Here is a 65,937-nt window from a genome sequence, read left to right as displayed (position 1 = left end):
CAACTCGCCCAGTGAAGGTCAGTCCTTAATTAACAGCCCCAGAGAAAGTCGGTGGCTCCATGACAGCCTACAAATTACAATCTATGGAAAAAGCACCGCGCTGCTGATAGACAGCAGAGACGGGTCACGGTTGCTCATGAGAACAGCAAGACCAGCGCACAAAATCCCAAAGAAATCACGAAGGCTCCAGCATTTTTACACAGTATTTTTTCTGCATCACGCAAGCCCGAAGTTTTCCCGAGGCCCTAACGCACGGCTGCGCTCAGACTGTCGCGAACCGCCCGGGCCCGGCCTGCCCGCCTCGGGGCTGCCCTGCCCAGCCAAGCCCGCCCCTCACCACGGGGCCGGGGCGGTGGCGGCTCCGGTGAGCTGCGAGCAGCCCCATGGCGAGAATGGAGTTCCCGGGGGAGACACACACGACACAGATGCCCGCAGCGCGGCCTCTCTCCCCCCTCAGACACGGGGCCTCCAGCTACGGCAGAAAAGGGGACGCTACGCCCCTCAGCAGGCCCAGGAGCTGCCGGCTCCGACACCGGGCCGCTCCCCTCAGCGGGGCCGGCCCCCGCCCCCAAGGCCGCAGGCCTCCCGCCCCGCGCCCTTCCCTCCTGGCCTCGCCTTCCCGCCCTACCACCGCCCTCCTCAGGGGCTGCCCCGCCGGGCCGCGCCGGGCGCTCACCTGGCGCGGGCGGCTCCGCCGGGCCCTCACCGCCCCCCGCCCGTCCCGGCCCGGCCGCGGCCTCGGCTACAGCAGCGGCAGCAGCAGAAGCGGTGGCGGCTCCCACCGGAAACCAACCGGCCCGGCCAATCACCGCCCGCCGTGACGTCAATGCGCCTCGCTCTCACCCAGACCCGTCGCCGCGGTAACCTTAAAGGGGCAGCGCAGAGCGTCGCTGCTCCAAGGGGGCGATCGCAGCCTGGGAAAGCGGGCGTGCCTCGCTGAGCGCCGCCTGCGCCTTTAAGGCTGGCGCGGAGAGAGGGGCCGGGCGCTGAGGGGAGCCGGCACCCGCGGCGGGCCGGGCCCAGCGGCTCGGGGCGGGTTCGCTCCTCGGGCGGGGGGAACCCGCCGGCTCCGGTAGCGGAGGCCGCCGCGGGGCGCCTGGAGAAAGGCCGCGCTGCCTCCCGCCTTGCGTAGGCCTTGCCCAGCGTGGGCCTTCCCGGAGCCCAGCTGAACGGCGCCTATGGTGGCCGGTGCCCTGGCCCGCTGTGCGAGGCGTTAGGTGGTAACCACAGAGCTGCGGGTGCCGGTGGACGTTGGCCTCGACACTGCCGGGTGAAAAGATTGTTAAGGGGGAAAAATACCTTGTATTGACGTTTCTCAAGGATTTCACTATAATCCACGCGCAGAATTACTTCGTGTGTCTTTGTGGCCGAGAGGAGCCCCGTGAATCCCTTCCCTCTGCGTGCTGGAAGCCTGTAAGAAGTGGCCAAAGATTTTGGAAGCGCTGGCAAAGGCTCGCAGACCCCAGGCCAGGACGTGGGAGAAGGAATCCCGAATCCTGCCGGATCTGCTGACCTTCTTGTAGCCGAGAACGTTAACTCAGTTTTACAACTCGGTGTAACAAGTTGTTGTGAGAGCATTTCAACCAAAATTCACCAGTGCTGAACTCGTTTGGGAAGACTGTATAACATACAACCAAAATGATTCCAGTATGTATATTTTGAGATTAGAAGCTATTGGTGCTTTTGCAATAACATGACAAGCTCTCAGGAGCTCTTACATGGTGTTTCTTTAGTATTTCTCATATTAAAGAGACAAAGGATAACAGCTTAGGTCTAGGTCTTAGATAGGCATTTCTGACAGATCAAAGCTAGTCCCTGAGTTCACATTCCCTAAATGTTTGATAGCCTCTAACTGGTGTGGGTTAATTAGAAGCCAGGGTCCAGGATTTTCTGACACTAAGCCAAAAGCTGGAGCTTTTACCCAAAAAAATCAATTCCATCTCAACATGAATTTTAAGGAATCATTACTATTTGTGAAATACTGTCAGAGTACAGTATTAGTAAATAGCAAATTACCTGCTCACCTGGTAACACAATATTTCTTTCTGTAACTGAAAAGTACTAGAAGTTTATAAACACTGGAAAAGAGTTATGTGCATTCCCCCTACACTCTTTCTTTCTTTTTTTTTTTTTTTTTTGGCTTTTTTACCTTCCCTTTTTGCAAGCCATCTGCTATTGTCACATCTCACTCCTCCCTGTTTGAACACATCCCGGTGCTGTTTTGGGATAGATCCCATCTGGAACAAAGATCAGACCTGTACGTAAAACCTGTTCCACAACATTCTCTTTATTAAGAAAACAAGTATACTGTTGTACAGAGTGCTCTTGCTGCAATCCTTCCCTGAGCTCTGGAGACAGAGAGTTCAGATGGCAAGGCAGGAGTGTAATAAAGGGAACAGAACAGGCTTTCAGAAGGAGCCTTGTGCTGCCAACCTGAGGTCCCTCTTGTTAACTGTGTACAGCTCCTTCACCGTGAGTCAGCACTGATTTATCTTTGAAAGTTAAGTCACGTTTCCCATAAGCATATGTTCCTACATATTCATATGTTAATTCTTACACTGTTAAAAAGCGTAAAAGAAATTGGAAACAAAGCAAGCCCTATTCCATTCAGTCTGGTCTGAATTACAGTCAGACCCTGGTATTAACTGTCTAATTAAATAATAAACATTCCTCAGTAAATAACTTGTGTTACCATCAGCACTATTCCCACAACTTTCATTTCAAACAAGTTTATGCATTAGAGTTTCTCATGAAGCAATCTGTTGCCTGAGGCTGTAGCTGCTGAAGAGCAGAGGAGGGCTGCCCAGACTGCCAGCAGGATGGACCAACGCAAGAGACATAGCGTGATACCGCCAGCGAGTCACCACGGAGAGAGGTAAGGTGAGAACTAGGCTTTCAGAGCTGTACTAGCTGCTTTTAGTTACATTTAATAAGAACTCCGTAGAATCATTTTTCTAATTTGGTTTTGTCTCCTATCCTGTAGCAGAGGCTGTCCTAACGCACCATTATACTCATTTTTTAGACAAAACTAGAAGTCAGTCCTGGTTCAAAACACGATGGCAAGGTCCAAGGGTTAGCACGGTAGTGATTTCAGTGATGGTGACCATCGCATGTCCTTAGTGGTGGGACATTCAGTTTCCTAGACTGGTAAACACTGGCAGAGTCTGAACGTGGACGAGACGAGATGAGTCCCCAGGCAAGGGCTGTGAATCATCATGTGTCACAGCATGGACTTGCAGAAAGCTGCAGATAGGGCTTCCTGAATTTTAGCAGCCTGACTGCTCTCATTTTTGAACCAGGAAACACTGCTTGAAGTATGAGATTTCTAAGCAAATTCTTGAAGAAAATGTCCAAACATATTTAGGTCCCTGCAAGTTAAGAGGAGCTGGCTACCTAACTACCTTGTTGAACCTAGACCAGTATGTCCACTCATTTTTTGTAAAGTACTGTTAGGTTTAGGTATTTAGCCACTTCTATTTCAGTGTCATAAGGAGAAGTCAAAAGCACTATTTTCATGATTAAAAACAGCAGCCCTCTTCAAGATCATCACAACTCCTTCATCAACTGAGCGATAATGCCACCTCATCATTCTTAGGCATTTGGCTCATCTCCATTCTGCATTAAGTCATGTAGGATAGAGATTCCTGGTCTCATAAAAGACCAATAAATTTGTCTGTAAAAAGCATCTGAAATATCCCAAGTGGGAAGATAATTTGTTTGCTTTTTAACAAAGCTTCCCAGAAGTTCTTACAAAGACTAAATTTATTACTCTAATTTTTATGGTGCTATTTATCAACATGGTGATCAACAGTAATAGAAGCTAAGAATGGTCACTGGGAAGGAAAGGAGTCAAGGCTTTCTATTCTGCTTACCACCATGCAATCACATAAACCCCACAGAGATACTGACTGACTCAGTATTACCCTGAAAGCATAAAGCATTGCAGCATTCACCAAGGAAGTAAATGAGAGCACGCTGGCACAGCGGGTTAGCTGAGGGGAAGGAGATCCAGGCCAAGGTAGCCAGGCAAGAAGGCTGTGCACGGAACAGCGAGGATGACATGGCGAAAGGGCACAAGGAGTGGTGTTAAAAGGGTGTGAAGAGCAGCTGGAAACTGAAGCGGCTGAGTCGTCACTGGATCCATCCAAAAAGAAAATGAAAAAATTAAAAAAATTATAGATACTAGGCCAGAAAAAAATACCTGCATGAGCAATTGCACTCTGCCAGGAATCACAGTGGGGCAGTGATTGGGGAGCTCAGGGAAGAGAAAGTTATATGAGCCAAGGTGAGAAATAAGAGCATATAAGAAGTCTACTCCTGCTGTGTGCACAGAACAAAAAAGCTTTCCAATAGGTACTTTAGTGGCAGCAAAATTAACAGTGCCTGTGGGTACCTGCTATGCTACGCAGTAGTTCTAACAGCAGGGTTTTTCTACTGAAGATACCATCCCAACTTAGCGTCATGTTCTGCCCGTGAGGTACCACCATCTCGGACAAGCCACTGGGGTTGAAAGCAAATGAATCGAACAACTGTCAGATTGAAGCAGCCAATGTTTGTGTCCCACACACAGTTTTACATGTTAAATCGTACAAATCTATCATCCTTAACGTACAAGCAGAGCCCAATGTGCAACACTGACCTGATCAGCAGGACTGCTGCGCCTGCACTGCCTTGGGGTGGGGGAATGGGGAATGAAGAAGCTTTAGTGGCACAGAAAGGTTTCTTCTACCAACAGAAACTGCCAGGAGCCCCAACAGCCCTAAAATCCACATCGACCAGCAATCAGAAAGTCAGTGGAACTAAAACCTGTGAGCTGACTGTAGGCTGTGATGATGTCAGAGGTAGAGTTCATGCTGTGTCCTTTGGGCATGTCTTCTTGTATTTTGTTTAGGCTTTAACTAGCATAGAAAATAACTGTCTATTGTTGCTGCATACCATGTCTCACTGAGACTATACAGTGTGATTCATAGGAAGATCCACAGATTAGGAACCAAAAGACAGGAAAAAAATTGTATTCCTGTTTAACGATAAACTATTTGACAGCTTTTGTGTTCCAGGCCAAACGCTGGAGTTGACCACCTGTACAAACCTGAGAGCTTTCAGTGTGACGCTTCAGTTTACCTGCATGCAAGGAGAGAAAAAGGGTACTTGTCACACAGCGCCCAGCAATGCACGCAACGTCTGCCAGGTAGTCTGAGCCTCTGGATGAGCTACAGTGTAAATAAATCTCATATCAATGTCTGTAATTTTGCCACATGAAAGGCAGTAATGGAACAGAGCAAGGAATTGATAAGGTCAACAAACGTGGAAGTCTGAAAGATAGCACTTGAGCTTCCTGCTCTAACCCCATCACAACCTGTGCCATGGGCTAAAAACCACTCTGGACCCTGAAAGATGGTGCATGGAAGCCGGCTTTGGTCTTGCTGCACATCAGCTGGGCAGACAGCTGTGTGAAATGGTCCCCAGTGCAGAATGAGTTTGCTTTGAGCAGCAGATCTCAAATCATTTCCATATGTTACTTTGAAGACGACAACTGGTAAGATTCAAAACAGACTAACAAAGAGCCAAGAAAAAAAATGCCCTGAAGTGCCCAGATCTTAAAGATAGGCCAGTCGGGGAATCCACTTACATCTGCAAGACGTGCCTGCTGCAACACAGCCCTTCACACACTCGGTGTGTTCCCAGCTGGAAGGCTTCCAGCACCCAAGGGGCAACGTTTGGAACGCTTTACCTCCTGAGTAAATGCTAAACAGCTCATCAGCGTGAGGGAGGCAGTGCGGCCAGCCGGTGCCCCGTCATTATCTGAGGTATGTCACATAGCTCCCTGGTGTTTGCTTAAGGACAGGCTCAATGACACTTTGAAAAAGCCACGATACCCTGATTAAATTCTAACACAGATAATGGTGTTCTGCCTGCCATCCAGCCGTGTTTAACTTGAACTCAATCATCTCTCTCTCTCCTCTGACCTAAGCAGTTATGTCTAGACCAGCAATTAACCTGCACCTCAACAGCGGGGCAAGAAGATTCTAAGCACCCTCCTGACAATGTTTATTGGAAACTCCTGGCTTAGGTGTCTATGCACACATCTGAAGGGCTCCAAGGACTCTCCCTCTCCTCAACTCTGAGTGAGGACAGGGATTAGCACGGTGGGAGACGGGGTGTGCAGCTGCCTCACAAGAACTGGGAGATAGAAAACCACATCCAAAGCATGGCAAAAAAAAGATGCTGTGAGGCTCAGGCATCCAGAGAGAAGGAAGGAGATGGGAGAGCAGCAGGTCTTTGCCTCCTGCAATTTGGATGTGAACCGACTTTGTTTCACATCATTAACTTTATACAACCTCTGGGCAGCTTCAGCAGTTCATGAACTGCCCAAGCATCTGTAAATGCGATTCTTGACTTTAAGATCTCTCTGACGCAAACGGAGTTAAAGAGCAATGAGATAGTGTGCAGCTACCGTTGACTTCTTTTCCGGGAACACATGTGAAATACTACCAGTGTTTGTTTTGTAATAGAATGTAAATACCCCCATTGAAAAAAATCCTCAGTCCCTGTGCTTTTAACACAGAAGCAGTTTGGGGAGAGCTCCCTCTCCAAGCATCATCTGTGACACAGTTCTCTTGCAAGATAAATGCACACATAAAAGCACTTAAACCAGCCATTTGCTTATGTGCTTGTCTCTGAAAGCAGGTGGCAAAGTAAACACATCATGCAGTTAGTCAGATACACTATTCTTGGTCTGGACTGACATCCAAACAATGTCTGGACCAACATCTAACAAACTGGCTACAGAATCAAGCGATTTCTGATGCAAGTTTCTGTCTCCCTCCCCCCAAGATAATAGAACATTTTCCCAGATGGAAGGAACCCACTTTAAAAACAATAGGTCTTTGAAATGTCAGCTAAGCCTTGCTTGGAATGTGCTGTGTGCCCACAGAAGTATGATATAGCCTTTTTTCATGCTCCAGCTGTAGCCCTTAAATCTGAAGCAGCAAAATGATTAAGATGTAGATCTAGTTTCCTGTTCTGCTACCTATTTCCAGCTTCTCCTGTGGAAGTCACTTAGCCTCACTCCATCTCCGCTTCCCACAGCGGAATGAGAAAAGCGCTTTCTGGCCTGAGGATGAATCCAAGCATGTGCGATGTTTGCATGCTCCAGTAATGGGGATCAGTAGTTGAGTTACTTGAACAAGCTCTAAGCCAGTCACATGAGAACTGATGCGGTATGATTTGCAAAAGAAGTCATGAACTTGGAGGCTACGGCTAGCGATGGCTACGGTTACCTTGGCTCTGTGTACACCACAGTCCTGTGGACAGTGTCGATGCCTCCCTGCATTCTCTGAACAAGAACCAAGTTGTTCCTGCTATGAATGTATTTATTATACCAACGTTTTCTGCCATTTCTCCTCAAAGCCCCTCCTTGTCTCCTCTAGCATGAAAGGGGAGGAAGTCACCCAGACCATGAGACTTGCTTATGTGCTAGGAGCTTGGGCAGCGAGCCTGTCTGTCCCAGGGTTACCCCTCCACAGCCTCACAGAGCTGCTCCTCTGATCTGGTCACACGAGGCTGTGAAGGAACCCGACGTCTTTCGGGACCTCTGTGTGCTCTGGTCTTCTCTCGCAATGTTACTTGTTCTGATCTCTCATGTCAGAATAGTCTTTGATCTTTAGATAATTACAGAGGAATTACAGTTAGTGCTGTATCCAAGAGCTAAGGGGAAGGAAAACCTTTCTCTCTCCCCACTTCCAGTTTTAACCCCTTTGCTCTCTGTGGTACAGGTCTTCTCTTTCTCAGCTGAAGAGACTCCAAGACTTTCAGGAGTCCAGTGTGCGCCCCAAAGAGACATGAAGATCAGCCGCCCTCAGCCTGTGCAACTCCTGTGAATGGTGTGTCAAACCAGTTTGTGAAAGCCTCCAGTGAGATAATCCATTAACAGGGTAAGTGTGCTGTCCTAATCCTAGTTAGGGAAATGGGATATTTGCCAGAGCAAGGATGAGATAAGGAGCATTAATCCAACTTACAAGGAAATGCAGCATTAGCTTGCAAAGCTCTTCCCTGACCTTGGCAAGCACTTCTGAAAGGGCTGCGCACAAATGACAGCTCGTTAAATGGCAGTCTCTGGCTCAGGGTTAGCATCGAAAACTGAAAAGCAAAAACTAGTAGAAACAAAGCTTTTAACACTTTGGTGACATTCAGAGTGGTTATGGAGTCAGGCATGACTGCTCTTGTCCTTCCATCACCCTGACTGATGTCCGTGCCAGCAGATGGCCCTCGAGGTCTCGCTGCATCTTTCCCGATTTCTATACCTAAAGAGTGCAATGAAACTTCTTGTAGGCACATGGCACACACACTTCCACTGTGTGCCCCTTCCCCTCCCCACACTAGGTTCGTATCTGTCCAGTCAATTTAGCAAGACAAGCCAGTCTGCTGGCAACTGTCACAAATATGAGCTGTCCGTTGTTTTTTCTTTCTCACGTTTTTATACGTGGTACAGGAATCATGATATAAAAAAAGGCTTTGAACTGATGACTCCTCTGGTGTCTTGTGATCAGGGTTATTTCAAACTCAGATTGGCCTCTGACATATACAGTGCAACTTTCTTCTCACTTTTCCACTGTATAGGAGAAAAAAAACAACACACCAAAAAAATCACTTACCTGTCCTGACATAAACAAGAAGTAACTCAAAGCAAGAGGAGAATGAAAGGTATAAATTCCACACTCCTTTCTATAGCATTCTATTAGCAGGACTGCTCAACTCTCTCTGAAGTCAGTGTTTTTCCCTACAGCAGTACTGAAAGCTAGTGGAGGTGCAGGTAATCCATTGGATAATCCAAGGAGTAAGCAAAAACCGTTCTCTCCGTTTAACAAGTACCATGTGAAGCGTCGCGGCGTACTGATGCCGAGCAGCATGAAGGATGCGTGCAGCAGGACTCGTGGCACCAGATGGCAGCATTTATTGTCTGGAGAGCCTAAGAGCAGCTGGGACCGGCAGTTGAGAGCCTGACAGTTCATGCCATTAAAGCCCCTAAAGGCTGGGCTGCAGCCCCTTCCTCCTCCTCTGCCTCGATGCCCACGATACCACTTGGTAAAGGGGACAGATACAAGCAAAGCAGACGTGTGAGTGCCACCTCTCCCTGCTCCCTTCACATGCAGAAGATTGTTTCCTTGCTATGAGAAATGCTTGCTCTCTGTACTAGAAATCCACCTTTTGCCTGTTCCCTCCTGCCTGTTTTTCCCTGGAAAATCTCTAGACCCTCAACAGGCTTCTGGTTATCATGAATACCAGTGAAGGATATTTAGCAGATTTAGCCTCTGCCCAGACCTTTTTTTTTTTTTGCCCTGTAGCAGATTTCATTCAAATACCAGACATATCAGTAGGAGCAGGCTTTTATCTGAGAGGGAAGAGCTTGGCTGGAATTTAAACACTGAGCTAGGGAAAAACCTAAAAGCTATCAAAAGGTACCTAACCCTTCTCACGTTGAATGGCAACACGCAGGATGCCGAGGCGGGGAGAGGCCCTTCCAGGCAGAGTGGCTGGTTTCCCAGGTTCTTCACCTCCATTTCCTCCTTAAGGCTTGAATACATACACCCAGGGTGGAGAACGCAAACCGACATCTGTCATGCAAAGTTTTTTGCATTGAAAAATACTCACAATCAGATGGCCACACTCTGGGCTGGTTTTAGAGTTAATGACCAAGTTGGGGTTGTTACTGTCAATGGTTACTGCAATCACAGGATTGTCAGGAAGGGGAAGCCAACCCCTGATATATTCTTCCCAGCAAATCAGAGCAAGAACTATCCTTCTGGTGTTTGGCATGACTCTCTGCTGTCTCTGCCAGACTGTTTTCCCCAGGTGTGACTTATACCGAGGTCCCAAGAAGGAATTCAGCCCCTAACTACTACCTCCTTCCAAAGCTGTGTTCCTCAAAACCACAGTTTAGCTCTTTCTTTTAGACATCAGAGATCCCTCTTTTCTTCACCAGAAAGACCCACAATTTCCACACACAGCACCTCAGCTTCTATTTCATGCCCAAAGCCCAAGTGCTCCAATCTGCCAGAGCACAGATCCTGTGATCTCTAAGGGCTCTTGTGAGGCTGGGCTCCAGCAGCACACGGAGGCTATTGCAGCCGAGGAGCAGCTTGCCCTGGTCTTGTAGCCACAGCCATTGCTGTAGCATGGCTGTACCCAACAGCAACTCCTGCTCCAAAGGCCACCAAAGGTTTTCACACCATAGCAGAGGACAAGACCTGTTTGTTTCTCCCACCTCTGCTAATTAAATAGCCATTGTAGGCAGCTAGCTGAAAGGAAGATTGACCAACATGGTTGCATCAGCCAAGCTACAAAAATAATTGTGTTGCCCAAGTCTGATGCTTCTGTGGCTCTGCTTTATCAAGGCTTCATTTTAAAATCAGCTCATGGTGATTACCCAAGCAGCAAACATCCAACTGTAGCAGTTGCTTGGAAACTTTTTTGAAATCCAAGGCACTGACTCCCTGTTTGTGTTTGTTGGGGGTTTTTTTGTTTTGTTTTTAAACTTTTTCCTGCTCCCCAATCCCATTTTCTGTCTGACATCCCTGTTTCAAAATCAAACTATGCCGATCCACAGGGACAGTCTCAGGACATTCAAAAACAGCTTTTCCGTTTCATTTTGGGGTTTTTTTTAGAGCTTCCCACTAGGCCCCTATGAACATAAGATGTTTTCCCCCAAAACATGATGAATTTAAAATTATTCCCTTGCTGCCTTTGTAGTGTCGCTCATGTGCTCTGTGTCCTAGGGGTGATCTGCCATCAGCCCCACTCCAAGCCAACGCTGTTTTGAAGCTGCGTGTTTTCATACTTTCATATCTCTGTAAAAATCCATCACCCTCACAGTTGCAGGTTTTAAAACTCCGTAACAGGGGAGTGTTATGGACACTCAAAGGCCCACATGTTGCAAAGGGAATTAATCTAGGCAGATGTATGTGTCCACATGGAATCTGCCTCATTTAGATGGTATTGCATGTGGCTCTTTTTCTAAAAGTCCTGTGGTGCATGTCAAGTGATCTAGGGCCAATGACTTCAGCACTCACATGAGGATTACTCATCTAATTAGGGGGTTTGCAGGCTCTGCCCCTGCGTTTCTGTGCACTGTTAATGTCATTGTACTGACTTCGAGAACATTTGTCATTTAGCGGCTGGCTCTAGGGTTTGTTTTTCCTCTCTTTTCCCTGGTAGACGTGTCCCCGTAAGGTAGCGGCAGCATCGATCACACGAATGAAGCTCTTCTGTGCGCAAAGGCAGTAAGCGTAGAGTCTAAGTTTTGCAAAGAAGGAGAAGAACCTAGACGTTTCAAGGCACACTTAGCCAAGGAGGCAGAGAGGGGCTGTCCGGCTTTCCGGGCAGTCAGACCGCAGTGTCATCACCGCTTCTCCCCGCGTCACCGCACCCTTCCAGCGCTTCCCTCACGCCAAACCTCCCCCCCAGCAGCCACTGTCCTCCCTCCTTGTACCGCGCTGCCACGGCAGGACGCGTCCCGTCGGCCTCGTAACGCGGCTGTGGGCAGCCATGAGCACCCAGATGTGCTCCCCCCCCCAGCAGCTGCGCGGGCTCGTCTGATGCAACCACAACATCACCACGTGGCCACGCACAGCTGTTTCCCGCCGCCAGCCAATAGACACCGGCTCCGCGAACGCCGGAGGCGGGACCGTCCCACCTGCCCCTCGTGGATAGGTCGATCAGAGAGTCCATCTACGGGTGGGGCGGACCCTCCGGCCCGGCGTGGGCCAATGGGAGGCGGCACCGCCCCTGGCCACCGCCAGCGCCGTGGAGTGGGACCGGGGCCGGCGCGGGGGAGGCGCCGCCGCCGCGGGGGCCGGAGCGGGCCGAGCCGCCGCGCCCGCTCCATGGAGGCCGCGGCCGAGGCCCCGGGGGGGCCCGCGGCGCTCAGCTGTTTCTCCTACAACCAGGACTGCACGTAAGCGGGGCGGGAGCCGCGGGGCGGGGGGCGACGGCAGCGCGGCGGCCGGGCCGGGCGGGGCTGACGGCCCCACGGCCCGGAGTGGGGCTGGTCCCACAGCCCCCACGGGGCATGACAGCTCGGAGCGAGGCTGACTCCACAGGACCCCCGATGGGGCTGACCCTACGGGCACGACCCCCCCCCTCCCCTTGGGCGAGGCTCTTTGCCCCACTGCCCAAACGGGGCTGGGCCTGTGGGATCCCCCGGCCCCACAAGGCCCTATCCCCCTCTCTCGGGGCACGCAGCTCTGTGGGAGACTGAGCGAAGCAGAGGAATCACTGGGTTTTTGCCTCCCCAGCAGTTTGGGAAGTGTTTTTGGATGGTCAGAAAAGTGACTTTCTCTAAGGGCTTTGTCCGCTGACCTGTGCTGTGGCCACTTTGTAGATGGACATGTTGCCCAAGGCTCCGTGCCACCACACAGGTTCTCGGCAAGCAGCCTGTACTCACCGCCCCACCAGCACCGAGGCAGAGGGCTTCCTCAGGGCTCTCGCCCTTACCCTGCCACAAACCTGTGGTTTACCTGCTTCAAAGCCGATCATTTAAGAACCATTTCCAAGTGGGACAACAAGCATCCTGAAGCAGCGAGCTGCACACAGTGTCTGGCAATTGTAGCCCAGAGCCAAGATCAGCCCAGGTCATGGGGTACCAGATGAGAATCACAGATACCGGTCTCACACCTTTGCAGCACTGCTTTGCATTTGCTGTGTCTAAACAAAGAGTGCTTTGATGGATGGCAATGTTCCGCCACCAGCATAGACGCTTTGCATTGGTATTCTGGGCTAGCTGCTGACTTAAGACCTAGGTGTTGCTGCTTACTATATCTGGAATTGAGCAGAGCCAGCACTTGGCATGACTGCACCTTGCACTACATGCCTGCACCCACTGCCGTTAGCGGTGGGAGCAAAGCTTCTACAGCCCTCACAAGTCAGTGTAGATGGATCATCTCCTGGCTTTGGAACCAGCACCCTTTTAGGTCTCAAAGGTCCTTGTCTGCAGCCTCTCAGGCAGAGATTTGCCCGTTTGTTCCTCCAGCAGCCACAGGACCCTATGAATGGATGATAGTTTGCTGTCTTAGAGATACTTGCCTTCTGTAGGATGCAGTAGCAGAAAGCCAGATTCTTGGGTTTGTTACTTTATATGCTTTAGGTTGTGAATGGAAGCTGAAGTTGTGCCTTCAGAGCACTGTACCAGGAACTACCCATTTCCCCTACCTGCAGGGACTCTTGATATCATCTCAAGGCCTTAAGATCTGAACTAGTGGGTTTTTGTCTTGTCTTTGCAGCTCCCTGGCAATTGGAACCACAACTGGATACAGGCTTTTTTCCTTAAGTTCTGTGGAGCAACTGGACCAGGTCCATGAAAGCAGTAAGTCTTCTGTTTCACTGCAGTGGAATACTGGCCGACAGACTTCACCTGTATTACTGCGCTTCAGTCTGCCTCGAGGGGGTGGTTCTGCTCACTGCTGTTGCAGAGGTGGCATCTGATTCTGCTGTACCCATATCAGGAGAGGAACAGCTCTATTACCCTGTGCACAACAGTGTTTAGACTGAGCTACAGCCTTGGAGAAGCTTCTGAACAGTCAGCAGTACTTTAACAAAGTTGAAGGGCTCCCACAAGTTTAGACTCCAGCTTCTTTTTGACTGCTGTCAGTCTGACAGCAGCAGTTTGTCCTGCAAACCAGCATTCAGAGGTAGTTACCACTTGCATGTTTCAGATACATGGACAGGAGACCACAGACTCCCAGCACAGATGCTAGATAACTTGCAGGCTTTTAGTCCTATGTGGTATTTACAAGCAAGATGGTTTTAAGAGGTTTCCCATGTAAGAAGGTCATTCACAGCAGGCTTTCAGCTATTAGCTGCGCTCAGAGCAGCATGCGATACACTTAACAGCCCTAAACAAGTCAGGCCTCACAGAGCATGTATTCTAGTCTGGTTCAAGCCATGGCCAGAAGTGTTTCAGCTGAGATATACCTCACAGCTGGGATATGCTAGTCTCTCTCCACTGGCTATAGAAGGAGCCTCAGCAACCAGACATAGCTGCATCATCTGGAGCAGAGTCCAGGCTCCCTTCCTCTTTGTCTCACAAGCTAACTGAGCTGCTATACAGCAGCAAGCCATAGATTTACATTAAAAAGTATTTAGGAGTTAAGATTGCCCCCAGAGGCAGGCCAAAGACCAACGAGAAACAGATCCCTACTGGTGATGGGCCAAGACACAAGCAGTCCCCCATCATGGCTGCAGTCATTGTCATACTTCTAACACAGCACAGCCCAAGCACTGAGCACCATTCAGGGCTACCTACCCTGGACATCATTGTCCCTGATGATCTAGATACAGGTGAACCAGGACCATTGTAATGATACCTTCTCAACACAACAGGAGTCATCCCAAACATGGTCTCTGCAAGACATACCACACCACTGTTCACACCATGCCAGAGCTCTCTAGAGACCACAGCCCCAGTGACAGGGAAGGCTTAAACATGTCAGCCTTCCTAAGGAGGTTGGGAGAAATCAAGCACCACACAGAATAAATGGCAATTTACACACAACTTGTTCCTTACCTCAGTAAGCCCTAGCTTGTTCACTCCCTCCAGGAAAATCCCTGATCAAGTTGGGTGTGCTCCTCCTTTTTATAACCCCTTCCCAAGGATTAACTACAGCTGGAGGGCCCTGCCCAGGAGAGGCACAACAGCACTGTCAAAGGGGGCTGGTTTAAATTCTGCCTTCAGGGGAAAGTTGATCAACCCGTTCATGCCTGACCTAAATGCTTTGTGCCAGGTATGAGAAATTTTTAAGAAAAGCAAATATTGAACACCTTAGCACTGAGTGTTCCAACCTGATTCCCTCTTGAGTTGAGTCTTACTTGTTGCTGCAATCAAACCAACCATAAGCCATGCTAAAGACTCCCTTGCTTTCCTTCTGTGCCCAGATGAAATCCCAGATGTTTACATCGTGGAGCGTCTGTTCTCCAGCAGCCTTGTGGTTGTGGTCAGTCATGCCAAGCCACAGCAAATGAATGTCTACCACTTCAAGAAAGGGACAGAAATCTGCAACTATAGCTATTCCAGTAACATACTGTCCATCCGGCTGAATCGTCAGGTAAGAAGCTAGGGAGAGGGGTTAGCCAGAGTTGTCCCATTCTGGCTCTTTGCTAGTGTTGACGTTCCAGCTGGGACCCTGCTGCCTAGCAGAGCAGCGGCAGCCTGAGTGGGTTTGCACGGAGACTGTGAAGTGGGATTGGAGGGGTAGGTACCTGTCCTCTCCTCCCAGCTCCACTTCAGGCTTGGTGACCTCTGACAAAGGAGCAGGATGGCTGTGGATATCATCTGCCGCAACTGTTTGCTTCAGTAAAATGAACCTAAGTCCATAGGTTTTCATAGCAGTTACACAAAGGCTTTTTGTTGTCTGCCTTCTTGCCTATTCAGAATGCAGCTCTGCCAAAAAAAAAAATCACCTTTTCATCTTCCTCCATCCCTTGGATTCCACGTCCTGAATTCAGGCCCAGCTCTGCCATCTTGCTTGCAAATGACACCTTCAAAGTCGGTAACAAAACCCAGAAGTAACTTGAACTCTGTGAATGAGGTGAAAGGCTGCTTCTCAACTACTGCTAGCAGCCTTGTTTTGTTTTTAAAGGTATAGAAAACATTCAGGCCACTTAGAAGAAGGTCTTTAGGGTGTTATTCTCTGAATTGACATAGCCTCATGCAGCCCTGAGCCCTTTTGGAGGATTTTAAGTCATCTTTTCTTTTTGTCCGTAATTATTTTCAAAGTATATGCCATAAGAAGCAGAGGACATTTTACAATGAAGAAATAAGCAGTCTGTGTAATTGTATATAATCAGCCTCTCCTCAGTTAGCAACAGTGAGTCCTGCAGTAAGGCGCTTTCATAAGGAAACTCTGGGTTGAGTTTCCAGTAAAGCTGTGTTTGACCAGAAGTTCCTGTACTACAATTAAATCTGTCCTAAATTGATTTTTTTCACTTAAACTTACAATGGAGCTGGCAAAATAAGGACTTCCTTTGAATTGCAGATAGATATATATGTATAAAAATAAACTGGGAGGTTCTGCTTAGCAGCTCCAGCAAATCAGTGTGAGAATAAAATAAGTTCAGGCTTTTCCCCGTGTGCTGCTCTGGAGATTGCCTGAAGATGATGCATAGGCCCAGCTTTGCATCCACATTCCTTGGCTGCTTTATGAGCTTGGGTTCAAATCTTGGGCTGAGCTCATCCTCCAGCTGTAACACAGACAAACCTGGAGAGATTTGAAGATGCTACACATACTTGGGTAGATAGAAAAGAAATCACTGTTTCAGTCTACATTCAGTATTTGAATTGGTGGCAGTCAGGCTCTGCATGTGCTGTGACATTTGAGCCCTTTGCCTGGACTTCTGTATGAAAGCTATACTTCATTAAAAGTCCATAGAAAGCCACATCCCATACAAGGTGTTAACAGAGGAAAATGGTGGCAAATAAAACAGGGACAGGTCTCAAACAAATGGTGCATGTTTCGATTTGATCTCTCTGTGAAAAAGTCCTCAATGTACAAACGAGCGAGTCCCTCAGTTGTTGATCCATGGGAATTTTTTGTTCCAAGCTCCATTGTAATTCTCAAGTGTGTTAAGGTAGATCATAATTTGTCTCAAAGTGGGGAAGAAGGCTGTGCTGTGGGACTGGTGAGAAGCCGCCTTCTCGCAACCTCCCTGGGTTTTCATTCACGGCTGAAACCCTGCTGAGCTCTTTGGAGAGGTCTGATATTTTTCCATGGCTGTGTCCATACCCAGCACATTTAAGTCCTCAACACACAACTCAGTTATCTAACCTGATTCATGTCAAACTGAAGTACTGAAGAAAAATACTTGTGAGCAGTAACATTTTGTACAAGACGCAGTGCCTTGAACCCTGTGTAGCCATCACACCATGAGACACCTTCTCTGAGGCTCCATCTGCATGCACAGTCAGGATAAAACCCATTCCTCATGTCAGCAGGGTTTGCACTGACTTTAGCATGGGCTACAGGGCTGCATGGAGGGCCGGAGGCACAGAACCAGCCCTCTTCAACTCATGGTGAGCTTGTCCAGGCCTCCTTCACCTTCACTTGTCTACCTCCCACCCCCATCACTTTCTGGATTCTGTCCCTGTCAGTGTCAGCATCTCTTGCTTTGCCGTCATCTGGAAGTCTCCCTTCACCTGTATGTCAATAGCACTGCGTTTTGCAGTTCTGGGAAAGCACATGGTGGCTTTGCCGAAATCAGCTGTATAAATATTACTCTGACGGTCTCTGCGAGCAAGTTGATGGCTGTTACTGTCGAAAAGGCAAAGTCTTCCTGGAAATGCAAAATGGCTCTGACACAGCCCCAGATGCTGTGGTTAGCAGGAATAGAAGTGGGAAAGAGTTTGATCCGAGAGTAATGGTGGAGCAAGGCAAAGATTTTCTAATGTGGGTGTTTCAAGTTAGTGGCTAAGCTCCACATTTAGATACTAAATAAGTGGCCTCATTTCTAACGAGGTGGAGGCTTCCTGTACATAGATTCGGGTGCTCCAACTTCAGGAGCCTGGATGGACTCTGGCCTTACATTTTTATTGCAAAGTTTTCAGCGCTTCTGGACACTTGGCACTAACGTAGGTGAAGCTTGCTGGGCTTAGAAAGTACAACCCCTCAGCCAGATTTGAAGCCTGGTCCCAGAAAAAGCCTCTATGCAAAATGCCTCCATGGTAACATGCGGAGATCTGCACCAAGCTGATACATAAAGCTGAGTGGTCATGGAGATGGTGACCTGGCGCTAAGGTTATAACATCAGGCTTCCTTTTTCCTTTCTGCTTTTCCTCCCTATTGCTTGGCAGCTCCTCTCTTAGAGGCTGCCTCTTGGCTGGGTGGGTGTTCCTGACGAGTCCAGTAGAAGAGGTACAAGCACATCACCTTGGAAATACCCTATACCCATCTGCCAAGGTGGGGTAAATACTCGGTGTGAAATGCTAACCACTGTGACTGCCCCTGAACAAATGTTTCCCAGCCCAGTTTTTACACAATTCTGCTGCACAAGTCAGGGCACATAAAGGCACATCTTGCCTGCTTGTGCAGGATGGAAAAAGAAACACTAATTTGCTGAACAGATGCATTAAGTTTAGCAGCAGTGGGAGGCCCACCACCTAAATGTTCACTCCCAAATCAGGAAAAAGTCAGGGCAAGGGGCACGTAGTCCCACCTGTAGGCATACTGACAAACAGGATGGGCAGCCTCTCTGCTGCCTGGTCTTTATGATCAAAAAGTAATTTGCTATGAAAAGAACTGCAAAGAAAAGTTGGGGTAGGAATGGATGGCAATCAAGGCTCTATGGCTAGGGTATAACCCTGACATGTCTTCCTGTTCCTGGGGTCTGGGGATGTGGAAGATCAGCTCTTAGAGTTGCGGAGAAGAAGTCATGATGTTTTAGCTGCTTACTAAAGCAAGACCAGATGCAGGCAGCTCTCAAAAGCAGAGCTATACAAAATCAAAGGTGGTCCAGTGAGAGGGGATGGAGAAGCCGAAGAGATCATGTTTCTGTTACATTTCAGTGTGTGAGAAATTCCTGTTGAGTTTTTCTGACAGCGAAGATTTGGGTTTGTGAATTGTGGAAGCAGCAGACAGAGGCACCGTGCCCGTGCTGGTGAGGTTCTGTGCATGTCCCTTGTGTCCTTGCAGAGGCTGGTTGTTTGCCTGGAGGAGTCAATTTACATCCATAACATTAAGGACATGAAGCTTTTGAAGACTATTCTGGATACACCTCCAAATACAACAGGTAAGCATGGGAGAGCTGTGTGAAACGGAGAGATCAGCTCTGCAGGAGCTTTATAGAGCCGCAACACTCATGTTAGAATTTAAACCAGCCTGTGGCTTGTGTATCCTAATTCAGCACTGGGGAGCCAGAAATGCATGGAGTCAGTCAGTCGGGCTTAGAAGAGCAGAAACCCTGCTCTGTCCTGAGAAAATGTGTCAAACGAGAGCAGAAATGGTCAGCGTGGTTTGACTTCAGCTCCCAGGTTCGATCCCTTCCTGTCCTCACATGGGATGTCTGTGCAGCTCACAGCTTCCCGCAGTGCGCCTTTATTCTCTTTCACAAGCGGAAAGCTGTAATACAGGCCAGGACCACAAGTTTCCCTCCACATATAGGACAACTTGAAACTCTCCCTCCGGAGCTCCCTGCCTGCCCTTCACTGCGGCCTGCGTCAGAGAGTCCCACAGCGTTTTCACTCTCTGGACAAAGGAGCCCCACTTCCCCCCACTGCCAGCGTGAGTCAGCTCTGCAGCATCATGCCGTGCTGCAGAGCTCGGAGCTCCCTGCAGACCTGTGGTTAACCCAGGTTCTCATTTGGCCATGGACATGTACTGCTCTGCTAAGGTAGAAAGCTCCTGAGATTACTTACGGGCTTGGGGTCAGCTCCCAAAGCGATTAGCACTGTGAAGATTGCTCATGGCAGAAAACACAGCCAGGCAGTGCTAATTCCCTGCCAGGGAGTTCCCAGGAGCCCAGGCTGCCACCTGATGTTATTCCAATATACGCTGCAAACCCAAGGGGCAGGGCAGGTGGCTGCAGAGCAGATCCTCTCTGTGCAGCATAGGGTGAATCCAGCTTTCCTGCTCATGGGAGAGGAGCTATTTTTAGCCACGGAGAAGGAAACTTGGCCAAGCGCCTGCGGCAGCGCTGCCGTGCGTTGCTGTGATATCCCGGTCGGTCGCAGGCTGCAGCATCATTTCACGGGTGGTTGATCGGGAAGCTGCTGATGTGCTCATGCCTGGCTTCTGGGCTTTCAAGGGACGCTCTTCAGGCGGCTCCCCTGACCTACTTCAGGTCTCAACAGATGGCCTCTCCATGTGGATTAAACATACTAAATACTGCAAATATAATTAAAGTTTAAAACGTTCCCGAGAAAGCCCAGCAGTGGCAGGAAGGACAGGGATACCCAGGCCTGAAGCTGTTCTGCAGTGGGACTGAATGATCGGGTCGTGGTTTAAGAGCAATAGCAATCAGCACTCACCGGGACAGGCCTAGGCTGCTGTGGATCACAGGACTTCACAGGGGCTTAATTTTTTAAAACCCTTTTACTGCAGCAGCTGTCATTGAAATGAGCCGAGTGACAAGCGCTGTGCCACGTGTGCTCCTTTTGTCCCTGGACCATCTGCTTTGGTCCCAAGCCTGACCTCGAGGAGAGCGTGTCCAGGAGGCCAGGGCAGTCCAGCCTCACCACTCTTTGGACAACCCTTTTCAGAGCGGGCATCTGTGGTGAGGGGGTGTAGGATCACACCGCAAGCGTGCCACACCCCGAAGTGCACACCCTGGGCACAGTAACACCAGCATGGTGAGGACCGGGATCTGCTGCACACCCACCGGCCTGTCACAGTGAGATCCCTGGCTGTTCCTGGCCAGGACCTGGCTCCTGGTCTAGCCTCCTCCACGCAGGAGAGGAAAATGCCTATGGTGGGCAAGCCTGTTGTTCATGTGTGCTCACACATGTTGTTTTTCATGTGGCTCCCGTCAGGGGCAGGATTTGCACCGAGGAGGATGCCATGCTCGCGCTGACATGCGTGCCATGGGGACGCATCTCTGGGATGGCTGCAGCTTTGGAAACCACCTCATGTGGCTTCCCCCAAGCCCCAGATCTGCCTGGACCTGCTGGCTTGGGGGCAAGGCCAGGCTTCTCAGACATGGTAGCTTTTTTCCATGCTGCTCGAGGAAGCCACCTGTGATGTGTCATTCCCAGAGGTGCCACCCTGAGCAGCACCAGCCTGCCTCCTCCCTCCTGAGCCTGCCACTGCATGCACCAACCCTTGCCAGGCCGTGGGGCTGCTGAGAGCAGAGGAGCATCTTCAAAGGCTGCCCGTGTCCCTTGTGATCCTTGTTCTTTGTGTGTCCCTGAGGTCAGCCCAGTACACTCGCATCTGTGTTTTCCCCTGGCCTGGTTTCCCGTCCGCCTCTCCCAGCCAGGCGCGGAGCAGAGGGAGCGGGTGACTCACACCAGCCGCTCAGAGCTTGCTTTGTTTAACTTGAGCATTCTCTAGATCCTCCACTTCGAGAAAGGGCTAATCCCCCATGCTGCCTGGGATGGGGGAAGACCATCCTGAAAAGACACCCTTGCTCATCACCAGCAAAGTCTCTGGGCTACCTCTGCCTTCCTCCTATGCCTCTCTCTTTGGGTGCCTTTTAATTGCCTGCACTTCACTGCTGCTGTGCCTCTTCTCCCCGGTGCAAGCTGTCCCTGGCATGATGTAAATGCCTCTGATTGATAGGGAGTGGATCCCTGGGGCCCCGGCTGATCCTGCAGCTCCTGGCTCTGCTGCGGTCTCTTTGTTTAGTTATAAACAATGACCTAAAACGAGAGCTTCAGCCCATCTTTCCCCGCTCCTGGGCCTGGGCCAGGGCCGTGTCCTGACATGACGGGTTGCACGGCATGTGTGCGCACATCCGTGCACATATGTGCACGCATGCGGGTGTCCTGTTTGGGGAGTACGGCAGCATCCTCGGCAGCATTTAACCCCGCAGCTTCCTCTGCACGTGAGACTAGCTAGGACCCTCCAGCAGGGGCCAGGAAGCTCAGGTCGTGCTGAAGCCTTGAGTCGGATTTGGGAGGACTGTGAGCACACGGACGTGGTGCAGGAAGTGAGACCCTGTATAATTCTGTATGTGACAGGATTCACTGGGATGGGTCCTTGGCCAGCAGCAGAAATGAGAGGCAGGAAGAGATGCTCTCTTTTTGAGGTCACCTGGGGGACAGGCGGATGGACATACCCACACACACATCCATCCATCCCTGGGAACCTTTATGCTCATGTTGGCATAAAAACAGTTGGCTATCACGTGGAAGAATTCCCCCTGTGATAAAAATTTAGCTAGGTTCAAGTTCCTTCTCAGCCAGAAACTCCCTGCACAACTGTGACATTTGCTTTGTCTTTCTCTGCTTCCCTTTTCTGCTCAGAGAAGAAGGAAATGGCACTGCCCAGCCCCACAGCCGCTGCCTTGCCGTGCCAACCTTCACGTGCCAGGCTTCATACCAGAGCTGTGTCCACACTCCACAGCTCATCTGAGCTTCTGACCGGGCACTTGCACTCTGCGCATATGTGGAGGTGCCCAGATGTGCCTGGACAGGAGTCCTGTTAGCCCTGAGACCAAGATGTCCCTTGCTGTGCTTCATGCACCTACTCCTGCCTTCTCAAAGGAGATGATAAAGAGGGAGAAGCCAAGAGTGTGCCCAAAAGCAGGACCTGGCCTCCTTCTGAGTGGCGTCTGGGGAGGATGGTGGCTGGGAGAAGGCAGCCGTACTGTCCCATGCCAGCAGGTGTCCCCACGGCCGAGGCATTGCCAGCGCGCCGCTGGCCTGCGCCCGGTGCCGGACACTGCCCAAAATGAGACAGAGCCTGAACCCCCTGCGGTGTCCGTGGCCACGTTTCTGCTTTCTGTCCTCCACCAGCAAACAACCTCAGCTGTGTCCTTCTCGCCTTGCCAGGTCTGTGCGCTCTCTCAATCAGCCACGCCAACTCCTACTTGGCTTATCCCGGCAGCGCGACCAGCGGAGAGATCACGCTTTACGACGGAAATACTTTGGTAAGCACGAAGCTCGCCCATTTGGATACCGGCAGGGACTAAAAACAAACAAAACCACAGCAAAGCCAACAGGGCCTTTGGGAAGGGTGAATAAATACAGTCCACTGAGCTGGACTGCAAAGGAATTGCCTGGGGCAGGCATGTTCCCCAGCCCCCTTGCTTGGACGCCATGCAAAGCCTCTTGGAGATCAGGACATCCATCTCCCAGTATGGGATATTAAGGGAAACCAATTACCACCTAGCCCGAGGACCACTGCCAGGCTGCCACAGGGGTTCCTATAGGGGGTTCCTATAGGGGCTTCATCAGCGTATCCCATGGGATTGATGTGACCAAGGTGGCTCAGGGAGGGTTGGAGCTGCTCCAGCTGCAGCACAGGACCTGGAGCAGCTGCTTTGCCATGCTGCAGGCTGGAAGGGATGCCGGACCCAAAGTCACAGAGAGGGTGAGGTGCCCAAAGCCCGCTTCAGAAAATCTGTCCCTGGCTGGAAGCAGGATCACGATTATCTGCTGTTTATGTCACAGCTTTGGATTACATAAGGCTGTTGCTCTGTACGTGCAGCGGGAGCTAAGGATCTGCATCAGGGGAGGAGTAGAGCATAAGGGGAAAACACGCTGCTGCTGTGAGAGGTACTAGTGAGGGCCTGGGCTTCCTGCAGGCATTAGGGTGGTGTCGCTGCGGCAGGATTTGTTGTACAGCCGAATGAATTGCAGGGAGGCCAGATCTGTCTCTGCACAAAGAAATGCCAGGCTTCGGAGACGGTACAGTCACGATCCCGCAGCCTGGAGAGGTGGGGAGCTGAGGTCCTCTGCCCCTGAAATGAGCTTTGTGTAATCACAGGGGCCATGGTAGATGGGGAGTGAGCTCAAAGCAGGGCAAAGATAAGATGTGGAGGATGTTGAAGGGATACCGTAAGTGTGATACGATCCCGCGGATCCATATCGGCAGGCCTGGATAGGATGCGAGGCAGGGAACGCCCTGCCCTTACACAGTCCAAGGAGCAACATGTCTCTTTGCACTCACTTTACTTTCTGCCCTACAGAAAACAGCCTGCACAATCCCTGCCCATGACGGGCCTCTGGCTGCTCTCGCCTTCAACTCCACTGGCTCGAAGCTGGCAAGTGCTTCCGAAAAAGTGAGTGAGCGCTGCTGCGAGCATCCTCCCTGCTGCCTGTGCTCTCTGCCTGCGGCTGGCAGGGAGTCCCAGCCAGCTCGGCTGCCTGGGGCATAGCGAGCAGGACCTCTGAGCTGCCCATTCTTAAACACAGCCAAGGACTCTGACTTTTAACAGGCCAGCGTATCCGGTTCAGATTGACCCTGGCTGGCAAACAGGAGGGGCCTTTGCACATCCTGAGTTTCCTGGATGTGTCAGAGAAAGGGCTCACGCTCTTTTCCCCGCTCCTGCATGATCTTTCCATTTGCATTTTTTGCAGGGCACAGTCATTCGTGTATTTTCCATTCCTGGTGGGCAAAAGCTCTATGAATTCCGGAGAGGGATGAAAAGGTCAGTTCATTCTTCTGTCGGTGACAAGTACACAGAGGGCTCCTGGAGCAGAAATGTAAATACAGAGACAGGGCAACGTCAGGTCCTGGTGGCTTTGGCATCTTTTGCAGAAAGAAAACAAGAGCGAGCACATCAGATAGAAATGTCATTGTGCCAGACAGCCACGCTGCGCCCAGCTGCCTCCGGCAAGTTTAGTGATTCAATTCAGTGTGTTGCAGAACGGGGCAATTTCAGAGAACAGAGGTAGATTCTGTCCATTTACTCTGTCCTATCTTGTTTCTTACTTGAAATAATGAAGTCCCCAAAGTCATCAGCCCAACTCTTGCCTTCTCAAAGGAGGTGTTTTGAAGCTACTAAGTCATTTGCACAGACCCCAAGTCTCGATGGCGGGCATGGGCTGTTGCTGCTATTCTGCAGGCTCCCTCAGATCTTTTCAGTAGATATTTTCCTGACTTTTCCCCGTTCTCCATCCCTGACCTACGTGTGATTTTACACCTACTTCTGCAAGGACAAAAACTGCAGTGACTGAAACACCTTGGCCCTGCTGAGCCAGCGCAGGAGGAGATGCTGCATATATCTGGCTACCCAGAGCTTTGGATATCCTCCCTGGCCTTTGCAGTAGCAGAAGCTTTAGCTGCTGTAGCAAGACCGGCACAGATGTTCACTCCACAGTCAGCTCTGTGAGCAAGGACATTTCAACCTCTCTGGCTGTTTGTCACTACCTCAAGGCTACCCCCAGCTCTGCTGAGCAAAGGGATTAGGGAAATGCTAGCCAGTCAGCCCGCAGGCTTGGCAGCAGCCAAGCAGGGTGTTCCTCGCCATGTTTGGGTCTCCTTCCTCCCCGTCCCTTCTCTGTGAGCAAAACTGAGCAGCTCCCCTTGAACGGTATGCCATGAAGTGACTAATCCTGTCTTTGCTTGGCCCTAGGTATGTAAACATCAGTTCTCTGGTGTTCAGCATGGATTCCCAGTTCCTGTGTGCTTCCAGCAACACAGAGACCGTGCACATCTTTAAACTGGAGCATCTCACTGACAGGTGAGGGGGTTAGCCTGGGTTAATCTGCCTGCCCCAGGGGTGTCTCTGCTTCAGACGTCTGCCTTTGTGCAGCTGGCCTCCATTTCCTCACCACGTACTCTGCATGAGCAATACCAGCTGCAGACCATCTCTTTGGCTTCGTGTCCTGCAGGATTCACTCCTTGGAAAAGCTACCCACTGCATTCCTGCTGCCAGCCTCTCCAGGCCTGCTCTGGGTTTATTAGCTGCCACTGTCCCCTGCCTCCTTCCCGTGTGTCCAGCTGGGCTGGTGCACAATGTGTGCAGATGCTCCCAAGAAAGCCTTTGCATTTCTGAGATCAGGATCATTTTGGCTGTTTTGACCTGTTTTGTCACGGCTGATTGTGGTAGCCCCACTGATGCCTCTTTGTGACCCCCTCAGCCGTCCAGAAGAGCCTCCGACCTGGAGTGGTTACATGGGAAAGATGTTCCAGGCTGCTACCAACTACCTCCCTGCTCAGGTATCGGGCATGATGAACCAGGATCGAGCCTTTGCCACTGTCCGCCTGAACATCTCTGGACAAAAGAACATCTGTGCCCTCTCCACGTACGTATTGACATCTGCATGCCCTCTGCCACGCCAGCCTGTGAGCAGACACAACTATCTCTGCAGAACACCACCACCGTGGCCCCTTATCTTGCACCCGTGCCTGCAAAGCACACAGCATGGGTGCGTCCTGTATCTTTGTGTGAGTGCGGATGTGTTTGGACTCATGATGCTTTTCTCATTAGGATTCAGAAGCTGCCTCGACTGTTGGTGACTACGTCAGATGGACATTTGTATATCTATAACTTGGACCCGCAAGATGGAGGGGAGTGTGTCTTAATTAAGAAACACAGGTAACTGCACCTCCAGACACATCTGATACAGAGGCTGATCTTTAAAAAATTAAGAGAAATTTTACCTGAAAGCACAAAATGGAGCTGTAAGAGCAAGAACATTAAAATTGACTTTGTGATTTTAGCTGCCTGGTCTGACAGATGTGGGTGGGAACCGCATCAGCAGGCAGGGATGTGGGGCTTCTTGCAGAAGAAACCAGAGACATCTCAGATCCCTAGGCAGTTGTGGGACATCTCAGCTTAGACAACAGAGGTGGGCAGGCTGTGCCTTAGGAGATGCCTCCAGCAGCAGAATGCTGACCACCATGGTGCCTGGAGAATAGAGCACCTTCTCCAGGCGTGACTGGGTGCTGGAGAGCTGACTCTGGGGGCAGGATGGTGTGGAGCAACACTGGGAGCTTCCGTAAACAAAAACTCGCATAGATGCACGCCTGCAGGCATGCAGTGCCAAAGCAGAGTCCTCCGTGCTGCTGTTCAGTTTGTATGCAAATTTGATTAAGCACGTAACCCTCCCCACACACATCTGGGCTACTTGGCTCCAGATGTGAAGCCTTCGGGGTGGGGTGCGATGTAACATGTGCTCTAAGCCGGGAGGTGGCTGACAGCCAGGAAAATGCCAGCAGTTTTTTGAAAAGCCACAAAACAACAGCACTTCAAAGCTGCGCTGTCCAGCGTGCTCCGGCCGCCCCGCCGCCTTCAGACACCGCTGACGCCCGCCTGCTCCCGTCCCGGAGCGGCCGTCCAGAGCTGGCAGGCCGGCTTTGTATGTGGGTTCCTCTTAGCAGCAGAGGACTGAAAAGGGCCCTTGGGTCATGAGTTACGTTACATCATACTATATCTCTGCTTAAACTCCGTCCTAAACTAGCCAGCGCTGCTTTTCCCATCTAGTCCGCTCCTGTTGGAAGCCCTTTGGAGCCCCCTCTGTGATTAGAAACACTGTTTGCCTTTGTAACCTAAAGCTTTTGTGGTCAATCTGTTCTCTTCTATTCTCGTGCCAGCATTGTCCTCTAGCTGAAGAAGTGCCTTCCCTATCTTCTGCTTCCCCCCTGCTTTACTTGTAGAGCACAATGCTCTCCCCCTCTGCAGCACTGCTAGGGCTGCAGGCAGTGCCTATATGTGGTGATGCAGATGGGTGATGTGCTTCAAGGAGATGTGGATGCATGTGCTTGTCTTAGCTGGTGCTAGGGGAGGAATGGCTGGGATCAGAACTAACTCTTCTCCTCTCTCTTGCTCCCATACAATTAGTCTGCTTGGCTCAGGAAAGACGGAGGAGAACAAAGAAAATGACCTTCAGGCTCCATTACCTCAATCTTACGCAGCAACTGTAGCCAGACAAAGTACAGTGCCTTCAACTTCGACCATGCCAGGTAAGCATGGCATTGCCCTTCCTCAGGCAGAAGCAAGAAAGCCACCTGGGGCAAAGCAGAAAAGTCTCCCAACTTCCAAGGGTTCAACCAGAAACACCACTTGTGCAATGCAGCCTGGGGCAGCAGGACTCTCTGGAGCTCACCACGTTCATCCCCTGCCCCCAAAACAGGCCAGGCGTTTTCTGCTCTGCTTCCCAGGACCCCTTGCCAGCGCTTCTCCTCCTTGTGCAGAGCTGAACCACAAACAGGCCCGCCAGCAGAGCCATAACCACATCCGAGCTTCACAGTTTGTCAGACGGCAGCTGCTGCCAGGCTGGTTTCCAGAAGTTGAAACCGTGGATGTAGAAGTCAGATCTCACTATTTTTGTGGCAATATTGCTACAGATTCTCCCAAACCTGTTACACCTTACCCTAACGAAGCTCGTACTGAATTGTTGCAGCAGAAGACTGGGTGACTATCTCATTGTATACCCAAGTCTAAGGGTCCACATACAGATATAGATCTTATTCTGGAATTGGTGCTTACATTCACGGTGGGAGGAGGAAAGCTTCTGCCACAGGAGCTAGCCAGGTATTCCATTCCTGAATGTGTAGTGTTAATGGAGATACCTTTCTCTTCTGCAGTCTCACAGTGCTCAGCCAAAAAGCCAGAGAAAGCAGCTCTGTGCTAAAAAGGTGATAAAATAGTGTCTCTGCTGTTTGTTTCCAGCCTCCTTCCATCCATTTATCCGTAACATTTTGTATTTTTACTTGGACAGGTTATTCAGAGGACGGTGGTGCCCTGCGAGGAGAGGTTATCCCAGAGCATGAGTTTGCAACTGGACCAGTGTGTCTTGATGACGAGAATGAGTTTCCTCCTGTGAGCATTCGGGACCCCTAAAACTGCAATTCAGGCCTCATGCTAAGAAGAAAGTATTAACCTCTTACAGAAGAGATACTGTTGCCCGCACATTGTCCCAGCTCACTGTGAAGCCTAAAATAACTAATTACATCATAGGGACAGTGCCAGGAAAAGTACACCCCCACTAAATGGCAGCTAGGGATGGGGCAAAGATGATCAAACCTAATAATAATTAGAGGTGGATCTGAACAAACGAGTTGAATGAAGTGCAGATGCAGAATGATGTTCAGATCCAGATCTGATCTTTGTGCCTTGCGCAGATGTCTAGTATTACCAGGAATAGGTTTAATTTGAACAATACCACCATTTAGAAATAAAAACGTAATACTCCCTGTTGTATTAGTTTATAGAATGCAACTGGGACATACCTGAACCTCACCAGTCTCTTCATTGTCAAGCTAACTGAAAAGGCAACTCCTTTTCCAAGTACAAAGATGAAAGGCATAACAGAATTTTAAACTGTTTTATGATTTTTATATGGCACTTTCTCAGTTACCGTTGGAAGAAGATACTGGCTTTTTAAAATCTAACGTAAGCCTGGCAGTGTCATTCCAGCTCCTTTTCCTATTACACATACGTTTATTGTGTTAAGTATCTAACCCCTAAATGGTCAGATGCTAGTACCGTGCTATGATCTGGTTGTAATCAGCAGTGTCTCCATAATGGTAATGCATTCATACAGCAGAATATTGTAATGGATTGCAAGTTGTAGACTTGGCAGACCTTCGAATCCCTTACTCCATTTTTACATACCCTGCTGTTGGAGTTTTGCCTGAAGAGGAGGAAGTAAAAACTGTATTGGGATCCCAGGATTGGTTCCACATGCTGAGGCTGACCTCTGTGAGGCACTTTCCTATTAACGGGTGCAAAACGTTTAAAATTTAGATAAAAGGTGACTAGCTCATGACTCCTTTTGAAACAACTCTACCTAAATCCAACTCAGGTCGCATAAACCTTAGACCAAGTCTCTTCTGTTACCTGTAACATAACCTGCTGCAAACTGAGAACAAGAGCTTTCTAGTTGTCCTACTCCATTACCTGAAAGGGTATTTAAAATGTCCCTCTTCTGGTCAAAGTCGTGTGGCCACAGAGAAGCTGGTGGCCCAGGCACCTGGAGGGAGCAGCAGGGCCAGAGAGAAATCCTTTGCTTCCTTCTGATGAACTTGCTCTTGAACATGTGGTTTGGGGACAAGTAAATGCTAGCAAGCAGGAATCACGCTGCTCTTGAATGAGCCTTCCTGCTGGGACCATGCTGTGTAAAAGCAGCCCCAAACCCCTGCTGAACAACAGCAGGCACTTTATTAAATGAACTTTGATCTGTCAAAATCCTGTAGTTAACCTGACAGAGCAACTTACATGTGTAATGTTAGGGAGGAGGTGGTGTGGGAGGGAAGGAGCTTTGAAAAATATTCCCTGATACAGTGGCTTAGCAATTGGAGCTTCCACATAAAGTCTCTGCAGCTAGGGCTTCGGGTTTGCCCCTCCGTTGCTGACAGTGTAATGTGTTTTGCATCTGGTCTACCAGCTGGTGCGGCGTGGCTCCCACTGCGTGAGTGCATAAGGAGAGTTGGTTGGGATGTTTTGATGCTCTGAATTTCACTGAACTTCACTGTTTTCTTAGCGCTGAGATGTTCGGTCTCAATGACGCGTTCAAGGGGGGTTTCAGGCATCGGTCACTTCTGTGTGGAGAAGGAGGGAGAGAAAACCTGACCTTATCCAACAAAAATGTTTTGACAGCATTCTGCTTTGCGGAAACATGGGAAGGGTTTTGTTTGTTTTCCAATGTGCAACAAAAAGACATTTAAAAACCTCAAAACTTGTGACAAAATGGAATATTCACCCACAGCCCACACCACAAGTATGGCTTTGAACTCAGACATACTTTTGGAGAAACAGCAGTGCTCAGACCCAGCAGTTCCTCTCCATTTTGAAACGTCTTGCCTTCCCCTGACCTCAAGCAAGACTTCAGAGGCTCAGCTGTTAAGAGCAAGGAAAAGCAGCTTCAGTCTAACATATAATCTATTGCTGATTGTTGAAAACTGCCTCTTCATTAAACAGAAGGAGGGACAGATCAGAGAAGAGATGAGAAGCCCAAGGAAGGCTCATAGAAAGTGGCCTCAACAAGAGCAAATGTGGATGTTGCTACTGATTGTGCCAGGACTGCTGAAGGATCCTGCGGCAAGAGGTTAAACAAGTTCAGTTACGTCTCTTGCTTCCATTGATGGGGTGGATTAAGCGCTTTCAGGTCTGCTGTTGATCTTACACAGAAAGGACTCAGGCCTTATTGAGATGGACAGCAGGCTAAAGTCCCAGGTGAGGAGAAGGTGCCGTGCTTGAGACGTGCTGGGAGGAGGCTGCATCGCCCCTGCTCTGCATGGTCAGGAGGCTTTACAGGATGGGAAGAGCAAACCCAGCTCTGGCTGTAGATGGTTACGGTGATTATGGCTCTTTTCTGGTTACCTGCCTGAGCAGCTGCCACCTTTCTGTGGGTTTATCAGTGTTGGTGAGGTTTCCAGCGGTGTTGGGAGCTGTTGGTGTGTGCTTCGGGCCAGGCAGGGCACCGCTCGGCCAGCTTCACTGTCAGGAGCCGCTGTAGTGGCTCTCCCCACCAAGGCATGGTGTTTTGGGGTAGTACTGTGAGGTTTGACAAAAAAAATCCTACAGGATTCAGCAAGCAAGATGGCCTCTGTGGACCCGAGGAATGCACACCAGGGATCTCTCTTAAAACTTCTGAGATTAAGTAGTGATTTCTTCCAGCAGATTGCTCGGTGCTTTTCCAGGCATATGTGATCCGTCCTGCATTTGGCAGTTGATGTGAAGGCTTCATTGGGAGAGCCATTCCTTAAGTCAGGCTAGACTGCATACAGCGGTCAGCTCTTCAAGGACAGCTTCCCCTCACTGATACACAGTCTTAAAAAACATCTTTCTCACATGGATTTTTGGCTACCTCCAAAACTGGGCAGCTTGACTATGCTGCCAGAGTGCTGCTGCCCGCAGCAGTGGTTATGGGATGCGCAGGGCAGTCAGCAGCTCCTCACTGCAGCTCCCACTCCCGCCTGCTCCCTGGAAGGATGGGCAGGAGCACAAGCTCCAGCAGCCCGTGCCCCACGGCCACCCTCGACAGCCTGACATCCCCATGCTGGCAGCTCTGCTGTCTGCAGGGGGGAGAAATGCTCCCCCCGATCACTGCGCCAGCATGGGGTCCACACGCATCCCTGCTGCTCCAAACCATGGATCTTAATAGAAGCAACAAGATTGCAGATGCATCTTCAGCTCTGCGGGACCGGTATTTGCCCAAGTTCCTCCTCGCTGTTTGCTGGATGGTATTTCACTCGTTCTGTTACATGGATATGCGACGCTAATGATTTTAAGTGATTTTTCTTTTTAACAGCTGGTTGTTAGCAGAGGAAAGGCCACAGGTTTTGCAGTGGAGCTCTCCTAATACTCATGTTTCATGGGGGATGAGCAAGTTTGTCAGAACCTGACTGGCCTCTTCTTCCTCACGGCAGCTCCCACTCCGGTAGCTCACACAGGTACTCTGTGTGGCTGGGGCTTGCAGGATTAAGCCCAGCTTATCAGTACATTATCTGAGGTCCTTTGGGAAACATCCAGTCCAGTGCCAATGCTTGTGCCTCAAAACTGGGCAAGTGATGGTCCCGAAGCCCATGGCGGGACAGATCCCAGAGGGAGGAGCTAGCACAGACCCTCCTGCAGCTGGGGCCGTGGAGATCACATCCGTACCGCCGGGAGATGCAGGTCTCATCTGGCAAGGCTGGAGCTGAGAAAGGGCAGATCTGTGCCTTGGCTCAGGGTTAGTGTCCGCAGAGGCACCCGCCTCGGGTGCTGTAGCAGCCCCCCAGCTCTGCGCAGGCTCCATGCAGAAGTAGGTGCACATCTTACCCCGGGGTCTCTAGCCTCATCCCACAGCACGAGTAGCTGATGTGAAGTGGTTCAGGTCCTCGCTGCTGCCTGTTCTCCTGTGCGCCTGCTTTACTCTTTCACTCAAAGGTTTTGCTGACACTTGGGCTAAGCTTCCCCTCACCTAGTCCAGTCTAACATGTAGGTGTTTGACTCTGGGCTCCATCTGGAGACCCCAGAGAGACATGGTGATGCATGGCATCCGCCTTTCCCCTCCCATGCCGGGACCTGAACTTTTTAGGAGGACTTAGCCAGGCAAACAGACCTCACACCCAGCAACCAAACTCCTGCAAGTGTGGCTGTGCTCAGCCCAGTGCCAGCTAGAGGCAAGACACACTTATCACCCAGCCAGATGGTTCCTGTTCCCAGGACTGTAATTTGGGGAGGGGGAGAGTAAATAAATAAACCGCTCACAAATCTGCCTTTGAATGGAAAGTAAAACACTGTAGGACATCCCTCCCCCTTCTCCTCCCATGTGCATAAAACCAACTTGAAACACACCCTGTTGCTGGGAAAAGTAAGGCCGTTCTGTTTTGATTTTGGTAGATAATCTTGTGCCGTGGAGGTCAGCCGGGCAAAGCGAAGAGGTCGTGATGAGAAGCAAACATCCACGCTTAGGACAGCTGCTGGGAAGTGCTTTGGAAAAGCCAGGAGTTTCGAAGAACAGATTTGTGAGTCCCCAAGATGAGGGGAAAAAAAAAAAATCAAGGTGGGCCACTGCTTTTTCCTATGGTATGTTTAAGTGAATACCTGGCCCCGCTAGCCCCTTGTTTTAAATTGTGTCTGGGTGGGGTGTCAATGTACTGTATGCACATCGCTATATTTAACAAACTATATGTTAGAACCACAGTGTAAATGCTAATTTAATCAGATTTGTATGTAACCAGAATTTTATATACCCATTTGTCCCTTTTCTAATTTATGCTGGTTTATGTGTATAAATGTACTTATAGGAAGATATATTAAACTTATGTCTTTGTACAGTATATACATACTATTTTACCCAGGCAAAGTATTTTTGCAGTGATATTAGAGAAGAAGCCATTTGCTATGTTTAAAGACAGAATAAAGTCACAGTCTGTCCCTGGCACCTCGCTGCCCATGCTCCTGCTGTTCTTTGTGGGGCCCTAAAGATGTCAGTCTTGATTAAGTTTTATGAGTGGGAGAGTGGGTTTGGGGGACTGGTGCAAGGACAGCTGTTTCCATCCCACCCACCTGGCCAAGTTCACACAAATCCACTTGTGGCTAGTCCAAAGAAAGAACTGGGTGCGTAAATCGAGTCCAAAATTGTTTCAGAAAACCCTCACTCAGCTGCTGAGAAATCCCGGTGGTTTCTAAGTTTCAGCTGCACCTTCGATTTTGCCTTTGCAGCTCCCCAGGCCTTTGCATCTGCCCAGAAATGGCCCTCTAAGAGCTGTTTCACCCCATCTGCACCCCTGGCATCACGTCAGGATCAGCAGGAGCACCTTCTTTGCCTGGAGCCCTGATCTGCTGGGAGACCTCGGGGCAGGGACCACTCCCTGACCTCCCTAAAAAACACGCAGTTACACCATTGGTCTTTCCCTGCAGAGTTGATGGGGAAATTGATACTCCAGCTCTGCACTGCACACCTCTCCCCCACCCTCCCCAAAAAAGACTTTTCCAAACACTGGGACTTTGGTCCTTGTCTCGGGGCAATCCCTGACCTCCGCTGTGGCGGTGCAAAGCAGCAGCAGGACAAGCTGAGCATCCCATCCAGGAGGAGGGCAGCAGTCATGGAAAGCCCAAGACCCTCTTTCTTTTACAGACAGATGGGTTTTTAACAAAACCCCGTTAATAAACCTCACTTCGCAGCTGGAGGGGCAGGTGCTCCAGTTCCCAGAGCATTCACCTTGTGCCAGTTGGGAATTTTCTCTCTGCAGCCACAGACTTCCAGGGTCTCAGCACCAGAAGGGACGTTTGCTCAGAGGCTGTGAGCCACATCTTCCCCTGCCTTGTGCTCCCACTGGCCCACTCTTATACGGTTCGTTTTAGAGGAAAGCCAAGCTAATTTCCCAGAGGAATTCTCTCCCAAAGTCAGCTGTCATGGAAAGTAGTTTTAATCCAAAACCTGGGTCTTTCTCAGCTAAAGACCGGCCCTACAAAAAGCCTGTCTCCTTCCAGGTGCCCAGAGCCACCAGGTACTGCAGTGCCCTGCTCTCCAGTCACAGGGGACAGTCCTGCTCTGCAGCAAAGGGCACCCTCCCTGTGCTCACACAGACCCACAACTAACTCACCTCCCTGCTTCACAGCACAGAGCAAAGGGGACCGCAGCCTCCATCCCTCTCCTCCATGGCCAAACAGCCTGGAGCCAGCATGCACAACAGTCCCGTTCGCAGAAACCAGACTTGGGAGAGGAGCAGCCTGAGCAAGTATTTGCTTAAAGACAAAGCCGCGTTGCTCTTCTTTCCGTGTGACGGTCCAGCACGGCTGCGTGGGTTCCGGGCGCTTGGCATCGGCAGGCCACGTGCTGCACATTGCAGCAGGGCATTGCTGCCGGGTCTTTGGAGTAATCTGCAACCGAGACGTTGTCTGTTGCGATGTCCTCCAGAGCTTGAGCGTAAACCCTGCTGATTGCAGGCAGCACTGCCTGATACTCTCTGGATGCCAAGTCCAAAGGCCTCTGCTCCTGGATATCACGATCCAGATTGAAAATGAGGGGTGGCTGGTGATGCTCAGCTGGCCCAATGCTCCCATCGCAAGCCATCGCCCCTCCTAGGGAGGAAACAAGAGAAAAACACCAGAGTCCCAGGGTCCACAGGGATCACCTCGGTATTCCTCACCCGTCTGTGGTGGCCCAGTCCCACCATGTCCCAGCTTTGGGAGCCCAAGTGCTTCTGTGAGTCTGAGAGTGCTTCTGAGGCCAACGTCCACAGGCTGCAAAGCCCATCACACAGACACTGGGCGGCACGTCCTTACCCTTGCTAGGTTTGTTCTGGCTTGAATTAACCTGAGTTCGTTTTCACCTGTATCTGCAGGGAACCAAGAATTCCGAGGTTTTCCCAGACTTGATGATCTCTAAAAGGGACACAGTACCTGTGGTGTAAAACGCCTTGTACTGAGCCAGCCGTAGCGTCTCTATCTCTCCATCCTTCCCAGCTGCCCCACTGTTGGGGTGAAGCAGAACCTGAAGGAAGAACAGAAAAGTGCCCGTCAGCCTGTCCCAGAGAAAACCTGCTCTGTGAGACCCACTCCCTCCTCAGACGAGACCACATCCCACCCGTGCACACATCTAGAGAAACCAGTTAGCCCCTGGACTCTGAGCAACCGACCGAGTTCTGCTTGCTGAAGGCTGGGGTGACAGCAAAAGGGCACCAAGAAACACTCTTGTGCCTTCCTGGCCCTGCACGCAGGACCTCCCCAGACCAATTCTGCTGCAAGAAAGGGAACACGAAGGTGTTGGGGCTTTCAGCAGAGCAGGGCAAAATATTTCAGAGCCGGGAGGGTCTCAGGTGCTCTATGTCACCTCTATGGCACTGCCCAGTGCCAATGAGACACCCATCTCCCTCGGTGCTCGCAGCCCAGATAGTGGCCAGGACATCTAAGGGAGCCGAATCGTTGCCGGGGGCCAGCAGCAAGCCACGAGCTGAGGGTGAGCTCATGCGAAGCAGAGGCTGCACGGGTAGGTGAGGTGCTGGAACATCACTCCCGGTCCGTCTCCACCACTGACTCACCCCGCTGCGTGAGCACTCCCTTCCCTAACAACAGCCGTCCCGGCACAGGGAATGGGGTGAGAAGGAAGGGAAGGAGGGAAGGGCGGGTTGAATCTCTCCCTTTCAAGTATTTAGGACACTTGATCCGCACAGGACGGCTGCTTTGGCACACGGGAGCGAGAAGACAAGTGAGCTGGACAGTTCAGCGAGCTCATCTGTCAGATAATATCTGCGTGGAGCCAATGGCTTCACTGAGGGATGAGTCACTCGAGGTTTCCTCCCTAGGAATTGAGTTTAAAAGTGATTCAAGAAATTTCCACTGTGCTAAAAATTAGAAACATCTGTCAAAGTTGTAGGCAGCTGCGGTGCCAAGTTTAGTAACAGCGTTCGCAGCTGATCAGCACGGTGATGCCTTAGCAGGTGCCCGGCACAGGAGCCCTGCTCCGGCAGGCAGCACTGCCGGGCCCCCCGCTCGGTTGCCCGGAGATGTCGCTTCCGCGCTGCCAGGTCCGGGTGCAGCCGCTGTCTCGGGGGGCCAGTTGGTAACTCATCCGAGAAATGCCAGGATTCAGCAGGGGGGGTGATTTCCAAATGCTCTTGGTTTCTTTCCTTGCCCTCCATTGCAAGGCAAAATAAAAAAAAAAAAACAACCCTCAACCTTTTAATTTGGTTTAAAAATCATGTTTTAGGGTGCAAAGTGGAAGAGGTGGTGCAGCGTACACCTGCTGCAAGGAGGAAACCCCTGCGGCAGAGCCCCCTCATGCTGACACTCCTCGGTCAGAATAAAACAGCTCTGAAGTAGAAATCAGCAGGTACTCAAGGGCCCTGGAAGCCGAGGTTCCAGGGACGGAACCGATTTGTCTGCCTCCAGCCCCAGCGCTTTGCCTACACCCTGTCGCCTGTCGGCGTTTCCTTTAGCAGCACAGTCGGGATGCTGCCATCTCAGTGTAAAGGCACTCAAACCTCCCTTGCCACCAAGAAGCGCATTCCTAAACCTGCCTCATAAAACTCCACGCTGAGAAAACCTACTGTAATTTACTGCATAATTAAGGAGGTTGTTTCGATTGAGCCCTTTCAAGAAACATTCCCAGGTCTGCAACCCTTCTATTGATTTGTGACTTTATTTTAACTAAGAAAAAATAAAAAAGGGGGGAAAAAAGCCTTTTCTCCCCAGAAAACCATCGTCTGAACTCGGAGCTCTGGGCTGTTTGCACAAGCGAGCAAGCACGTGGGGAGCAGGCACACACCCCTCTGCCGCTAAGGTGATGGAAAGAGCTTATTTGTCTGACACTTGTACCCTTGATACATTTTGTAGGATGTGTTTATTTTTACTGTAAATAGCCTTTGCTTAAAACAGGACCTTGGCGTTGCCCCAGCCCCGTCACAGGTTGTGCCGGTGCCGAGCGCGCGGGCTGGGACGCCGAGCAAGGTTACCCCGGGCAGTTCGCGCCAGGGAGCCTCAGCCGCCCGAGGGACCCCGGGGAGGAAAGCGGCTGTCAGGGGCGGCGGGGTGAGCAGAGGAACCACTTTCGGGAGGATTTGTGTCAAGGAAAACCGTGCAACATCAAAGAGGGGGTTGCTATCAGCCGCTCGCAAGCGGGAGATGAAAGGCAGAGAGCCAAGAGGGGAGGGAGCGGGGACACGCGCTTGCTCCCGGCCACCCCGTGGGGCTGGAGCGGGTGGGTGCTGTGTGTATCCCCAAGGTCACCCTGTCTCGCAGTCCCGTGGGCAGCTGGATCGCATCCCCCAGGGATGCTCACCCAGCCCAAGCTGCCAGGACAGGCAGGAACAATCCGGCTGTGCCCCCTGGCTCCCAGCCCCACAGGGGTTAATTCAACCCTGATTGTAGCACAACTCCCCCCCAAAAAAAGCACTGGGCCGGGGTGATACTGGGGAAGCCCCGGGAGCTGGCGGTGCATCGCAGCTCAGGACTTTATGCCTCGGGATGGCTGGCGTGGGCTCCTGCCCCCCCAACCGCACCCTGACACCAGCAAAGCATCGCTCCCAGCAAAGCATCGCTCCCAGCAAACCATCATACCCAGCAAAGCATCGCTCCCAGCAAGCCGCTGGTCCCCCGCTCCCGGCACCACGCGCGCAGAAGAGGGTTAATCCCGAGGAGCACAGCGGAGCACACTGGCCGCGTCCCATCCGCTTTCCCGCTTTATCTCATGGTTCAGCAGAAGGTTCCATAAATACGAAGCAAATACCAAAACCCTGATGGACGCAGAAAGCAAATCCAAGATCCCTGCTGGGAGCTGGCTCGTGGTGCTCGCAGGAGGGTGGACTTTAAAAGCAAAATCAGGCTTTATCTGTGGGACTGCTATTAAAGCCGCTTTTTTTTTCTTTTTCTTTTGGTTCTGCAAAAATCTTGTGCAACTCCGAGAAAAATGCATCGCCATACTGTTTGTTCTGCTAACTGTGTTTTTTAGGCTTAAAGGAGCTGTCAGCAGCTCCTTTGGTATGGGCAGAGCTGCAGGGTACGGGGCGAGCTGCCCCGCTTGAACATCAGTAATGGGCACGTTCCCCAGCCAAGGAGCTGGGAGAAGGAGGGCTTCATTATGTCTCAATCTGGCAGGATAAATAAAAGTGGATACAACTAGGTCCGAGCCCCTGGGATCTTTTGTTTCCCACGCTGGCATACCTTTTGCAATGGGAAAGGAGACACGCTGTGTGGGCAGGCAAGCCCAGGCATCCCCCGGGACGGTGTCCCCGGGACAGCGGGCACAGCCCTGGGGGCGCACGGGAAGGCGCGCGGGGCCGCGTGCATGGGCATTTTCACCTATAATCCCAGATTCACGAACAAAGCATAAAACGACTCTTCATTAACCCAAAAGCCCTTTTGCGCCGGTACCCCGAGCCCAGCCTCGCTGCAGCGGCCGGCCGCCTCCGCTGTCCTCCTCCTCCAGGCCAGGGGGATGGTGCTCCCACGGGTCTGCACGTCGCCAGCTCCCCACCTTTCCGCCCCCCACCTACCGGTTTTAGCTCAGAGGCGGTGGGACCTGCTGTCAGGAGGAGGATGTCACCGGGAGGGTGGCTCTGCCTTACCTTGTGCCCCACATCCGACCACCCAAAGAGAACCGGGGACACGTCCAAGCCGTCGAAGCGCCTGTTTGGAGGAAGCGCTGCCCCGGCCAGGGCCACCAGCGTAGGGAAGATGTCCAGGGTGCTGGGGAAAGAGGTGGCTTTCATCAGCGTAAGGAGCAAAGATCCCCGGAGGGTCCCCCCCCACCCCAGCTGCACCCCGCAGCCCCTGCCCAGGGGTGCACTGATGGCAGGGGAGCACCTCGCGGGGGGCCGGCCGCCTCCCAGCACCCATCCCATCAGCTCAGCTCTGCAGAAAAGGTTAAAACCAGCTTCAAGCAGCGACTCGGCCCCAGCAAGCCCTCGCTTCGCACACCTCCCACCCCCGGCGCCGGCTGCTCGCCAGGCGCTGCGGGTTCAGCCAGGATCTGCCGCTCCCCGCGCCCGGCAAACCCCGCACCCGCGGGGCAGGGGCACGGCGGGGAGCGGGGCAGCCCCCTCCCGGCCTCCTGTCCCCCCGGCCACACGGGGCAGCCAGCAGGTCACCCTCCGGAGAAAGTGCTAGCACAGGGACTTTTTACGCCAATGACAGCAGATCCCGTCGCCCCAGGAAAATGTGGTCTCGCTTTTGCATGGCGCAGCACGAGCCGTCGCAGCCAGAATGGAAAATGAGAGCGGTGCTATTTGTGCGCTCCCACCAAAGCGCCCGTCAGCATTTCCACCGTAAGCCTCTCGGGTTTTTCAGGGGCCTCAGCCACAAAAGACTGCTTGGGGCTCGTCCTCGGTCGCTTCCCAGCACGGAGAGATGCAGGGAAGGAGCAGGTGCCCCGGTGTCCCTCCGGCTCCGTGGGGATGTGGACAGGGAGAGTCTCCGCTTCCCCGCCTGTGCCGGTGGCCCCAGGGCCAGAGCTCAGCCGCGGCGATTCCCCACCTGCCGGCATGTCCCCACGGCACGGAAGGACCACGGGTTGAGCAAAGTCATCGCTGGGATGGGACAGGGACTGCCCGGCTCCGCTGCCAGCCCCTTGCGCGTGGGCACGGGCTTCCCTCTCCTCCGGCCACGTGGCCCAGTGTGGTCCAGGCTCAACTCCAGCAGGACGGGGACAGCCGGCTCGCAGCCCCCACGTCTGACCCTCACTCTCCACGTCCAGCTCCTGCGAGGCACAAGTGTCCCGTGTCCCCCCGCCGCCACCCCCACGCACATCCCTCCTTCTCGCAGACGTGGCTGTGGGGTGACCCCACATCTCTAAAAGGAGCCACTCCGCACCAGGGGTGCCCCATGGTCCCAGGGGACAGTGAGACATCAGTGAGGCCAAGTGACACATCCCAGCGCTGTCCCCCCGGGGACGAGGCCGTGGCATGGGAGCTGGTGAGCTGGCAGAGCCACCAGTGCCAAGCAGCCGGCAGGGGCTCAGCCCAAATCCCTCCGGCGGCAAAAGCCTCGTGCTGGCAGCTCGGGGGGTCAGCTGGCGCATGAAAATTGCTGGAGGAGGTGAAAACACCAGGTCCCCCAACTTGAGGGCACCCAGGGTGCCGCTCCGGTCCCACCACTGTGGTCCTGCGGTCGCGGTGCCGCCGCCACATTTCTCCCAGCCGGTGCACAACAGCGGCTGCGTGAGCAGAGAGAGAAAAGAGCCCAGGGCTTAAGGGCCCCCGGTTCTCCCATTCAACGAGTTTTAATTTAGCTGCTAAGAGACGGAGAGAACAAATAAGAACAAACACTGCTGAGAGGCAGCCCCGGTACGGCACGCTCGCGGAGACAGCCCCAGCGGCCAGGCGAGCCAGGAGGTACCAAAAAAATTCTGGCTGCCCACTGTGCCCAAGGCAGGGCACATCCCTGCAGGCACCTCGCTGAGGTCAGCCCAGGTCCATCCGAAATGGCAGCCCAGGGCAGGCCCCAGTCAGCATGCTCCTGGTGCCATGGGTGCTCAGCACCCTCAGGATCTGGCCCCCAGCACGGTGCATGCAGATGCTCACATGGTGACACCAAGCGGCCCCGAACCAGTGGATGGGACCACTGGAAAATGTCACTGAGGTGGGAGGACAATGTGATTGAAGGCAGAGGTGGTTGAAGGTCCCCCTGGCCAAGGGTAGATGTAATCCATGGAAAAAGGCATGAAAAATTAGGATTTTGGTCAAAGCTGGCACCAAAGCTAAGGCCCTGCCAGCAGGCACATCCTGCAAGCCAAGCTGGGAAGCAGTGCTGGCACGGAAAGGGGACACCACACTGCCACCCCCCTGCCCTGGCCAAGAGAGATTTAGTAAATAAAGTCACACCAGTTAGTAAATAAAGTCACACCAGTGTCCTGCTGCTGCCCCAGACGCTGAGGGAAAAGGGCCCAGGGACAGGCAGCTCCCTGCCTGCTGCCCGAGGAGCAGAGCTGCCCGGGGCGCTGCGCTGGCGACGAGCATCCCAGGCAGGACGGCGGCAGGGAGTGCTGCCCTGCTCCGGCGATGACGTGGTGCAGGCAGCTGCAGGCAGCTGCAGGCAGCTGAACCAGCTCTCCCCACACCCCAACCGGCTTGCCCGACCTGCCCAGCCCCACGCCGCCGGCACAGCCAGGGTGGTGCAATTTGCTGCTTCACCACCCCACTGACCTATTTCTTCCGTGCCCTACTTTGGGTTGGGGCAGGGAAGGGCAGAAGCATGGCAGGTGGCTCCAACAATTAAGTATCATTAAGAAAAGCCAACAAGGCAGTTTTCTGCAGAAACCAGCGTGCAGGTGCAGGTCTGCGGCGACGCATCAGCATTTCTCTGCTGGCTTCAGCTTCCCCGGCCCCCGGGCACGCTCACCCTCCCTCACCCCTCCACTCCCTGCGCTGGGGAGGACGCGAAGCCAAGCAACTCCGGGGAGAGGGAAGGTGCAGTCCTGGGCAGGCTCTTCTCCCAAGCTAGATGGCACAGGCTGTCAGCATTTCCATAACCTCAGGGACAGAAGGAGGTTAATGCCTGCCCTTGCCCAGCCCCTGCCCTTCCCGGGGCATCCCAACAGACGCAGGTCTCTCCTTGTGTGCAGAGGTTGCCCGGCCATATCTGCACATAGATTTCATTCCCTCTCCAGCTTTCTGGGTCTCCCCATCAGCTGGGGGGACAAGTCTTCAACCACTCTACTTCATGAGGGCCAGAAGGCGGCAGCCTGGCACATGCTCGTCCTTTGAGGGACGTCCCCAAAGGTGACTCTGGGTGTAGAGAAAAGCTGCCTGCCCCGAGGCACTGTGAGCAGTGAGCAGCCCCTGCCCTCCGCATCCCGCTGCATCCCTCCGCATTCCCTGGCCAAAAGCTCGGACCATGGCCGCGGCCACGCTGTCACAGCGTCCCCCAGGCTGGCTCTGCCCTGCCTCCCAAACGGGGCTGCCTCTTCCCGATGCCAGAGCACCACGCTGTGCTAGCCGGGCATCACCCCACACCAGCGGGCATGGCCCCACGGCCACGCTGGGCTGTGCTGGGGAGGACGCCGGGTGCGCTCTGACTCCCGGGGAGCTGCAGAGCCGCTTCCCGAGCGCCCGGTGTGCAGCACCGCCCTCGCCGACGGCTTTCGAGATTTCCAGCCATCCAACCTGCTGGACTGGAGCGGGGTAAGGCAGGAGATAAGGTCTTTGAGGAGATAACGGGATGCCTGGGCTTGGCGGCAGGGCTGCGGCTTGTGCAGGGGGGCGAGGAGGCTGGTGGGTCAGGGGGATGGGGACGGGCATGATCCTGCACCGCGCTGCCCCGGCCACCCGAGCGGGTGCGGGTGGGCAGCTCTGCCTCGTGTCGCAGTGGTGGGTCCATCACGCAGCCATGGAGAGGAAGGGTTTGGAGGTAAAACCCAAGGGGTGCTGTGTGCACCCCAGCCCCTCCACCAGACGTCCGTGCCTCAGCTCACTCCTTGAGCCTTCCCCCGCTTGCAAAAACCCAGCTCCCAGCACTGCCCTCAGGCCACCCAAGGAGTAAGTGGCTCCAGCTTATCTCGTGGACCTTAGAAACACCCAGTGCCTCCCCTGGGCCCACCAGTCAGACCCGCTCCCAGCAGCTGGGACACGCTTTCCCAACACCCAGCAACACACCCCAGCCCCACCACCCCGACCTCCGTCACCGTGTGCTTCGCGGGACGAAAGGGGACAGGGCATCCCACGGCAGTGCCCGCCGCCCAGGCCGTGCCCCCGCGCTGCATTTGCTGCAAAGGAGGCTGCGAGGAGAGGGGCAGCTGCTGCAGGGAGAGGCGCGAGTGCTGCATGCAGAGCTGCAACTGCTGCAAGGAGAGGTGCAATAGCTGCAAGAAGTGCAGCACTGCTGCAGTAAGGACCCCTCCACGCCGCCTTCCCCGGCGAGGCGAGGAGCGGGAGGCAGCAGCCCTTCCCCGCCGCTCTCGCCGGAAACGGCCAACGTCGTTCGCTACCTCCCAGCCCGGCCGCATCCTGCGCTGATTGCAAGCGCCGTCCCTCTGGCCAGCCTTTCCCACAACCGCACCCTCCTCCACACAAAGCCATTCACAAACCACAAAGCCTAAGCCTGCTTCTTGGTGGAGAGAGAGAACATCGTCATCTTTTAATTATCGGGAGGCACTCAGCCACCGCGGCCAGGAGGCACACGGAGCCCGGTGGCTGCTAACGCCAATCCACCAGCCTCACAAAAAGCCCTTTCAACTCCTCTTTGCTGAAGCATTAAGTCTTACGGGCTTGGGAGAGGACAAAAGTACAGAGCCTGGCACAAGGCAGGCCATAACCAGCACAGGCAGCTGCTGCTGCCAAAATCCGGATCATCACCAGGATCCCAGCGCAGGGACGGTGGGTCCTGTATAACGGGGGTGGAGGGGCTGCCCCACTCCCCGATGCAATCCGGCCGGGCGCCTACCTGACCAGAGCGCGGCTCGTCCGCTTGGCAGGGATGCGGCCGGGCCAGTACGCCAGCGCCGGCACCCGGTGCCCTCCTTCCCAGGTCGTCTGCTTCGCTGAGCTTCCACCTGCAAGAGAAAAGGGCAGCGCTCAGCATCCCGCTGCCCAGGAGCTCCGCGTCGATGGGAAAACCTCCTGAGCCCGGAGTTTCCCTGGGAAAGGAGCTACTCAGAGGCAGAGAAGCAGTAAATGACCCCAAAGGAGGATGATTTCGCTGGAGAGGGAGCTGGGTCAGGGGAGGGAGAAGAGTTACAGGAGTTTTTAAAAGAAATAGGGAAAGGAAAAAGAAAGGGGGCTCAGTTTGGCAGTGCCTTTTGTTTCTCCTCTGCTTCAGCGAGCAATGAGAAACGCAGCCGGCTGCCCGAGCTGCCACATTTCCATCCACTTTTGATGTTGGGAGAGAATATGGAGCAGGCGGGAAATGCAGGAATTTATGCCAGGGGCTGTGAACGGCCCCGTCCAGGCGGCTGCTGCCCTCCGCGTGGTAAAGCAGCAACAGCCCCCCCAGCCTGCTGGAAACCTGCTTCATTAAAAATACCATCCTTCTGATAACCCTCCTGCCGGCTAATTAACCTGTTCCATCATTTCCCTGACATCACCCAAAACGCCCTTGCTCTGCCCTTGGGTTTGAGATGCATGGCACAGGGAAGCTGCCCAGCCTCTTCCGCCACTTGGGATGCTGAGCACTGAAACGAGGGTGCTGAGCAACAAAATAGGGGTGCTGAGCATCCAAGCGGGTGGAAGGGTGTTAGAGAGCCTCTGCTTTGGCTGTAGCCCAAAGGGCTCCAGGCAGTTGGGGGGGAAGGGGCTGGGAATGGAGCAAAGAGAAAATCCCAACCCGATTCACGGAGCAAACTTCCCAGGCGCAGCCTTTGTCCGCCCGCTTTTCAGCGTGCGCATGGCAACGGCGCTCGCCCGAAGCCATTTCCTCCAGGCAGAGCCAAGCCAGAGGCGAGGTCGCGGCTGTCGCAGAGCCTCCCCGCGCTCCTCCGAGTCCCTGTGCCGGTCCCCAGCCCGGCCCGGCCTCTCCGGGAGTCGCTGCCCGATGCTACGGGCATCTGGGCTGATCCTGCGCTCCAGGCGATGCTGCCATACCTGCACCACCGGAGCGGAGGAGGACACACGGATGCCACGGTGCTGGCGGCACGAGCAATAGTCCAGGGAAAAGCTTCTGACCCCACTGCCTGTCCTGCAGGCACGTCCCCCATCTCTCCCACTCCCCACCCAAACTTTTGGTGATTGCTCCGATGAACATCTCTTCGGGGCCTCAAGCAGTGGGACACTGCCGGCACCAGGATCTCTTGTGGCTATTGGAAACACAACAGTGCTTCTAACAACTACCACCTATGGCTTAAGCACGGTGCCTCCCCTGCCTTCAGACACCCTAGGAAATTAGGGTGAAATTAATAGCAACTAATATCAATCCTCATCTCTGCAAATATATTAAATAATTTGTCCTCCAGCTATGGCAGCTGCATTTCAAGGGCTTTTCCATGCGGGGGGGCGGGTCTCCAGGAGGACATCGGGTGGGTATTTCCCTCCAGCCACCCGAGTACCTCTGGCTGGGCAGGACACTGGAGCTGCCTGTGAATAAGCTCACATTTTGGGCGGTAAACGGGGCTGCAACACCCCAAACCCAGCCAGGGATTTTTCTCCAGAGCAGAGATGATGCAGCCCTGCTGCTGTGGGGCCGTGGAGGCCACGGCTTTCCAAGGAAAGCTGAACTGAGCATTCCCATGCCAGGACAAAACTCCTGGTCCCACTTGCACCATGCACAGCAGGTCCCCAGCACAGGGACACCGGGTCTGGAGCCTCCCAAACCTGCCTCAACACATGCCCAGCATGACATCCCCGAAACGTGCATCTCCACTCCGCACCCCCCTAGCTGGGCTCTTGTCCCCAAGGTGGGAGACGAGTTTTTGGGGCAGGCTGGGGGCTGCGGGAAGCTCCGCAACCAGAGAAGCGGGGCAGCATGCACGGATGTGCTGCTCTCTCCAGCAAGGACCAACTCCAGTGACCACTTGAAATCAATGGAAAACATCCCTGGAATTTGGGTTGGACCCTAAGAGGAAACGCCAAGCTATGCGAAACGTATATGGTGCTGAGCAGCCCGTGCTCCCCTGCCCCCCTGCTCCTCAAAGGGCTTTTCCCTGCCCGGGGACGATGCCCCCGGGACGGGATGGCCGAGCATCCCACCCACCCAGCACCCATGCAGGCAGGTGTTGGCAGCATTAGACCAGCTGCCAGCGGACAGTAACACCGGGGCTGGCTTTCAAAACATCCGTGCAACAGCCGGCCGAGGGATTTCAGAAGTCACCCTTCCCAGCCGGCACTTGCAGCCAGCTCCTAGAGCCCTGCCAGCCCGACCTCCTCCCCAGCCTCCCCGATAGCGGGGGCTCGGGGTGTTTTCACAGGGCAGCGAGAGGCTGGAAAGGGGACGTGTTTTCCTAGCTTTGTTCCCGAACGCTGGACTGCCTGTACCATCTGCTCCAGCTTGTGACCGTCGGTTGCTCAAGAGCAACCCAGGTCGTCAGCAGGGTTTGTTTACTAAAAAAAAAATAATAAATTAAGGTTACGATTTCATCCCGGGGCCAGCCGAAGGAAGGGCTCTGGGAACGGGAAAGCGAGCCAGCCCGGCGGCAGCGTTTGCCCAGGGAAGCGGCCACGGTTGCATCACCTGGGTGTCAGGAAGTGGAGGAGGAAAGAGGCGCTGCCGCCCGTGGCCCCTCCGCCACCGCTCCCTCCCCACTGACCCCGAGCAAAGAGGGGAACCGAGCCCGGCGTGCGTTTACACTGCGTAATACAAGCAGAAGTGGGAAACGCCTGACTCATGCATGTTTCTGGCCGCTCTGGCTGAAATAAACCCACCAAGCAGATGGTTTGGCCGGAAAAGGAGGAAAGGCAGAAAAAAAAAAAAAACAACAAACAACAAAACCAAAACAGTGGAGAGAAAGAAAAGCAAAGTCCCGTGGTGCTGGCGCTCTCCTCCAGGCGGGATGGGGCTGGGGGCTGCGAGATCCTGCCGGAGCCAATGGCCCCGCTGCTTGGGTGGTGAGAGCATCCCCCCTCCAAAACCTGCAGCCATTCACCTCAAGCTCTGGGGCAATAGGGACTAGGGGGGCCCAGCCCCCCCAGCAGTGGTTTTAGGGGAAAACTTGGTTGCTTGAAAGAAAAAGTTCTTCCGGGGTGTCTTCAAGGCAACTCAGCCCAGGGCAGCAGCCAGCAGAAAGGCTGGGGGGTGAAATGCTCCCCGTGTCCCCCTCAAGGGCAACGCAGGGCTTTGTGGTGCAGGGCCCCCTGCACCCCTGGGGACAGAGACCCCCCGACACTGCCAGGTTACCTCGCTGCCTCTGCCAGGCCCCCACGAACGGCCCCAGGCGTCCCGCCAGCTCGCACTTCTGTGCCCAGGGGCCATTGTCACCTGCAAGAGAAAGAAACGTCCCCATGAGCGACACCAGGACCGGGCTGTTTGTGGGGGGCACCTCCACAATGGGGTGAGCAAGGACAAGCGACCCCTCCATCCCGTCCCTCTGATAATTTCCCTTATAGCGAGAGCAGCAGCTTTATTTATTTTTATTTCTAAAAACTTGTTTTCAAGGGCTGGGGCTGCCCGGGTCCCGGGTGAGGGGCTGGAGCAGAGCTGGGGCGGGGGGGAGCGGCTGCCGCCAGCTTTGGGTGTTAATGAGCGGCGGAGCAGTTCCTGTTGTCAGGAGCAAGACGTCCTCATTAGGGAGGCTGCTCAGCGAGAGCGGATTTGGGCTTCTTAATGAATGAGGATTTGCGATTTAATTAGGCACGGCCGTGCCGGTTCACCCCGCGGCCGAAGCGGGGTGGCGGGGTGGGCACCCGGCTGAGCAGCCGTCGCAGCCCAGGACCGCCGTCCCCGTGATGTGATGGCCCCGGGCAGCTCGGCCGCGGCTGCTGATCGCTCCCCATCCGCAGAGCGGCTGGGAGCATCGAGAGTGGGGGACAAACACGGGTCTTGCCCCTGCCACCCACGCACACCCCGGGCTGGTGCCGGTGCAGCCGCCGGCGTCGCCCTCAGCCGCCGCAGCCGCTTTTCCTGCTGTACCTGCGAACCACAGGAGCGTGTTGCCCTTTCCACGGCTGTCGGCGACCCGCTTTATCCGTCCCACCAGGGCGTCCATCTCGCTCAGGGCGGCTCCGTAGATGCCCCGGGCCGAGGCGGGGGGCGGCGGCGGGGGGACCCCCAGCGGGACGTGCATATGGGCCAGCGCCAGGTAGAGGAAGAAGGGACGTCCGCTGTCGCTGCACAGGGAAGAGGGGGAGCGCGATCAGCCGGGTCGGGGGAGGCGGCGGCAGGAGGTCGCCGGGGTGGTGGCACTGCCGAGCCTGGGGACGCAGACTGGTGGCCCTTCCTCCCGGGAGCCCTGCAAGCCCGCCCGGCCTCCGCCGCAGCTCCCAGAAAAAAAAACGCCCTGTGCATCAGCCGGCTGCAACCCCCCGGGCGCCCGCTCCCCTCGCAGGGGGGATCCTTGGCACAGCCACTTCTCCCCTGCTCCTGCTTAAACCTCTCCCCGTTGTCCCTCTGTTTTCTCCATTTGGGACAGACTCGTCCCTTCCTCCGTCTCCCAAACACCCTGTGTCGGTGCACTCCTGGCACCCACCCGCCTCCCTCCCCTCTCTCACGGGGCCCATTTTGGCCCTTCCTTCCCCTCTCGGCAAGTGCTTGCCCCGGTCGGTGATTTTAGCGGCGGATGAGCAGCAGCAGGACGCCCACGCCGACCCCGAGCGTGGCCTCGGTGCTGCCGAGCAGCCCCGGACAAGCAGCGCAGCACGTTCGCTCGCCGCACGCTGCCCTGCTGCCTGTTTGCTTTTAAATCATCAGAGGACATGTCCTGTTTTCTTGTTTACGGCTATATTTATCTCCTCCAACGAGGCCCGCTCTTCCTCAGGGACCTCCGAGGGGAAGGGTGGGTTGGCGAGCGCCGGGGAGGGGCCGGATCCCGGAGACGTGCCCCAGCCCGTGCACGCGCCCGGCTCCGGCCACCCCATCGCTGCCTCCAGAAAGCTCTCAGGGCCCCTCCGATGTGTGTTTCGGCACTTCCTTCCTTTACCCGTCATCCACCTGGGGATGGAAAATGAGTAAATCCCATCCCACCCAGAGCTGCCGCATCCTTCCCCAGTGGTGCCGGAGCCCCACGAAGGACTGCGTCCCCACGGCACCCTGCCCAGCCCCTGCAAAACGCTGGGGGTCAGCGGGTGCTGATGCATCCCTTGCAAATTACCACTGCCAAAGGCTATGCGGCACCTTTTCCCTTGGGATGCCAGAGACCCTGGAGCAGGGAAAGCTGCTCCCTCTGGCTGGCATCCCACCCAGGAGCACCGGGTGGACTCCAGCATCCAGGCAGGCTCATGAGCATAGTGTTCCCACTTGCTTTTCACATTGACATTTCAGAATTCCCCCAAAAATTGAGCAAACATTTAATCAATAACTTAAGACAAATGTCCCTGAGTTTTGCTCCCCTGTTCACCGCGCTCCAAGCGTCCCCAGCAGAGCCAAGTCTCACTGCCACGAGTTGCTCAACCTTGACACGACTGGTTAAAAAAACACCGAGATGACAAATCCGGTGTTCTTTTGTTGTGCCGTAATGAATGACTCAGGCAGAGGAAAACTGGAATAAGCCATCAAAGAGAAGGAGAGAAAAGGCAGGCACCTGCTTAATCCTGTTCTCCGTGAACGCAGATAACCCCAAAACACTATTGGGAATTTAAAGGTCTTTCCTACTAACCTGGAACTCACGCACGTGATTTCACAGCCTAGCAGCATCCTCGCAGCCCGGAGGGCCGGGGGTTTGCCCAGCAGGAGGGAGGACTGCCGCCCTGCAGCCCGGTGCCCGCGTACCCTCCAGCCCCGTTACAGGCACGCATCCTGACCACGCAGCCGGGCCACACTGCGGCCGATTCTTGGTACCCAAAGGGGATAAACTACGGGTATTTTGCGTGCAAAACAGTACCCAGGCTTGTAACGAGCCATTTCCCCGCAGGCTGCTCCCTGCCCAGCCCGTCATTTGCCCCCATTACCCAAACCTTTCCCCAAGCACACCGGCAGGACCTCCCCCGCCGTGGCCCTTCCCCAGGTCTGTGTGATCCCTGGGTGCAGGCGCGGGACAGGCTCTGACATGGCTGCCCGGCAGCAGTTCCCCTCCTCGCACTGCAGGGAGGCATTTTGCAAAGTCACTGCTCATAATCCGCCGATAATAGGGATTAAAATTACACAACCCGTTAGCAGGGTTTCGGGGTGGCCATCTTGGAGGAGCCGCTTTGGTCCTCGGGGAAGAGCACACCCGGGCTCCTCGTGTCCCCGCGCGGCTGGGGAAGGCAGACCCTGAAGCCCAGGGATCCCAGAGGACTTGATCCCCAAAAAGGAGCAAACCCCACGTACAGGGTGAATTTAAACACCTCCGGGTGTTGTTCTGGTCCTGCAGCTGGAGCTGCCGTGGGCACCCATTCAGCGCCCATGATCCCGCCGACACCCCCCACCCACAGAGGCACCTCCACTGCTCGGCAGAGCCGTCCCGCTGCCACCTCGCCCGGTGCCACCGCGAAGACAGAGGGATGGAGGACAGAGCGATGGCAGCGTTTCCCTCCCTCCCAGCCCCGCTGGCTGGGGTCTTGCTGCGTGTTACCCCCGGGAAGGAGGCACAGCCCAGCTCACAGGCTTTGACCTTCCTTGTAAATGGCGGGTTTAAAACCACACGATCCCTTTGGAGGAGGAGCACCAAAGGGCTGAGCCACAGACACCCCACCTCTGCTCCCCAGGAACCGCCGGGCAACCCCCACGCCCCCGGCATCGCACCGACGCGATGCAGAAGACGCTTGCAGTGACCCACGAGCTCCCCCGGCGAAGGGGACGGGGGACGGCGGGCGGCATCTCACCTCGCCCGCCGGATGAACCGCGCCGCCTCCTCTGCGTAGCGTGCCGCCAGGCTGCTGAGGTTGACCGGCTGTTCGATGATGGCGACGTTCTCGAAGAGAGGAAGGGCCACCTCCGTGTAACAGTCTTTTCTCGCCACCCTGCCGGGAAGAAGCCACCGCACGCTCGTCACCGGAGCGGGGACTGGTGCGGCAGCAGGCACAGAGCCTGGCTGTTCTCCTGGCTTTGCAGAAAGGCGCAGCTGAGGGGGGCAGCTGAGGGGGGCAGCAGAAAGGGGACGATGCTCTGGGGACCAACCTGCCTCCCCGACCTGCACCCTGCAGCTGGGTGCACGGGGGGAAAAAACGGGTGCACAGGGCACAAGGGGAGGCGACCGCAGCAAAGGGCAGCTCTCGGGGCGGGGGACACCGGTGCAAATACCCACCTCCCAGTGCCAGCACTCAAGCCCCCACACACCCCCGTACCTGGCAGCTGCGCCGTGCCGCGGGCAGGGCGGGCAGGGTGGCAGGTTGTAGCCGGGGGTGTCCGTGCAGCCCATGTCATGGCTGTAGGGGATCCCAAAGTAATAGTCGAAGCCTGAGGGGCAAGCGAGGGTGTTGGCAGGGGACAAGGCAGCCGTGGGATGCTCGGCTCGTCCCCACCGGCGCAGCCCTTACCGCGGAAGCTGGGGTGATGGCGGCCGTGGTGTCCCAGGTGCCACTTGCCTGTGTGGAAGCCACAGAACATCATTTCAGGGGTTAAAGCAGCTACAGCCACCACCAGCCATCACCCACGAGGTGCCCACAGCACTGGGGGCTTTAATCTAGCAATAAGAAAGGCTACTTGTTTGTGCTGGCTGCATTTCCAGAATGCCTCTTTTTTTTTTTTTTCATAAACTCAGAAAAAATGCATAAGGTACCTCGTGCCTGTGCAAATGGACTGCTTCCAGCCTTAAAAGGCTCTTTCATGCATTTGTGTTCAGGGGAGACGACTTTCTAAGCCCTCCCAAGCAACCAGTTTCATCCTCTGACCTCTAGCACCTGCTTGAATGTGCCGATCCAAGAAGAACTGCAAAAACTATGGGGGAACGGAGAAACCAAGGGCTTTCCTGCCAGCGCAACGTGCGCAAGCAACAGGAGCTGCAGGCGCAAAGGGCTCGCTACCAGCTGGGGCTGGCGTGGGTGGGGGGACCCATGGCGACAGGAGGGTGCCCAAAGCCACGGGGCCAGCGGCAACGACCAAGCTGGCACTGCGCTGCCAGCCAGCACCAGTGGCATCACGCCGGCGTGGGACGCAGGTTGGCAGAGCTGCTGTGCAGAGTCATGTCTGCCAAGGAAAACCCAAGGCATTCCTTGTGAGGTGAAGCAGTTAGAGCCTAAATGGAGCACCGGGGCAGGCCTGAACTTCAGGCAATATCATATGTTTGAAAATTAAGCAGACTGCAAAATCCAAGGGGGATGTGCAAAATCTCTCCCACGTGTTCCTTTAGACTTTCCTTGAATTGCCAGCGTTTCACCTCACTATCTGCAGTACCTCCTCCACAAGGGACGGATGTGGGTACCTTCGTCGTCCCCCCCCATCTCCCCGCCCCAGATGCCCCTTCAGCAAGGCAGGCGTTACCTATAGCCCCCGTGCTGTACCCAGCCTCCCGCAGGACCTCGGCCAGGGTGGTCTCATTCAGGGGGAGGCCACCGACCGACGTGACGGCGAAGTTGTGGGTCACCCCGTTGCGTGCGCCAAGACGCCCCGTAAGCAGAGAGGCGCGGGACGGGGAGCAAGTGGACGCAGCCGAGTGAAAATCCACAAACCTAGAAAATGGAAGGACCTTTCACTCGCAAGCCCCTGCGTGGTCTAACGCTGCCCCGTCCCTCCCTGCTCCCCTGCATGCGTCCCCTTCTGCCCCAGGGATAAGGGTCTGGAGCAGGGGATGAAGCTCACAGGTCCCAGCGGGGATGGGTGGACCTGCACCCCGACGTACCAGGCTCTGTCCGCCCTCCCCATGCACCCAAAAACACGTCAGTGAAATCCCTTTGCCTGCCAGTCCCACGGGAGTAAATTCCCCTTTGCTGCAGGACAGAGTAAACAGGGTTGCTTGGAGAGGGCCGGCGGGGGGACGACAGACATTACCTTGTCCCTTCGGCAGCTAACTCATCCAAATGTGGGGTCTCCTTCGTCTCTGCCCAGTTGGCCCCCAGATCCCCCCAGCCCACATCATCCGCCAGGATGATGATGAAGTTGGGCTGCCCGTACACCGCACGGGGAGCTGAGAGCCCTGCCAGCGCTGCGGCAAGCACCAGCACTGCCCGCGGGGAGGGGGTCCTCATGGTGCCACACATCCCCTCCCACCCGCGCTGGGGCACCGGCGGCTTCGTCTTCCCCAAACACCCTCCGCTGCGTCCCTGCGGACGCTGTTGAGCTCTCTGCGGGCCCTCGCAGCGAGGCAAATGTCCCCTGCTTAGCTGCTCCCACGGGGCCGGGCCGGGAGGTCCGGGTTTGCTCCCTTGGCTACCGACTGAGCTGCAATGTCTTCTCTGTCTTTCACACCGCAGGCACAGCTGATATTCCTGCAATCAGTGACGGCAAAGGTGTTACTCTTAGAAGTCAAAAACACCCTTTGAAGTCACTGTCACCCTATTTTTAACTTTCCTTCCTTCCTGGTAAATATCTAATTAGACACCAAACCAAAGTAGTATTTTCCCCTCCAGAAGCAGGCTCGATCTGCGGCAGCAGCTCGTCGCTCCTCGCTGCAGCCGGCGGGATGTTTGCGTCCGACACACGGCCCTTTCCCCGCAGACCTGCTCCTCGGCTCGCCGAAGCGCTGGTCTCCCTCGCTTCAGGCTTGTAAACAACTGCCGTGGCTCAGTCCATCCTTCACCTTGCACAGCGACAGCATCCCCTGTGCAAGAGAAACAAGACGCAGTCAGGACCTGCCGGAGCCCTCCATTCGGGGTCGAGCGCCTTATCCAGACATTGAGATTTTGCCTTTGAAGTTGTATTTTTTGCTGCCTGGCTCGTGATGGCTCAACTGGAAAGGACTGGAAACAATGAGGGCCCTTTTCCCGCATCCGTCGCTCAGGCTGGGATGGTTTCCCGCGCTGTTGGCATCCCTGGGGAGCAGCGCTGCTCCCTCCAGCTTGCTGAGGGCTCTCGCCCTCCCGCCCCAGCGCTGCAGGGTGCACAGCACCATGAGGGGGGAATGTCCAGGGCCCTGCCTTTGTTTGTAACAACTGACAAGCTCCTGAAGCTCATTTTTTAAATTTGGCTCTGCTCACGCTGCCCCACTGCTGCGGGCAGACCAGAGCGGGCAGCGCAGCCCGTGCGGGCAGCAGCCCCGCTGCCGGCCATGGGGCGCTGGGAGGGAGCCACTCCCAGAGGCAGGAATGCAGAAATCCAGACAAACCCAGAAGGTGATAAACCCCAGAGATACCTGGGCTTAAGGGATTAAGCACACACGGCTGCTTAGTGCAGGATTTGGCCTCCAGTGGTGGAGAGGTTCAAGGACAAACACCCCAAAGACCGATGGCAGAGAACGAGCCATGAAATACGACGTCTTGAGCATGAAGTTATGGCCAAAGGGAGATGAAGCTGCAGAGATTTTCCAAAACCCCACTGAGCCCTGCGTGAGGAGCCCTGCACTGGCTGTGGGGATGGTGCAGGGACCTGCGCCTGGGTGGGGACGGCCTGGGGGACCACCAGGACCCAGCTGGGACCAGCGCTGTGGCAGATGTCCCCAGTTGGCACCAGCAACCTTGGGGGAGGAACATGCCGCTGAGGATGCAGCTCCCATGGGGTGGTCAACACAGCCAAGCAGGACAACATTCACAAAGACAAACCAGGAGGGCGAGAAGGGAACACTGGAAAAGAAAAGAGGAGGAGGCAGGAGAGGGAATACGATGAGCCCCATCTGTAGGCCAAGCGGTTTGTAGCTGGCAAAGCAAATTATTCCCAGGTTTCGCTGTTGACATCTTAAAAGCTTTGGGCTGTTGCTCAGATCAGCAGCTTCAGGACTGTCGGCGTAGCACTACAGTGATCAGGGGTGTGACTCCATTCATAATTCATAGCCCAGAGCATCAATTTATAAACTTCGATCCGAGGGTCTCGAAGGTCTCGGTACGTGAATTAATGGGGTGGGCTGAGCCACAGGGGAGGCTGCATAGCCCTGCCCAAACAAAAAGGGGAAAAAATCCCCCTGCAAACCCACAGCTCATCTCTCATGGTGGTATGTCGACATGTTTGACAGTGGCCAAGTCACCTTTATTTTCCCATAAAAATTTCCCTTTGCAATTTCCTTGGAAAGCCCTTAGGGTTTCTTTGGGGAAGGGGGCTTGAAAGGCGCAACCCTGCTTCAGTCCGACAGCCCTGGGCAGGGGCTGGGCCCAGCTGGACCAGGGAAAGCATGGACTTGAGCCACCAGCTTCACAGGAACAGCATGGATTAACCCGGGCATGGCCGAGGGTGACCTCAGCCCCACCTCAGCCCTCTGGCCGGGCAGCGTGGAGCAGGAGAGCACCCAGCACTGGAACTGGTTTTGGGGGAAAAATAAAGGGACAAAGTTCAGCTGAGCCCCACGTAACCACCCAGCTGAGCCATCCCTAAGGTAGATGGTGCTCACCCCTTCCAGGAAGCCACACCATGTCATCCTACCCTCTGGTACCTTCGCTGGCATCCAGCAGCCCCTGGGCCCTTTCACCAGGCTGAGCACGGTCCCTCCGCCAACCCCAGCCTCTCTGAGCATCCGCCACGCAGCATCATGCCGGACCCCATCCCGTCCCCGGGGGGGGGGTCCTGCCCCACGCAACGTGTGCCGGGGACCCCCCGTTGGCACCTGCAGCCACCCAGAAAAAATGAGCGAAACCCAAGGGAGCCGAACCCGTGTTTGCCCACAAACCTCCGTCCTTTCCATTTACTGTGGGGAGGGACGCCAGGATGACACGGCTAACAAAAACAATCCAAACCATTTTCAAAGGACACTCTCTTCGCTCTAAATTACAGGGGAAGGTCATCAGGGCTGAAATTTATGCATTAGCATCAGACGAAACTTCTTGATCTCTGATGCTCAGAGGCCATTTGACAGAGAGGTGGAACACAGCCCACGGAAGGTAGGACACGCCGGCGCAGCTCTTGCCCGGCTCCTGCCAAACCGTCCTCATCCACAGCGGGTCCGAACCCCAGTGGAGCATGAGGCCATCCTTTGGCATCGACTCCAGCGCGCTCTCCTCCGAGCTCCTCGGCAGAGGCACCTCTCTGATCCTTTTGCTCTCAAATTCCTGGGGATTCCAGGCTGTGCCGGCTCTGCCGCCGCGGCATGCTGCGCACGTCCTCCGGCAGTGCCAGGGCAGGCACGGGGAGCCTCCCTGGGATGAGCCCCGGTCCTCGCTTGCTGCCGGCCCAGGGCCTGCGCTCCAGCAGCACCGCTGTTCCCCTATTGCTTTGCTACAACCGGACCCAGGCAGAGCTGAAGGACCATCTTGTAGCTATTTTTGCAAAAAATAAGTGACTCAGAAGAGATTCTCCCAGACTGCCTATGGTGGGAACATGGTTGCTCCGGCACCTCACTTCGTACCAAGCAGGAAATACTGCACCGGTGGTTACAGCCCGATTGAGCTACCTGGGCAGAATTACACCCAGGAACCAGGGACTCCAGATAACTGGCACCAGCACTGTGCTCCTCGCCACAACAGCGCTGGGCCGCGAGTGCCGGCATCGCTCGGGCTGGACGCTGCGCCCCTGGGCTTCACAGCGCGCACCTTGTACCAGGGAGGAATGAAACAAATAAAATAAAGTACATTTTTGCAAGCCAGGCGAGTCGGTTCACAGAAAGAGGAGGGATAAGTCAAAACCAGACAAACCAGTTTAGAAAAGCCCCAAAACTGCTGAGGACACCCTGGTGCTGCCTCCTTGGCTGGGGGATGCCACCACCACCATCGGTGAGTGGCCGTGGTCGCCCGCCCAGTGCTGGGAGTATCTGTCAAGTATTTATTACACATTAACCAGAAGTTTACAAATCTTGGGGCCAGCACGATCGTTTTCACATTTTTCACATTCTTTCACATTTTCACGCCTGCCTGGAGAGCAAAGCAGCAGCCGGAGCCCAGAAAAACCTGCCACCCTTTGAAGCACGCCCGGCTGTGCCGGCCGCACTGAGCCGTGCCCTGCCAGTGCCTGGGGCTTGCACCCCACCCGCAGCATCACAGCTCTGGTCTCTGGCCCAAACCCGTGCCGGCGGCCCTGCTCTCCTGCCGAAAGCCTTGGCAGGCCTCCCTGTCGGGGCTGCGAGGAGCGGGGAGATAAGGACACAGCAGGGGATGAGAAATTCAAAGCGGAGCAGGCAGCTGCTGTTACCCCAGGACCACCTCGGGGGCTCCCAGCATCACCCTTCATGCCAGCTGGCGTCAGGGAAACTGAGGCAGGCAAGCAGAAGCTCAAGCTGTGTGCTGGCCCCACGGCTGCCGAGTGACGTAGGATGGGGATGTGCCCCCATGGCGTGGCTCACGGCGCTGACCCCGACCCCACCGGGGGATGCCCAGTCACAGCCTGGAGGGGATGAACGGTGGCACATCCCGGCAGGGACAGCCAGCCTTTCAGGGAGGAGAAAGAAAATCCTTGCTTCATTTCCAAACGAACCATGCACAGATTCTGTTTTCGATTTGAGCACAGCAAAGGGCAGCAGGTGCCTCGTGAGGGCTTTGTCCGTGGGGCAGCGGGTGCACGAACTCTGCGTCTGCCCCGTTAGGCCTCCGCAGTCCCGGCATGTTTACCAGCAAAGCTCCGTTCCCGGTACAACTGTCCTGACAGTGCTCTGAACAGAGTCAAGACTTTATTCCAGGAAAAGGTTTTCTACTGGAATAGTTTATACTAGCTCCCTCAGCAGAATAAGCAGCACTGACAAAAACATACTTCTGCAGATTTACTAGGATTTCTGCCAGCTCCTGAGACAGGAGAATGTTTTTCACCCCTCTAGCTGCTAGGTCTTTCAGAGGAAACATTACACATGCCGAGCAGGACTGGGCAAACCCCAGCAGAATAAATGAACTGGAAGTCCCTGAGCCATCCGGTGGCAGAAAGCAGGGCCCCGCGCTCCCTTGCTCTTTGCAGCCCGCCCTGTTTCCCAGCTCCCGGCTGATTTATGCCCACTGACGGGACGCTTGCTCTCCTTCCCTGTGGTTTACAGAGCCCTCAAACACCAGCCACACGCCCAGGCCGGGAGCGGTGCAGAAGCCCCCGGGAAGATGGAGGTGCACGTCCTGGTGCAAGGCACTGCCAGGCACAGGACAGACCCATGACGGATGTGCTGGGGCAAAGCCTGACAGTGAGACACGGCCAAGCCCTCTCTGAGGCCAAGCTGCAGCAAGGCAAATCCCCCCAAAGTGGGCAAACAACATGGAGGAAAAAGCCTTTCACAGCAAAGCTGCGAAGCCCAGGGCCGGAGAGGCTGCGGCCACCAGCCCCCTCCCTCCCACAGAGCCCCTCCAGCCCCCATTGCTCCCCCAAAGCCTTACTGCACTTGGAAAGCCCAAAGGAAAGGAATGAGAAGGTGAAGCAGAGACAGATGCAAAGTACTGACAAGAAATACCAAGGAGTAAATCGCTTTTGTTTTTTCATGCCAAAGATATTTGCATTCTTATTTCTCCCCTGGAGGCACAAAGCTCTTTTGTTGTCCCATAACCACTTGCACTGTTGCTGCCAGGAAGAATTACAGCTCAGGGGGGGCGACCCATTCTCAAGAAAAAGCTTGTGTAACGGGCTACCGGCTCTTTGAGGGCAGCCGAGGTGTTTGCCCTTTATCCGTACCCCCGAAAGGCAGAACCCCGCAGAGGAAGGGGTTTCCTGCAGGACGGGGTGGTACGAGGCTCCCAAGGAGCCACGGCACGCGGTCCCCATCGCTCCCCGCGGCCCAGCACCTGGTTTTCAGCTTGCTTAGGATGGGACTGCAAGGGATGAAGCTGCCGAAACCTCCTGGCGAGGACAAGAGCATCAGCAGCTTGCTGGAGGCAGCGGCCGCTGGACCAGCATTGCTGCGAGAAATCAGAAGCAGCTTTCTTGACGTTATTGAGTGAAAACAATAGCTAATTTGTCTCATTTGTCAGAAGTTTGGAGAATTTTGCCCCCGCTGCCCTTACCTGCACTGCCCCGCTAGCAACTCCCATTGTGACCAAAAAAAAAAAAAAACCAACCCAAGAGAAGGGACTGCTGCCAAATCAAACGCAGCAGCCCTTGCTGACGGGTGAGGCACTAAAGGAACATTTTAACCTGGGTAGTTTTTCCAGGGGTATGAACCAGAATTGCCAGGTTCCACTTTAACCCAGCGGTGTTAAACTGCGGTGGGGTCCCAAGCCAGCGCAGGAGGGCAGGCGAGGAAGGGTCTGGTCCAGCCCCCGCCCCACTATGAGCCCTGTGCTATTGCCTGAGGGCAAAAGTCACTTGCCCATGAGCCCCAAGGAATGATGCGAGGCTCTGAAACCTTCCCAGCAGCGTCCGTCCGCACCCAGTGCAGCGAGCCCAGCACCGGGTCGCAGTGGTAGCAATGGCTGTGGCACAGTGAGCCGGGAAACGTGGCGCTGTCCGTTTTTTCCTCTTTTTTACTGATTTCAGGGGAAATCGCTTTAGTTCCATCCCCTTTTGCCAGGCACTGCTGGGTATGGGACAGACCCCCGCCCAGTGCTCCCTGTGCCAGATGTCTGACCCCCCGGCTCCCTTCCTCTCCCATCCATATAGGTGGCAAGTCAGTCTCTCCTGCTTCCAGTTTGACTCACAAGCCGCTACTTTTTAAGCTCCCTACAAAAGGTTGACGATGTTTTCCCCTAAAAATGCAACATGCGCTGCCCACAGCGCTGGATCACAGAGGGGTTGGGCACATGCTGGCATCCTCAGAGATGGCGCATGGGCCTTTGGCGTGTGCTCGGCCCTGTCCCAGCTGCTCCTGTCCCGTCCCCAGCACCTCACATGGCAAATGGGACGGCAACTGTCTGCTCCGCTGCGAGCCCGAACCTGGGATGCTCCTGGCACTGCATCCCGCTGTGCGGGACCAGGAGGGAGGCAGGTGGCCGGACCCTGGTCAGGCCCCCCAAAGGCCCTAACGTGTGCGGGGATACCCTTTCCTTGCACCCCACCTTGCGCCATCTCACCCCTTTCCCATAAGGGGACCGAGGCCTTTTCTGCAAGCAAAAAGCTTCAAAAATTCGGCTCCCAGCCGCAAACTCGCTGCCGGTGCCGCTCACCGAGGGCGGCTCCCGCTCTCCACCCTGCCGCTCTCTGCACCGGCAGGGCTCGTGCTCCCGCTGCGCTGCCCCCGCTCCTCCGCCCGGCGAGCCCCGGGGAGCGGGGCGCTCCCCGCAGCGGGGCCGCGGCTCCGGCTCGGCCGAACCGGCGGTGACCCGCTGCGCCCGCCGCCGCCCCGGCCCCGGCCCCCAGCGCGGCCGGGGGCAGCCCGGAGCGCTCCGGCAGGTGCCGGCCAGGGGCCGGGCCGGGGCCTGGGGGGGCCGGGCCGGGGCCTGGGGGGGCCGGGCCGGGGCCGGGGCGGGGGGGGGCGCACCGCCCCGCCGCCAGCGCCGCCCCCTCCGCCGCACACGCGGTGCCGGCGCCGCCGCTGGGGCGAGCCGGGCCCGGCGCGCACATGGCGCTGCGGAGCCGCCGGCGGAGACCGGCTCCAGCCGGTATATAAGGGCTGGGAGCGAGCGCAGAGCAGCCGCCGCCGCGGGCAGCGGGAGCAGCGGAGGCCGGCGGGCAGCGGGGCCGCCTCCTCTCGCCGCCCCGCCGCCGCCGAGGGTCGCCCGCCCGCTCGGGCCATGGGCAGCCCCTAGCCCTGCCGCAGCACCCAGCGCCGCCCGGTGAGTGGGCTCCCGCCCGGGGACCCCGGGGAAAGGGGGGAGGAGGGCTTTGTTTGGTTTTTTTTTTAATTATTTTTCATTTTTCCTGTCTTTTTTGCTTCCATCCCCACCCTCCCTTTTTCCGCATCCCTTTATTTTTAGCTAGCGGCCCCGGCGCCCGCCGAGGAGCCGGTGCGGCGGTGGCGATGCAGAAATCAGGTCTGAAATGTTCGGAAAGTGATGCAGGGAAGCGGGGGGGCCGCGCCGGCCCCTGAGCTCTGGCAGTTCAATTTATTTTTTTCCCCCCCCATCGTAATTTCTTTTAATTTTTAAATGCACATAATATACACCGAGGTTTGTGGTTTGGTGCTTTTTTTTTCCTTTTCTTCCCCCCGTTTCTAAACAGCGTGCTTCCTTCTAATCTCATCTCCCCGCGTCCCTTGTGCAGTGACACAGGAATTCATCGCAGACCCGGTGCCTCTCTCGGGGGGTACCGGGGCACTTCCCCCAAACTTTGGGCAGAGGCTCAGCCCCCGCCTGGGCACACGGCGTGGTCCTGTCTGCGCCCCCCGCCCGGCCCGGGCTGCGGCAGAGCCCGGGCAGAACCCGAGGGATGCTGGAGCCCACGCCTCGCTCCGTCCCCCGGCAAAGTCCCCCACGGGCGCCGTGCCGCCGCCTCGGCCTCCCCGCAGCGCCACAGACGGGTCGGCGGGGGGCCGACACCCCCCGCCCCACTGAGGGGACCCCTTGGCTGGGCCCCTGCAGCTCACCCCTCCCCCAGCCAGGCTCCCGTGGGGCCGCTCACGGGTCCCCGGTGGGTGCCGGTGCCACTGGGAACGCGCACGCACTCGCCTGGTCCTCCGTGAGAAGTTCCCCAGTGGGATGGGGGGTTGCCGGAGCCGCCCTGGCGTTCTTTGCCCGGGAAAGTGGTGCCGATGATCTGGAGTATAAAATGGAGGAGGGAAATGCCTGCTGCTGCTGCCGGGGGAGGAAACGCGCCGCCCGCCCCAGCCGCAGGTTCACGCTGTGCCCGGGACGCCGCGGGCGTGGGGCCGCGGGCAGCCCACGGGGCGTGGGGCAGCGGCCGCCTCGCAGCCCCCTCCCGCGGCAGCCGCCGTGAGACAGCGCCGCGGCCTGTCCCGGGCCTGTGCCCCCGCGCAGGTGTGGCGGGGCTGGGGGCTGGCGAGGAGCAGGGCAGAAACGGCCCCCGGGCGACGCGGAGCGGGGCTGAAGAGACACCCCCCCACCCCCCGTGCCTCACGGGGTGGTCCCCTCTGGCCCCCTCGCAGCCCGTGGGCCTTCAGCCTCACCCTCCTCCAGCCCTGGGGGGTGATGGGGACCCCGGGGGCTGCAGGTGACAGCAGAGGGAACTGGTGGCAGCGGGGGTGTCCCCACCCCCTGTTGCCAGGCTGCAGTGTTGTGGGCAGCCCTGGAGCAGCCATTTTGGGGAACAGGCAGGCTCCCGAGGAGTCACCCCGAGTCCCAGAGGCCCCTCAGTGCGTTTGGGACACCGACACCGCAGGCTGCGATGGTGGGTTGTATCATTGACTGACCCTGTAGCACATGGGTAGCACTGAGGTGTCACCGGCCACCCCGGGCCAGGCAGGAGGGTGTGGTGGGGAGGATGGGTGCTCCTGGGGAGCTCCTGTGGCGCTCCTGTGGCTCCATGAGCCCGTGCTGGGTCCCACAGTGGATCTTCCACAAACTGCATCCATCCACCCCCACACACAGACATCCAGATGACAGCTCGCAAGCGCTGGGTTTTGCCGATGGGAACAGCTCACCCAGCTGCTGAGCGGAGAGTTTTAGGTGCTGGGCTCAAAGGGCACCAGCAGAAACGAGCCCCGTGGGGTGACGAAGGCAGAAACTACAGCCCAACTCCTGCATTTAATCCCTCAGCAGCACGGGGACTGGCTAGCGGTGCCTTAGGGGTGTTACAGCTGCTAGGCCGTGCCTCCCTCGGCAAAATTCATCTTACACTGATGCCTGGCTCTTTCTCCCTTCTTTTCCAGATCAAAAATGACTGTCAAAGCTGTAAAAATGCCGTGTGCTGCTCCCAATGTTTATACTAAAGTGCCTGATGGAGGATGGGGTTGGACAATTGCTTTTGCGTTCTTCTTTGTGGAAGCTCTAACATATGGCATTATAAAATCGTTTGGCGTCTTCTTTAATGACCTGATGGAAAGCTTTGATGAAACCAACAGCAGGATATCCTGGATAATATCCATATGTGTGTTTGTACAGACCTTCACAGGTAAGAGTAACAGGTGTTCAGTGCGAGTGCAAGGGGCAGTCATACTGCTGACTCAGCATATGAAGACTTGATACTTGTGACATTCGTGTCTCTAACGGCTCCATCATAAGTAACAGGAGGCTCTGTGCTCCTGAAATACCAAGAAATGTCTGTCTCAGCCCAGGAGTCCCTTTGAGCCCCATCTTGTGCCCTCCTGCTGTGCGGCACAGGGATGTGGTCTGTGTTGCTGGCCCTGGCCCTGGCCCAGCTGTTCAGCTCTCATCAGCAAGGGATGAAAACAAGAGTTTTGAAACCTAACAGTGTAGTGAAATGGATGAGAAATAACTTGAGCCCCACTGAAATCCACGGGTGTCTGTGGATGTTGCTGCAGGTTTGTCCCAGGCTTGCCACGTGCCTGTCTTAGTCCCTTCTGATGATTTTTTTTTTTTAGCGCATCCTAAGTGCTGTGAGCTGTGCAGTGCTCCAAGGATGGCTCTGGGGCGGTGCTCTGCTGTGTGAGGCCAGGGGAGGTGGCATGTCAGGGGAACCTGGGCAGGGGTACGAGAAGTGCCTCTGAAGGAGATGGTAGCTGGGGAAGTTGCTGAGTTGGGTATTGACCACGGCTCTGTTCCTCTCCCGTCCATCCAGCTCCTCTGTCAACGGTCCTCAGCAATCGCTTTGGTCACCGCTTCGTGGTGATGGCCGGAGGGGTGCTGATCAGCACTGGCATGGTCACCGCCTCCTTTTCCCGCACTGTTGTGGACATGTATGTTGCCATCGGCGTCATCTCTGGTGAGTCATCCTATTTGTACCTGCCGAACGCTTTGCCCGCTTCTGTGGCTTCCCACAAGGGCAGCTCTGGGCATGGGAGTCTTACTCGCCACGATACTGGGAGTGCTTGAGAAATGCTGCTGCCCCTTCTGAGCTGACCTCACCCTCCTGGTAGAAGTGATGACCTGGCTCAAGGCTTGGCTTTCTGCCCTGTCACACCCTGCAGACCACCTTGGGACTTGGTCCTGCAGGCCACTGCGCTAGTGCAGCTGTACTGATTGCTTCTCATTGACTGGGATTGCTGGGGACATGAAAGCTGTTCACAGGGTCAAATCCTCTAACCTCTCCTTCTTCTATCTCTCTCTCTTCCCTCCTCCCGCTCTCCAGTCTGGCCTGGGTGTCCTGCTCACGTCTGGCCAGGAGCTTGCCTTGCTTAGGGGAGCAGTTGCTACAGGCTTAAACTTTTTAAGCCGACGAGGTCCTCAAAGTGGACCCTGCTGGCTGTTCAGGCACAGAAGGCATTACCTAGCAGGTTTGGGAGGTTGGGTCTCTTGTTTTTGGTTTTTTTTTTTGTTTTTTGTTTTTTTTTTTTTTGTTTTGTTTTTGTCTTTTCCCCACTCCAGTTTAAAAAAAATAACATACTGGTTTCCCCAATGATTTTCTTCCAGGGTGACTTGCTGAGTTGGCCGAAATGATACTGTAATCTCGCCACCGGGAAAGCTGGCTTAACGTGTTCTTGCATCGGTGTTTCCCCCTCCCTTTCTTGTTGTTATGGCAATTTTTGGCATTTATTCACAGGCCTTGGATACTGCCTCTCTTTCCTCCCGACTGTCACCATTTTATCACAGTATTTTGACAAAAGACGTTCGCTGGTCACAGCAGTGGCATCTACAGGGGAATGTTTTGCTGTCTTCTCCTTTGCACCAGGTACAGTGCCCAAATGCTGTGAGTTTTTATGTGCATGCCTAAAGCACAATGCTGCCCTAGTCCTTTTCCCAAACAAATGACAGTCAAAGGCCCTGATACTGACTTGGTGCTCGTGGACCTTCCCATGAGCTGATAAAGCCCGCAGGTGGTTGCTCACATGCCCGTGGCACTCGTGCCCTGCAGACAGGGTTACAAGTAATCCTAGAGACTGGTCTAAGGATGCCTGAGCTCTCCCCAGCATCGCCTGCCAGAGCAGGACATGCCTCACTGATACACAGCTCATGGGGTTCCCTATATAGATCTAGTAGGCTAAAAATAAGACCAAGAAACTTCAGCTATTTAAAACGCTTGCAGTACACATAACTGTTCCTAAAGGTTAGCGGGCTTGTGCTTAGCATGGACTGCTGAACTGCTCCAGCCTTTTGGGGACCTGTCCCCAGGCAGCATGTCCCTGTCAGTACCCTGTCACCGCCTGTCCTCTGCTGTGCACGCTTGTTTTCAGCTAATACCAGTTGCAAAGATGCTTTGATTGCAAATGACGGCTTGCAATTAAGCAGTGACATGCACCTTTGAGTAGAGCTAGGAGACTTCCTCTAGTAGCTAGCTTCAGGGTGGGGTCAGCTGAAAGAGGAAACTCTGATGTTGAGTTTGCTCTCATTCACTAAAAATAACACCACCTTTGTCCTTGCGCATCCCAAATTCACTGGGATGTCAAAAGTGGCTGCCTAGAGAGTAGCTTCTGCTAGCCAGATGTTAAGTGCAATTCTAGCTCTTGTCTGCTGCAGCTGATGGGGAGGAACGTGGGTGACAGACCCCTGGGTGGCCCTGGGCAGGATGGACCAGGAGGGACCCCTGCTCAGCCTCAGCAATGAGCTCTAGTGATGAAGCTCCAGTTACTCCCCTAGCTGTAAATTCAGATAGCTTCTTGGTGTAACTACAGGCTCTTCTAGTTATACTTTCTTCTTCTGCCCTCTTCCCTCAGCAATTACTGCTTTGAAGGAGCAGATTGGCTGGAGATACAGCCTCCTTTCTGTTGGGGTGCTACAGCTAAGCATCGTCATCTGTGGATCACTGCTGCGACCCATTATCATCAAAGAGCAAGAAGAAGTGAAAGTGCAGCCACCAGAGGAACCCACGGAGACAAAGTACATGCTTGAAAACGAGCAAACACGCACCTCAATAGAGTCCATAGACTCAGGAGTAGAAATAACTACCTCACCCAGCAATGTGCCTGGAAACACCAAAGCAGAGCCGAAAAGTGAAGAACCAAAGGAACACGTACAGATACTTGTTGAAAATAACAGCACCCCTCCAGAACCAAAAACAAAACTACTGGACTTTTCTGTGATGAAAGACTATAGCTTTATCTGTTATGCATTATTTGGCCTGTTTGCTACCCTGGGCTTCTTCGCTCCCTCCCTCTACATCATTCCCCTGAGTCTCAGCCTTGGCATCAGCAAAGACCACTCTGCATACATACTGTCGGCCATGGCGATCGCAGAGGTCTTTGGAAGAATTTCAGCTGGCTGGGTTCTCAACAAAAAGCCTATCCGCAAGATCTACATCGAACTCATCTGTGTTATTCTGCTGTCTGTAGCATTG

The 65,937-nt window shown here is 54.7% G+C and overlaps 3 protein-coding genes across 3 annotated transcripts in view; 2 read left to right on the top strand and 1 right to left on the bottom strand.

Annotated features, from left to right (window-relative positions):
• Window positions 1–11,882: 11,882 nt before the first annotated feature.
• On the top strand, window positions 11,883–32,748 carry WIPI1 (WD repeat domain, phosphoinositide interacting 1; the record flags this gene model as incomplete). The annotated part of the gene is made up of 13 exons (XM_082008039.1): window positions 11,883–11,953; window positions 13,278–13,360; window positions 14,929–15,098; window positions 18,678–18,774; window positions 22,475–22,572; window positions 23,614–23,706; window positions 24,005–24,075; window positions 25,003–25,110; window positions 25,511–25,675; window positions 25,861–25,968; window positions 27,214–27,335; window positions 28,094–28,194; window positions 32,701–32,748. The coding sequence occupies 13 exons, from the start codon at window positions 11,883–11,885 to the stop codon at window positions 32,746–32,748; spliced, it is 1,335 nt and encodes a 444-aa protein (XP_081864165.1).
• A 1,804-nt stretch (window positions 32,749–34,552) lies between these two features.
• ARSG (arylsulfatase G) lies at window positions 34,553–52,934 on the bottom strand (the record flags this gene model as incomplete). Its single annotated transcript, XM_082008038.1, has 11 exons — window positions 34,553–34,887; window positions 35,209–35,299; window positions 38,871–38,991; window positions 43,681–43,789; window positions 47,062–47,142; window positions 47,794–47,990; window positions 50,622–50,759; window positions 51,084–51,195; window positions 51,276–51,323; window positions 52,219–52,406; window positions 52,726–52,934. The coding sequence occupies 11 exons, from the start codon at window positions 52,932–52,934 to the stop codon at window positions 34,553–34,555; spliced, it is 1,629 nt and encodes a 542-aa protein (XP_081864164.1).
• A 9,486-nt stretch (window positions 52,935–62,420) lies between these two features.
• Window positions 62,421–65,937, top strand: part of SLC16A6 (solute carrier family 16 member 6) — a gene marked incomplete at its 3' end in the record, with an annotated part of 4,535 nt that continues 1,018 nt past the window's right edge. The window contains exons 1-4 of the mRNA XM_082007966.1: window positions 62,421–62,658; window positions 63,286–63,429; window positions 64,207–64,335; window positions 65,318–65,937. The exon at window positions 65,318–65,937 is cut by the window's right edge and continues 202 nt beyond it. Coding sequence (XP_081864092.1) covers window positions 62,424–62,658; window positions 63,286–63,429; window positions 64,207–64,335; window positions 65,318–65,937 — 1,128 coding nt within the window. The 5' untranslated portion in view covers window positions 62,421–62,423. The remainder of the gene's footprint in view (window positions 62,659–63,285; window positions 63,430–64,206; window positions 64,336–65,317) is intronic.

The sequence above is a fragment of the Phaethon aethereus genome, assembly GCF_964289735.1.
Source record: "Phaethon aethereus genome assembly, chromosome: 18".
In the NCBI taxonomy this organism is placed as follows: Eukaryota; Metazoa; Chordata; class Aves; order Phaethontiformes; family Phaethontidae; genus Phaethon; species Phaethon aethereus.
This window is presented reverse-complemented; position numbering and strand designations above follow the sequence as displayed.